The sequence below is a fragment of the Ahaetulla prasina genome, chromosome 3 (genome assembly GCF_028640845.1).
Source record: "Ahaetulla prasina isolate Xishuangbanna chromosome 3, ASM2864084v1, whole genome shotgun sequence".
NCBI lineage: Eukaryota > Metazoa > Chordata > Lepidosauria > Squamata > Colubridae > Ahaetulla > Ahaetulla prasina.
The window spans coordinates 3,423,758-3,495,846 of NC_080541.1; the positions used below are offsets into that span (position 1 = coordinate 3,423,758).

The 72,089-nt window shown below is 42.2% G+C and overlaps 2 protein-coding genes across 2 annotated transcripts; both read left to right on the forward strand.

The window, feature by feature from the left end:
* The first annotated feature begins 20,145 nt into the window (after positions 1-20,145).
* LOC131193939 (toxin 3FTx-Dis4-like) lies at positions 20,146-22,288 on the forward strand. The gene is made up of 3 exons (XM_058174400.1): positions 20,146-20,305; positions 21,378-21,488; positions 22,004-22,288. The coding sequence occupies exons 1-3, from the start codon at positions 20,251-20,253 to the stop codon at positions 22,093-22,095; spliced, it is 258 nt and encodes an 85-aa protein (XP_058030383.1). The 5' UTR covers positions 20,146-20,250; the 3' UTR covers positions 22,096-22,288.
* A 34,381-nt stretch (positions 22,289-56,669) lies between these two features.
* LOC131194163 (toxin 3FTx-Dis4-like) lies at positions 56,670-61,298 on the forward strand. Its single transcript, XM_058174882.1, has 3 exons — positions 56,670-56,771; positions 59,880-59,996; positions 61,074-61,298. Exons 1-3 carry the CDS (start codon positions 56,717-56,719, stop codon positions 61,166-61,168), a joined length of 267 nt encoding a protein of 88 aa, XP_058030865.1. The 5' UTR covers positions 56,670-56,716; the 3' UTR covers positions 61,169-61,298.
* Positions 61,299-72,089: the final 10,791 nt, after the last annotated feature.

The following is a 72,089-nucleotide window of genomic DNA, read 5'->3' on the forward strand; positions in this document are numbered from 1 at the left end:
CCTTCCTTCCTTCCTTCCCTTTCTATTCTCTGGAGCCAAGCTGAGAGGAAGAGGAAGATGCTTTGAAATAGAAGAAGGGGATTTGGGGTGAAAGATGGTAGGGCTCTTCTCCATCCCTCCTACCTGAGAGAAGGCGGATCTTGATTCAACCACTGGTGCTGAATGTTGTTTCAAACTCCCCTCAGTCCTGGAGTGAAAGTGTTAGTGGAGACACCGCAGATTAATTAGCTCAATGTTGGGGCCGAGTGAGAATTTTTCCTAAAAAAATAATAATCATATAATTTGATTTAGGAGCACCCTGGCTCTGTTCAATTCTGGTAACCACATAGCATAATGGGAAAGCAAAAAAATGCACATTAAGAATGTAGCATGTAACACAAGAAAGATATATATCGGAATGGGGAAGGTGGATTGATTATGTTCAAAATAAATATCAGACTAAAAAGTATCAAATAGCTAATGAATGAATAGAAAGTCATAATAAGTAATAATAAGAAGCCAAACAACAGCAATGCAGTTCACCAGCTCAAATCCCCCTGGAACTCAGACTAATCTGAGCAAACCAAGCCCCCACCCAAACAGGACACACCTCCAGCCAATCAGAGGACAAAGAAACCCCATCCAATCAGAGCACAGCCAAGCTCCCACCCAATCAGTTCAAACCCCCACTAGCAGTTAAAAGGAAGAAACAGCTGCGATCACACATTGCTCCTAGAAGCACGAAGGTGAAGCCTGAAGATGACGAATGAGACTTTGTCGAAACGTTGCCGAGACACTTCCAATTTTACAAACATCCGCGAAAACCTCAGAAAACTAATAATTGTATCTGTATATATATATTTTTTGTGTATGGGAAAAGGGAGTTATGATTCTATGGGAGAGATTGGAGTTTATGAATAGTTAGCGTAATTTAGCTTATGATTATTAGATGTTATACCCTGTATTTTGCTCTGGGAAGTCTGGGGGTGTGTGTGGGGTGAAAAGGGGGGTGGAGGGGAGGGGGGGTGGAGGGAGGAGGAGGGCGTGTATTTGTTAAAAAATGTTTTGTAAAACTTTTTAATAATAATAAAAAAAAGAATGTAGCATGGAAGAAGAACGGTTGGCAAATCTTACAACGTAATAGTGTCGTAGTTGCATGAAGGGCTCCAGTCACCCGTGCCCAATGCCTGGGAGAATAGAATGGAATAGAATAGAATTTTTTATTGGCCAAGTGTGATTGGACACACAAGGAATTTGTCTTGGTGCATATGCTCTCAGTGTACATAAAAGAAAAGATACCTTCGATTGATAAAATAGAATATAGGGGTAAGGAAGTTTATCAAAACAACTTGATTAAAAAAGCATTTTTAGAGTATTATAGTAAGTTATATTCTAGAGATATGATTGATGATACAGAGATAGAAAGATATTTACAAAAACAAAATATTTGTGAGCTTACAGAAAACTAAAGAGAAGAACTGAATCAATTAATTACTTCAGAGGAAATTTTGTTAGCAATTAAGCAACTTAAAATCGGTAAAGCACCAGGTACAGATGGTTTAACAGCTGTTTATTATAAAAATTTACAAAATGAGATGGTTGAACCACTTAAAGAGTTATTTAATAAAATTCAAATGGGAGGAGATGTTCCCCCTTCATGGAGGACAGCCTTTATTTTGTTAATACCGAAGGAAGATCGAGATGGTATTAAAGCAGAGAATTATAGGCCTATATCACTTTTAAATACTGATTACAAGATATTTACCAAGATACTTGCTAATAGATTAATGCCAGTGATGAATCAAATAATTCATAATGATCAGTCAGGATTTATTAAGGGTAGGCAGATGAGATATAATGTGAGGCAAATCGTAAATTTACTTGAATATTTGGAACGAAACAACCAAGTCTCAGCGGCATTCCTTTTTTTGGATGCTGAAAAAGCTTTTGATAGATTGGATTGGCAGTTTTTGTTTAAAGTAATAGAAAAAATGCAATTTGGGGATTATTTTATCCATGCAATTAAAGCAATATATCAGAAGCAAACAGCACAAATAATAGTAAATGGTGGGTTAACAGAAACTTTTAAAATTGGGAAAGGGACGAGACAGGGATGTCCCTTGTCCCCATTACTTTTTATTTTAACTTTAGAAATTCTTCTGAATAAAATACGTGGTTCCGATTGAATAAAGGGAATTAGAGTTAAACATCAAGATTACAGATTAAGAGCTTTTGCAGATGACCTGGTTTTTTTTTTTTTTTTTTATAAAAAAGTTTTATTTTTACAATCATAACAAATAATTCATCCAATGTACAATTATATACAATTAGTCGGGCTTGCCCAGTCACCCCCCCCTTTTTAACTCTCTTCCCTCTTCTGCCTTCTTCTGCCTTCTTTCCAAACCTTCCTCTCCTTCTCTTATCTACATTTTTATATATCTTCTTATCTCTTCCTTCCTCTTCTCCTCTTTCCTACCGCCTACTCTCTCTTTTCTCCCTCCCCACCGTTCTAAAATGGTAACTGGGCAGACCCGACCCTACATTAATTATATTTATACATCTTCATTAAAATGGCAAAAATCTCTGCTTACTTGAAAGACTATACGCAAGAAAAATATATTTTAGAATGGAAAATGTGGATTGATTATATTCAAAATAAGTATCAGATAAAAAAATATCGAATAGCATATGAGTAAATTTAGGAAATATTTCGTATTAGATATATTTCTGAAGGAGAGGGGAATTGAGAGTGTGATTAAGTGTGGAGAGACTAGAGATTATAATTTAGGAATTATTTTAGATTATGATTGTTAGTTTTGATAACCTGCATTTTGTTCTGGGAAGTCGGGGTGGGGGATGGGGGTAAGGGGAGGGAATTGGGGGGTGAGGCTAGAGATGGAGTGATGGTTAATGTACAGGGATTATTGAAGATGTATAAATATAATTAATGTAGGGTCGGGTCTGCCCAGTTACCATTTTAGAACGGTGGGGAGGGAGAAAAGAGGAGAGAGTAGGAGGTAGGAAAGAGGAGAAGAGGGGTAGAAGAGGGGTAGAAGAGGGAGAAGGAAGGTGTAGGGTGGAGGGAGGAGAGGATGTAGATAAGAGAAGGAGAGGAAGGTCTGGAAAGTAAAAGAAGGTAGAAGAGGGAAGAGTGTTAAAAAGGGGGGTGGTGACTGGGCAAGCCCGACTAATTGTATATAACTGTACATTGAATGAGTTGTTTGACATGATTGTAAAAATAAAACTTTTTTATGGAAAAAAAAAGAAAAGAAAAGATACCTTCATCAAGGTACAACTTTTACTTGAGATGGGTAGGCCTTGAAGGACCTCCAAACCCCCATGAGGTGGGAGCCACCTGGATCTCTGATGTGACATGCCATGGGCTCCAAGCAGTGGTGGGTTTCAACTTTTTTTACTACCGGTTCTGTGGGCGTGGCTTGGTGGGCGTGGCAGGGGAAGGATACTGTAAAATCTCCATTCCCTCTTGATTCCAGGGGAAGGTTATTGCAAAATCCCCATTTCCTCCCAATCAGCTGGGACTCGGAAGGCAGAGAATAGATGGGGGGCAGGGCCAGTCAGAATTTTTACTACCGGTTCTCCGAAGGACTCAATATTTTTGCTACCGGTTCTCTAGAACTGGTCAGAACCTGCTGAAACCCACCTCTGGCTCCAAGTCTTTCCTCTTTTTTTGATCATCTCGGTGAAGCCACTGAGAAGCGTTATATGCCGGCCTCAGGTGGGGCGGGGTGTGAAGGGAAGAAAAGGCATGCTAGGAATACAATAAATCCCCCTCCACATATTGATACTAAACTGTACAAACACTTCCCAGTATCCTTGAAGTGCTAGAGGTGAGAGACCTGTCAGAACTGAAGAAGCCCCTTGGGTGAGAAACAAAATATCTTCAAGGAAAAACAAAGTCCAGTTGCCTCTTGAAAAAGCCCATTTGGGACAACCGTGACCTGGATGGTTGGGAATTTGCATAGACGTATAGACTTGTGAGGAATGGTGCCTACAGAAGGGGATGGTGTGATGGACTACAATGACGTAGTCCTTCTATTCCCAGGAAGGAGAGAAGACATTTCACAAAATCTGTCTCTGTGTGTTGCTGTTATTGTGTGTGTGTGTTTGTAGAGCAGGGGTCTCCAACCTTGATCCCTTTAAGACTTGTGGACTTCAACTCCCAGAGTTCCTCAGCCAACTTTGCTTAGCCCTGAACTATATATGAGATAGAGGAAGAGACTTAGGGCAATCCATCCCGGGAATCACACAGTGTGTATCTGTTCGGATGAGAGAAAAAAGGATTTGATCTGGCAAGATTCTCTCTATTATGTGTAAGCAAATAGAGAACTAAACTCTGTCTGAATTGCTTTTGGTTGTCCTTAGTCTTACCCTGCCAACTGAAAGCTCCTCCAGTCCTCATACAAAATATGTCCCTGGGTGGAGAAACCATTATAATGCAATGAAATTAAAAAGAGGGATTGACCCAGTCTTACTTCAGTGGTGTTGATGTTCCATTTATGTTGGCCTCATGGCAGAAAAGTCCAATCTCCTGAGTCCCACCAGATGTAGCTCCTTAGCAGACAGGATCCACAACATGCCTCTTCTGCTGGATCTGATGGGTGGATGAGATTTAATTGGGAAGAAGCAGTCCCACAAATGACACAACCCATGCCAGGAAAGGCTTTCAAGGTCATAACCCGTACCTGAGACCCAGAAGCAAACTAGTAACCCTTGCAGTTTATACATCAGAGGGTGGAGTGTGCCTTTGAGGGGCAAACATGAGTGCTTCTGCCCCCACATTCCACATGAGCTGATATTTCTGGATACTCTTCAAAGGTGTGGTGATGGACCAAGGTTTTCTCTGGAGAGGGACCTCAACAATCTCCACCTCTTCTCCCACATCACACCCATATTCAGAAAACTCCACTTGATGATGCCGAGCAGATCTTCCCACTGGAGCTGCGTTGTATGTCTGGAATGGTTTGTGCTGGTCTAGAATTACGGAGGACATCACCTGTCGTATCCCACACATTCTCTTTTCATTTGTATAGATCTCTTTTTGAATACTCTCATCCTGACTTGGGTGGATCATTATTATCTTAGCAAAGGAACTAGAGGTTGTGCTTTACAACATAGTTTGTGTTGCGGAATACTCCTAAAAGACACGCGTGTGAGCAGCAAAGCTTTCATCTTGGAATCTTCTGTGCAGCCTGCAAAGGGTAGCACAGGATGGGAGAGGGCCCTCATTACCTCTTTGAGATGTTGTCCTTGCAGGATTAGATTTCTAGGATTCAGCGAGAAGAACAGGGAGACTAGGGGTGGGGGCAGAAGAGTAGGGTGGAGGGGATGGTCTCTTTTCCCCCACCACCAAAGGGGAAACCAGGTCAAACCAAATGAACCAACTGGTCCTTGTCTTCAAGGCAAACACTACTGTTCTGTGTGCAAAACCTGGGCCCCTGGACAATTGGACAAACACTATTGTTCCGAATGCAAATTTGGTCACCAGGGCAGTTGATACCACTTCCTGAAGTTATAGAAGGTGGCATAACCTGTGCAAAGTACAAACTTAAAACAAAAGTTCTCTCTGCAAAGTACAGTGCCTTCTTATTTGTTGTTTGTACTTCAGTTAACCGAATGGACAAATGCTCCAGGTGTTCTAATCCCTCAGGTGAGGACTCTGCAGCCTGAAAAGTGTAGTCCAGGATGGGAGGGGACCACCTTTGAGATGTTGTCCTTTGACAAACACGGCCTCCTTTGAGCTGATCTGAGCATGAGAGGTTCTCCCCCAAACCAGTCTGTCGATGTGGGTCTTGAGTTCCAAAGGTCAGGATAGGCCCAGAAGATAAACAGAAGGTTGGCCAGACATGGCAACCAAGTTTCTGAAAGAAAACTACCAGCAGGTGCAACAGAACAGATAATGCCGACAGAGGCCTGGAGTCAAAGGTCAACAATTCTGGACTTGCAGGCAAGGAAAATATTCCTTCGGGATCCAGATAGTAGAAAATTAAACATGGGGTCGATCCCACCACTGGCACAATCAGACGACTTGCAAATAGAATAGGAAGACAGAGTCCAAATCACAAGATCTATGATTTGTTCTGACTCAAACAGAACCTTTCTACGCTACCTGCGGTCACAGAGAGTAAGTTGGAAGTCATATAAAGGTCTTAAATAAATAAATCTAATTCAACCACCTTCTTCCAATGTGAATTTTGATGTCTCTAGTTGGTTGATTAAGCTGACATACCTTGCCTTCAAAACCACTTTATAAGGCCCTGGTAAGGCCACACTTGGAATCCTGCATCCAGTTTTGGTTGTCATGATGTCAAAAAGATGTTGAGACTCTAGAAAGAGCGCAGACAAGAGCAATTTTCCTTCCAAAAGTTCCCTTCAAAATTCAAATACATAACACCCCTCCTCTCCCAGAAGGCAACTTGCCCAACATTTGCCACTATTTACATTTGTAGTCACACAGGTAACAAGGGTGTTTCCTATGTCTAGTTGACCTGCGCAGCTCAGTTCTAGGCAGGGAGTTATGCTGATCGGAGGGACTTTCTGTTCCTCCCAGCTCGTCCAACTTGGATTGGATTATGGGTGGATTTTTCTTCTATTGGATCTGGCTGTTTGAGAGGGCAGCACTGGACACCAAAATCCTCAGGTAAGTCCTACAGCCACTCCGGGCTTGAGGTAACTGTTGGAGGAAGTCAGGGACTGATTTTTCTGGTGTTTGTTCTGGATTGCCTTCAATTCGTCTGCATATTTGGTCAATGTGTCTTTGCCATATTTTTCCGTTTCCCATATCCACGACATAGGACTTTGGGCCTGTGATTTCGGTTATGTTGCCGGCTAACCACAAGGGTCCTTCGGCATAGTTTCAGGCCAATATTGGGGCCCCTACCTGGAATTCTCTTGTCCTGTTCCCTACCCCTGGTAACCGTCCTGGGAGTAGTTGGGTTTCAACCTGTCTAATTGGCATCAAAATCTAGGTCCCATTAGCAGTTCTGCCAGGCTGTGGCCAATGGCCGTGCATGGGGTGCCATGCTGGGCGGCTAAGAATGTGTCTCTCCTTTCTTGCCAATCCTCCGCTCCCAATCGTGCTAATGCTTCTTTGGCTGACCACACGAAGCGTTCTGCCAATCTGTTCGATGCTGGATGAAATGGTGCTGACAAAGCATGGCAAATGCCCTGCTCTGCCAAATATCCCTCGAAGAGGGTTGCGGTGAACTGGGGTCCATTGTCTGAGATCAAGGTATCCGGCAATCCATGCGTTGCGAATAGCTGTCTCAGGGTTTTAACTACGGCCTCTGCTGTGGTGGATTTCATGAGTGCAATTTCCAACCACTTTGAGAAGGCGTTTACTATAATTAGAAAGGTTTGGCCATGGAACGGGCCTGCAAAATCTATGTGGATCCTGGACCATGGCCCTTGGGGTCTTTCCCACTCTTTTATCGGGGCTTTTGGGGGATTTGGTCTAGACGCTTGACATTGGGGGCATTTCACAATGTCATCATCCATATATGGCCACCAACCATAGCTTCTTGGTAGCCCCTTCATTTGGACCAACCCTGGCTGCCCCACATGCAACATTTCTAAGACAGTTTCTTGAATACATAATGGGATTACAATTCAGTCTTCCCACAATAAGCACCCCTCTTGTGTTGACAATTCAAATTGTTTTGTTATAAATTGTTTAAACTCCCCCTGTACCGGGCCTTTTGGCCATCCCCTCTGCACCCAGCCAATGACAGTTTTGGTAACAAAGTCTTTGTGGGATGCCTTTGCCACTTCTGCTGAAGTGAGGGGCCCTGAGTCCAAAGAGTCAATTAGTCATGCCGGTCTGCCCGGGTCGGGTCCTCGATCAAGTTGGGCCATGGGCACCTGCTTAGGGCATTGGCATGGCTCAGTTCGTGGCCGGGGCGGTGAATCATGCAGCCAGGATGATGGCCCATCGGGTCAGCCTTGGGGACATGGCCACAGGAGTGGAGCAGTCCCCCGCCAACAGTCCTAATAGGGGGCAGTAATCCATGACAATCTCGAAAGTACTTCTGAAGTCTTCCCGGATATATCAAGAGAAGAAAGGGCATGGAGATTTTTTTTAAAACCAATTACAAAAGTTTTGAGAGATAATGGAATTAAATATAATTGGAGGCCACCACAACAATTGAAATTTTTTTATAAAGGAAGGATGCGTACAATTACCCCAGACATAGATGCACTATTATATTTACGGGAGCTTGGACTGATTGAGATGGAGGATTTAATGGAGATAAAGGATCAAATGCTTAAGATGGGTGGAACATACGCGGAAACATCAACCCCAGAAGAAGAAAAAGGGGCTATTGGAGGGCAAGACCCTAAAGGGTTAAAGAGGAAAGAAATATCACCTGTGTTGGTTGAACAGAAGAAAAGTCATGAGGATACAGCAGGAGAAAAAGCAGACAAGAGTCTTGGAAAATACGAAGCCGAATGCGGGAGAGAACCATCACTATCTTTTTTCTTGAGTGATGAATTTAAATAGACAGCCCGAAAGAAGTGGCCCGGACATTGGCACGTCCCCTCTCCCCCATTCTCTTTATAGAGGCGAAACCATTGAGGATGTGGGGGAAGAAGATTGTTTGTATTTTATTGTTTGTCTTGTTTTTTGTTTTTTTTTGTTTTTCTTATCGTTTTTTAAATGTTGGTTATATGGGAGTTTAATGTTGGGTTGTGGGCACAGAAAGGAAGATGCGGGGATAGGATTGAAAAATTTATATTTTAAATGGGAGTCATAAAAATAATGTCATGGAATGTGAAGGGTACAGGGAATCAGATTAAAAGAAGAAGATTGGAATTTAAGATTAAAAGAGATTTACCAGATATTTTATTTTTATAAGAAACCCATCAGAAATCTGAAGATTCAAATAGAATGTATATAAAAGGTATGCAAATATATGAAAAAGCATTTGGAACTTCAAAAGCCAGAGGAGTTGCAACACTGATATCAGATAGGGTGTATTTTGAAAAACATCAGGTAATTTTGTATGAAGATGGAAGATATGTAATAATTGTTGGAAATCTTAATGAGGAAAAAGTGACACTTGTTAATTTATATTTACCGAATGAAAAACAAAGAGAATTTCTTGAAAAAATAACAAAAATTTTGGAGAATGAAAGTGTAGGGAAAGTAATTGTGGCTGGGGATTTTAATTTAATCAGAGATAAAATAGACAGTACTAACCCCACCCGCTGTGGAGGAGCAAATAAAATGGGGATTTTAAATACGTGGATGCTTCGAAACGGCGTGGTGGATGTGTGGAGAGAGGTCAAAGGAATTAAAAGAGTATATACTTTTTTCTCTAAGATATATAATACATATTCTAGAATTGATTATATTTTTCTTTCTATAGATTTGTTGAATAATGTGGATAAGGTAGATGTGGGAATTTTTAAAGATTCTGATCATGCAGAAGTTATGGTGGATTTAGATTTTAATTTTGAGGAAAAAAGAAGCTATTGGAGATATGAGGAGAAACTGTATAAAAATGAAAAGGATAAAAAATGGATACTTAAAAAATTGGAGGAAAGTTGGAGATTAAATGATAACGGGGAGGTTAAATTTGAAATTGTTTGGGATGCGATGAAAGCGGTGTTTAGAGGGGAGAGTATTAAATTATCAAGTAGGAAATATAAAAATTATAAAATTAAAATGGAAAGAGATAAAAACCAGATTAAAGAATTGGAAAATCAATTTTTGCTTACTAAAGAAAAAAAATTCTTCAGGAGCTTAACATGTTAAGAAATAAAATGATAGAAGAGGATACGGAGTTAGTAAAAAGAAATTTGAGATATTTAAATAGGAATTTTTTTGAATTTAGTAACAGAAATTCTAAGTTATTGGCAAAGATGGCGAAAAATAAAAGAGAGAAGAGAGAAATTGGAGCTTTGATAGATGACAGAGGTATAAGATGTTATAAAAAATTATTTTTTTTTATTTTTTTTTATTTTTTTTTAAATTAATTTTTTTTATTACTTTTTTTGCAACAAACAAACAAAAAGAAAATACATTATTACACCCTTGTGCTATACATAAAGGGAAGATTTGGGTCTTCGGATATATCCTCATGATTGCCAAAATCCACGTTCTCGAGGTACAGGTACTGAAGCGTCCAATGTTCCAAGCGCAAAGTCCACAAATGGTTTCCAAGTCTTCCAAAAAATATCTTCTTTATACACACCACTTCTAAATTTAATATCACATGTCATTTTATCATTTAAAGCTAATTTCCACATTTCAGAATTCCACTCTTCTATTCTAAAAATCACATCTAGTTTCCAATATCTAGCTATTATAATTCTACCTATTATAATCATAATTCTAATCAATTCTTTTTCATATTTTGTTAATTCTATTTCCTGCTCTTTAATCCTTGTAGATAAAGTTCTCATAATTCTTCCACGTTCTCGAGGTACAGGTATCCTACTTGATAATTTGAACTCTCCCCTCTAAACACCGCTTTCATCGCATCCCAAACAATTTCAAATTTAACCTCCCCGTTATCATTTAATCTCCAACTTTCCTCCAATTTTTTAAGTATCCATTTTTTATCCTTTTCATTTTTATACAATTTCTCGTCATATCTCCAATAGCTTCTTTTTTTCTCAAAATTAAAATCTAAGTCCACCATAACTTCTGCATAATCAGAATCTTTAAAAATTCACACATCTACCTTATCCACATTGTTCAACAAATCTTTAGAAAGAAAAATATAATCAATTCTAGAATATGTATTATATATCTTAGAGAAAAAAGTGTATACTCTCTCAATTCCTTTAACCTCTCTCCACACATCAACCACGCCGTTTCGAAGCATCCACATATTTAAAATCCCCATTTTATTTGCTCCTCCACAGAAAGATGTTATAAAAAATTAGAGAAATGTGAAGTGGTTAGAAATTTTTTTCAGAATCTATATTCAAAGAAACCAGTTAATCGGGGAAAATTGCAAAGCTATTTAGAAAAATATGTGGTGAAAATTGATCAAACATATAAGGAATTGATGGAAGAAGATATAACACAAGATGAGATTAATGGAATTATACAAAAAATAAAATTAGGGAAAGCTCCAGGTGAGGATGGATTACCTGCTGAGTTCTATAAAGAATTTAAAGAATTAATAATACCAAGATTGCAAAAATTATTTAATGGTGGAGAAGTACCTTCGTCATGGAATAGAACGGTGATATCCCTAATTCCTAAGCCAGATAAAGATTTAGAAAGGATTGAGTCCTATCGGCCCATTTCTTTAATTAATCAGGATGCAAAGATATTTACTGCTATTATAAGTAATAGATTAAATAGATTTATAGATAGATATATAAGTTACAACCAAGTAGGTGAAGGGTAGATACATGAGTGATATTGTTAGAAGAGTATTAAATATTATAGATGTAGCTGAATATAACGGTGATAAAATTGGTATAGTATCATTGGATATTTTTAAAGCTTTTGATTCCGTACAATGGGAAACTATTAAAGTAATTGTGGAGGCTTTAGGCTTTGGTAATAAGTTTATACATGTTATTTCAAAATTGTATCAAAAAAGCAGTGCAAGAGTGAAGGTGAATGGAATATTAACTGAAGAGATAAAATTAGAAGCAGGTACGAGACAAGGATGTCCCTTGTCCCCAACATTATTTTTATTGGCTATGGAAATTTTGACAAAAATGATAGAAAAAGATGAAGAATTAGAAGGATATAAGGGTATAAGATAAATTTGTATGGATGATACTTTAATTATTTTGAAAAATGTAGAGAAAGACCTGAAAAAGATATATAAGCATTTGAAAGAATTTGAGGAAATGACAGGTCTGAAAGTAAATTGGTCAAAGTCAGAATTATTGATGGATAGTAATGGTAATGAGTGTGAGAATATGCAAGAGCAATTTGGGATAAGGATTAAAATACATTGAAATATTTGGGTATAGTGCTTTCACTCAAGGTTAAAGAATTGAAAAAACTTAATTATGATGTGGTGATTAATGAAATTGAGAAGAAGATAGACAAATATAAAATGTTAAAGTTGTCTTGGTTTGGTAGAATTGCAATGTGTAAGATGATGTTGCTGCCCAAGTTCAACTTTTTATTCGAGATGCTACCGCTAAATTTGACAGAGAAAGATATTGAAGGATATCAGAAAAAATTGGACAAATTTTGTAATGGTGGCAAAAGACCTAGATTAGTGAAGAAAATGTGGTATCAAAATCAAAAGGAAGGTGGATTAGGAATCCCCAAATTATTTAATTATTACTGTGCGTATGGTATCCGGATAGTGGTAAAAATATTTAAAGGTGAAGATACTATTGGAGAGACTTAGAGTTAAGGGATATAGAAATTTGGATCAAGGTGGTTTTTAGATAAAGCAAACTCAAAATGTGTAATTAGAAGTTATTGGTTAAAGGGATTAAGTAAAATGTGGAATAAATTTGTTAAAATTTTAATTCCGGATATAATCTTTTTGGGGGAGACAATTGGAAATTGGCCGATTAAAAATAATATAAAACGTAATGAAGTGATTAAAGAGAAAATATAGAAATTATTAGAGATTGGATAAAAGTTATGGAAAATGAAAGGAGGAATAAAGAAATTATTGAAAATTAGGGTTAAGTTGGTTTGAAAAATACAGATAGAAAATGGACAAAAAATTAAGGGAAAATTACTCGATAAATAGATGTGAAACTGAATTTGAATATTTAGTATCTCGGATTATGAAAGATGAAATTGGGCTAAAGGGACTCGTTAGTAGGGTTTATAAGATTATAAATTCTGATGAAAAATTACAAAGAGTGATGAGGACAAATTGGGAAAAAGATCTTAATATTGAAATACCAGAGTCAGATTGGAATGTGAATTGGAATAGTAGAATTATGAGAACTTTATCTATAAGGATTAAAGAGCATAATTATAAAGTTGTTTGGAAATGGTATTTGACTCCAGTAAGATTGTCACAAATGGATAAAAAAATTAGTAAAAAATGTTGGAGATGTGAGATGGAATTGGGGACTTATGAACATATGTGGTATAAATGTGACAAGGTTAAAAAGTTTTGGCAACAATTGGAGAAAATGATATTTGAAATGATGGGGAAAGTAATAACATTGAGAGTGGAAACTATATTATTGTTGGTAATTAAGGAAATAGAAATAACAAAATATGAAAAAGAATTGATTAGAATTATGATTATAATAGGTAGAATTATAATAGCTAGATATTAGAGACTCTAATTATCAACTGCAAACCCTACTATTCACCTCGTGAATTTTCCTCATTTCTTCTAATTGCTGTTTATGTCCCACCACAAGCCTGTGTAAACGAGGCATTACGAACTCTAGCTGACCAAATCATGGAGGCTGAAGCCAAACACCCTGATTCACTGGCCATTGTTTTGGGAGATCTAAACAAGGCAAACTTAAGGAAAGAACTACCAAAATACTTTCAGCATGTCAATTGTCCCACCAGAGGCAAGAATACTCTAGACCACTGCTACACAACACTAAAAGATGCCTATCGGTCTTTACCACGTGCAGCTGTAGGACACTCTGATCATTGCATGATTCACCTTGTACCTGCTTACAGGCAAAGACTTAAAGCCATAAAACCAATAATTAAATCAGTGAAAACCTGGACGGAGGAATCAGAATTAAAGCTAAAGGCATGTTTTGACTGCACTGATTGGAATATTTTAAAGATACCTCTGCAGACCTGGATGAACTCACAGATACTGTAACATCATATGTCAGCTTCTGTGAAGACCTATGTGTACCTACAAGGAACTTGCGAATACACAGTAATAACAAACCTTGGTTTACACCTAAACTTAAGCAGCTACGACATTCCAAAGAGGAAGCCTACAGAAAAGGTGATAAAATGCTGTACAATCAGGCCAGAAATGCACTAACAAGGGAGATAAGAGCAGCAAAAAGAAGCTACTCTGAAAAGCTAAAGAATCAATTTTCAGCAAATGAACCAGCAAACATGTGGAAAACTCTTAAAAATATCACCGGCTATGGCAAACCTCCTTCCCAGGCTGAAGGTAATCAACAACTGGCAGATGACCTGAATGAGTTTTACTGCAGGTTTGAAAGGAAACTACAGCCACCTATCTCCACAACCCCCATCTCAGACACAGCAACAACAGCCAAGCCTCCTACAACTGACCCCATTTCATTGGGTTCACAACCCCTAGTGATCACAGAAAAGGAAGTGCAGGACCTATTTCACAGACAAAAGCCAGGAAAAGCTCCAGGCCCAGACAAGATAACTCCTTCTTGTTTAAAAGTCTGTGCTGACCAATTGGCCCCCATCTTCACCCATATCTTCAATAAATCACTAGAGATGTGCTATGTTCCTTCTTGCTTCAAACGCTCTACTATCATCCCAGTGCCGAAGAAGCCCACCATCAAGGAACTGAATGACTACAGACCAGTTGCTCTAACATCTGTAGTCATGAAAACCTTTGAAAGGCTAGTGCTTTCCTACCTGAAATCCATCACGGATCCGCTCTTAGACCCCTTGCAATTTGCATACCGAGCAAATAGATCAACAGATGATGCTGTTAATATGGCTCTGCACTACATCCTACAACATCTTGAGTCTCCAAAGACCTATGCAAGGGTCCTTTTTGTAGACTTTAGTTCAGCATTCAATATCATCATTCCAGACATTCTTCTAACTAAGCTAAACCAGCTACAGGTACCGGAACAGACTTGTAAGTGGATCACAAGCTTCCTAACAAACAGGAAGCAGCAGGTGAAGTTAAGCAAGATCACATCAAATACCTGTACAATTAGCACAGGGGCCCCCCAAGGCTGTGTGCTCTCCCCACTTCTCTTCTCTCTGTATACCAATGACTGCATCTCCAATGATCCATTTGTTAAGCTACTGAAGTTCGCAGATGACACAACAGTGATTGGTCTCATTCGAGACAATGACGAATCCGCATATAGACGAGAGAGGTCGAACGACTAGCCTTGTGGTGCAACCAAAACAATCTGGAACTGAACACACACAAAACCGTAGAAATGGTGGTAGACTTTAGGAAAAACCCTTCCATACTTCCACCTCTCACAATACTTGACAACACAGTATCAACAGTAGAAACCTTCAAATTTCTGGGTTCTATCATATCGCAAGATCTCAAATGGACAGCTAACATCAAAAACATCATTAAAAAGGACAACAAAGAATGTTCTTTCTGCACCAACTCAGTAAGCTCAAACTGCCCAAGGAGCTGCTGATCCAATTCTACAGAGGAATTATTGAGTCTGTCATTTGCACCTCTATAACTGTCTGGTTCGGTTCTGCAACCCAACAAGAAAAACACAGACTTCAGAGGATAATTAGAACTGCAGAAAAAATCATTGCTACCAACCTGCCTTCCATTGAGGACCTGTATACTGCACGAATCAAGAAGAGGGCCGTGAAAATATTTGCAGATCCCTCGCATCCTGGACATAAACTGTTTCAACTCCTACCCTCAAAACGACGCTATAGAGCACTGCACACCAGAACAACTAGACACAAGAACAGTTTTTTCCCCAAGGCCATCACTCTGCTAAACAAATAATTCCCTCAACACTGTCAGACTATTTACTGAATCTGCACTACTATTAATCGTTTCATAGTTCCCATCACCAATCTCTTTCCACTTATGACTGTATGACTATAACTTGTTGCTGGCAATCCTTATGATTTATATTGATATATTGATCATCAATTGTGTTGTAAATGTTGTACCTTGATGAACGTATCTTTTCTTTTATGTACACTGAGAGCATATGCACCAAGACAAATTCCTTGTGTGTCCAATCACACTTGGCCAATAAAATTCTATTCTATTCTATTCTATTCTATATTGGAAATTAGATGTGATTTTTAGAATAGAAGAGTGGAATTCTGAAATGTGGAAATTAGCCTTAAATGATAAAATGACATGTGATATTAAAATTAGAAGTGGTGTGTATAAAGAAGATATTTTCTGGAAGACTTGGAAACCATTTGTGGACTATGCGCTTGGAAAATTGGACGCTTCGGTACCTGTACCTCGAGAACGTGGATTTTGGCAATTATGAGGACATATCCGAAGACCCAAATCTTCCTTTTTTTTATGTATAGCACAAGGGTGTAATAATGTATTTTCTTTTTTGTTTGTTGGAAAAAAGTAATAAAAAAATTTAAAAAGAAAAAGAAAAAAAGAAAGTACTTCTGAAGAGGTATTTGTGGAATTTTTTGACCCCAGCCACGACAGCCAGGGGCTCCCGGTCCAGTTGGCTGTAGTTTCGTTTGGTGCTGGACAGGGTGCGGGAAAAATAGGCAATGGGTGCCTCCGACCCATTTGGAAGTCTATGGCTCTGTACGGCGCCCACTCCAAATAGGGAGGCATCACAGACTAGGACAATTGGGAGCTTATGGTTATATTGAATTAATAGGCTGTCCTCAGACAAGAGTCTTTTGACAGAGGCAAAGGCAGCTGCTTCAGTTTTCCCCCAGATCCATGGTGATTTCTTAGCCAACAGTCTATGTAGGGGTTCTGCTATGGTGGCTTTGTATTTTAGGAAGATGGAGTAAAAGTTCAACAGTCCAAGGAAGGCTTGGAGTTCTGCTTTGTTCTGTGGGGTGGGGGCCTTTCGGATAGCTCTAACTTTGCTCTCCATGGAGTGAATGCCTGCTTCATCAATTCTATACCCCAGGAATTCGACAGGGGGTACTGCAATCTGACACTTGTCGAGTTTGACTTGCAGCCCCACAGTCCTAAATACTGTTAGAACTTTCCATAATCTGTCCCCCAATTGTTTGATAGTTAGCTGCCGTTATCAACACATCGTCAAAATAGGGAACTACCCCTGGTATCCCCTGCAGCAATCGCTCCATTAAGTTATGAAACAGCCTGTGGGCTACACTGACCCCAAATTGCAATCGGGTGCATTTGAAGGCACCTCTGTACGTGATTATGGTTTGTGCTTCAACTGTGGCGCCATCTACCGGCAGTTGCTGGTATGCAGTTGTGCCAAGTTTAATATAGCAAATATTTTCCCGGGTCCTAGGGAGTGCAGGAGGTGCTGAACGATCGGTACTGGATAAGCGCTTTTTTGTAATGTCTTGTTCAGGGTTGCTTTGTAATCTGCACAGATGCGAAAAGACCCAGCTGGCTTGATGGGAGTCACTATAGGCATTTCCAATTTCGCGTGATCTATGGGGACTAACACTCCTTGTTTGACTAGTTTGTCAAGTTCCTGATCAATTTTTGGTTTAAGAGCGAAAGGCACCCTCCTGGCTTTTAATCTAATTGGGGCAATCGATGGGTCTAGATTAAAGGAAATAGGGGTCCCCACATACTTGCTGAGGCTGCCCGTGAAAATGTCCTGGAATTTGTGTAGGAGATCTCCCTTCAGGTTTCTCCCGATGGTGTGTAACAATGACTCCAGTGACTCCCATCCCAAGAGCTCGAAACCAGTCTAGGCCCAGGAGGCTAGGAAGTTTTCCACCTGTAGAAGTGAGAGGTCGTGGTATAGGGCCGTGTGTAGCAAACTGATAATTGGAAAGGCCACACGTGGAATACTGCATCCAGTTTTGGTCGCCATGATGTAAAAAAGATGTGGAGACTAGAAAGAGTGCAGAGAAGAGCAACAAAGAGCAACAAAAATATACGAAGAACAGTTGGAGAAACTGGGTATGTCTAGTTTAATGAAAAGAAGGACTAGGGGAGACATGATAGCAATATTCCAATATCTCAGGGGCTGCCACAAAGAAGAGGGAGTCAAACTATTCTCCAAAGCACCTGTGGGCAGGACAAGAAGCAATGGGTGGAAACTAACCAAGGAGTGAAGCAACCTAGAACTAAGGAGAAATTGCTTGCCTCCGGAAGTTGTGAATGCTCCAACACCGGGAATTTTTAAGAATATATTGGACAACCATTTATCTGAAGTGGTGTAAGGGTTTCCTACCTAAGCAGGGGTTCGGACTAGAAGACCTCCAAGGTCCCTTCCAACTCTGTTATTCTATTCTTTATGGGAAATATGTTTTGCAAACTCGTGTACCTTCAAGTTTAATAGAATTTGAAAGAGGAACTTCAGCTATTGATTTAAAGCAAATCTGCACTTATTGCAGAAACATAGCTTATTGTGATTGCAGCTTCTCTAAAAATAACTGAGGTTTCCTTAGTAGTGGTGATTTCCCTATTCAATTCATGCAAAGCTTATTAAACTTCCTTCTGCCCCCGCATTTCTCCTGACCTTTTCCTATGTATGTCTGGATCCACAAAGTATTTTCCAAACTGCTTTTTTCCTACCTACATTTTTGTGCTTCAGTTTGACTGATTTGATCATCTAACTTTAGCTTGAAAACTGATGCAACTTGCAAGACCTTCGAAGTAGTATTTGAAGTCTCTTTCTGGATATACCTCCAAGAATAACTGAGCTTAAGAGAGATGTGTACTTTTCTCAACGGATTAAATGTACCTTGAGCAAGAACCTTTCATTTCCTTTATTGCAATTGTTGCTATGCCCAGAGGCATAATTGAGAAGAACCGAGAAGTGACATCTCTCTATTGCTTAAATGGAAAATTTCATAGCATATTTTAGCTCGGAATGAGACAATGTGCCACATCCAAGTCGCCATGGCCAGCTCATCACAGCCCCTTCACCATGGCCAACTCACCATGGAACAACCCACAGCAGGACAATTCAGCAAGCCAGTTTAATTATTTAAAATCATTTAAAAATTACTTTTATTTTTGTCGTTCACATTTCATTTCATCCCTTCATTTGCATCCTTTCTTTAATAATTCTATTCCACCATTTCTTTGATAAGTGTAACTCCTGTCTCTTGGTGAGTTGTCCCAGGGAGAGTTGGCTGCAGAGAGTTGGCCATGATGAGTTGGCCATGGCGAGCTGTTGTAGACCCAGTTTGGTTTGTCCAAAAGCAGAGGATTATTTCCATGTCAGTTAATTGACCTACTAAATTAGATTTCACAGGTGAGCCATCAAATAATCCTTTACCAACCAGATCTCCTCTCCTATGCTTCTCTCCTTGATTAGTTTCCACTCATTGCCTCTTGTTCTACCCTCAGGTGCTTTGGAGAATAGTTTGACTCCCTCTTCTTTGTGGCAACCCCTGAGATATTGGAACACTGCTATCATGTCTCCCCTAGTCTTTCTTTTCACTAAACCAGACATACCCAGTTCCTGCAACTGTTCTTCATATGTTTTAGCCTCCAGTCCTCTAATCATCTTTGTTGCTCTTCTCTGCACTCTTTCTAGAGTCTCCACTTCTTTTTAAATCATGGCAACCAAAACTGGATGCAATATTCCAAGTGTGGCCTTTCCAAGGCAATATAAAGTAGCATTAACACTTCATGTGATTTTGATTCTAATATTATTCCTGTGCATGGAATTGAAGAATGCATGGACATTGTTATAATAATATAAAATAAACTAAGATCTTTTTTTATGAACACCTATCAAGGACAAAGGGATTTTATGGGTGACAAGACTATTCTGTCCAGAACTCTCACAGGTTTGAGGAATTTCTGGTTTTAAAGTCATCAGTAAGAAGATCTTTTCTTTGTAGGAATTGTTGACCTATGACTCAAGGCATCCTTTGGAACCATCTGCCCTGCTGTTCCTGGTGGTAGTTTTGTACTAGAAACCCTCCTGCCATGTCTGACCAACCCTCTATCCATCTTCCTTGTCTATCCTGACTTTTGGATCTTGTGAATCCTTTGGTCCACAGGCTAGTTTTAGAGAGAACCACTCATGCTCAGATCTGCTCAAAGGAAGCCATGTTTCTTGAGTGAAGCCAGATCCAGAGTCGCAACCTGAGAGGTTAGAAGATTCAGAGAAGTTGCCCACTTGGTTAATTGAAGTACAAATAAAAAATAGGAAGGTGCAGAACTTTGCAGGGAGATATTTTGTTTAATTTTGCATTAGGTAAGGATTGTATAATCTTGTATAAATAGAGGAAGAGACGCCAATTGTCCAGGTGCCCAGGTTTTGCACGTGGCATGGTAGTGTTTGCCTTGAAGACAGGAACTGGTTGGTTCTTCAGCTGATCTGATATGGTTCCCGTTTTGGTGTCGGTGGCAAAAAGACCACACCCACAGCCCTTCCCTTTTCTCCTGAATCTCCCCATTCTTCTCTCTTAATCCTAGATCTCCAGCCCCCCATCTCAGAGGGGTATAAATAAGTGTCTGCTTCCATCCTGGGCTACACTTTGCAGGCTGAAGAGAAGATTGCAAGATGAAAACTCAGCTGCTGGCCTTGGTGGTGGTGGCATTCGTGTTCCTGGACTCAGGTAGGGCCACTGAGCTATGATCTTGGGTGGCAATCAAACCAAAGACAAGGGGACAGAGGGAGGGAGGGTATGCTCTTTTCTGGTGGTGGGTCTTTCTCATTGTTCTGCTCTGCATAAGAAGGCTCCATGGGAACCTTTGGGGGAGAAGAGAGGGCTCCATTTGGAGAGAAGCCCATAGCTGAGACAGTGGCTGTTCCAGGTTGGCATTCTGGGGTAGACTGCCTCTGAAAGTAGAGGCTCCTTTGCGTAGTGCATTCTGCCATGGCACTTCTTGCCAGACCAATTCTTGAATACAGTTTGTCTGCCTGGAATGCACACTGTATATCCAACATTAATACAATTGAGTGGGTCCAGAGGTATTTCACAAAAAGAGTCCTCCACTCCTCTGCTCACAATAGAATCTCTTATACCACCAGGCTCAAAATTTTGGGCTTAGACAACCTGGAAGTATGCTGCCTATGGTCTGACTTAAGCATAGTACACAAAATTGTCTGCTCCAATGCCCTACCTGTCAACGACTACTTCAACTTCAACTTCAATAATACTCAGGCAAACAATTGATACAAACTCAAGGCAAACCCCTACAAACTTGATTGCAGAAAATACAACTTCGGCAACAGAGTGGTCAATGCCTGGAATGCACTACCTGACTCCATTGTTACAACCTGAAACCCCCATGACTTTAACCTTAGACAGTCTATCGTAGACCTCACTCCCTTCCTAAGAGGTCCATAAAGGGGGCGTGAATAAGCGCACCAGCGTCCTACTGTCTCCATTTACTTGTACTCATTCCTTGTTCATGTCCATGTTTATACTTATACGTGCTTTCTTGTACATGTTTGACAAACAAACTAACTAACTAACTAAAAATAAATTACTCCTGGGAGTGAGATGAAAAATGCTTCCTTTTCTTAGCCTTCTCTCCTAATTCCTAGACCATTTGGTCTTTGTATGGAAATTTTCACAACTGACCGTAGTATTAAGTGATCTATCATCTAATAAATAATAAGATTGCAAGATCGGAAAAATAAATATCCAAATAAGATCTCTATGTTTTATTTCTCTCATCTAGGATATACCCTGATATGTCACTCATGCACTGAACCACCATGTGTGAGACACGAGCAGTGTTCAGAAGGGCAGAACCTATGCTTTGAAAAAAGTTATCAGGGTGATATGTTCGGTGAGCGCAGTTTTCTTCTTGAACCCAAACTAGAACTCCCAAATGCACCTGAGGTTGGAGGTCACATGTCTGTGCCCTGCCCGGGTTCCCCTGAAGTCGTGGCCTGTTGCCGGACACTCTAAGGAATGCAAGGAAAGGGAGCGTAGACTGGGGAGCCCCATCCATCCCAGAAGCAGCCCAGACTGGAGGGGGAAACCTTCTTTAGAGAAAGGGGGAGGGAAATGCTTCGGGTTTCTTCTGGAATTGAGGGAAATTGGATGAAGCCATGAAACATCCAAGAAAGGTGGAATTGCCCCTGAGTCATGTCAAAACACGGGACTTCCCCAGAAATCTCTTCTTTATTCATTTACTCCTGGGGATTCAGTAGAGGAGGAAGGAGGTTTGCCTTCCTACTGGGAGCGAATGTATAAATGTGTTAAAAGTGGGTTTGCCATTTTGTTCAGGAACGGCCACAGATCTGTTCGTTGGTATTTTTTTTAAAAAAATAATCATTCTGCTTTGTGCTTCCTTCAAAGGACTCAGGACCGTCAAGGGATGCACTGATACCTGCGCTGATCCAGGAGAAAATGAGAAAGTTACGTATTGCAAATCTGACAAGTGCAACTGATAGTTTGCCCTCATCCATCATGGGCCATCCTTGAAAATTTACGCTTCTGGCCTTTACCACCAGATGGTCCATAATCCCCCTCCCGCCCCCCGTGCTGTCTTTGACACCTCATCATCCTTCCCTTTTCTCTTGTTCTGTAAGTTTCCTTCTGCTATTTCTGTAGTTTGAGAATCGAATAAAAGTCAGCATTCAATTCAAGTGTTTTGATTTATTAATTTCCCCCTCAAAACTGAACATTCCTTTCAGAAAATCCACAGTTAGCAAGTTTTCCTCCAGGATCCAGCAGGCAGTGATGCTGGGATGAGCAGGAATAGGTTCAATCCTTGTTGAATTTTTTTTTAAATTTGCATTTATATCCCGCCCTTCTCCGAAGACTCAGGGCGGCTTACATTGTGTAAGGCAATAGTCTTCATTCTATTTGTATATTTATATACAAAGTCAACTTATTGCCCCCAACAATCTGGGTCCTCATTTTACCTACCTTATAAAGGATGGAAGGCTGAGTCAACCTTGGGCCTGGTGGGACTAGAACCTGCAGTAATTGCAGGCAGCTGCTGTTAATAACAGACTGCATTAGCAGTCTGAGCCACAGAGGCCCCCTGGCTTGGATTGGGTAACTGAGTAATAACTTTACATTCAGACAGGGTAAAGAAAGAGGAGAAACCCACAACCGAGTGTTTCCTCAGTGAAACCTCAGAGTCCAACCCTACTCCTCCCCTCCCTTTCTACTCTCTGGAGTAAACTGAGAAGAAGATGCCTTGAAAAAGAGGAGGGGGATTTGGGGTGAAGGATGGAAGGTCCCTTCTCCATCATGCCCACCTGAAAGACGAAACATCTTGAGTCAACAGTTGACTCTGAAGGCTGTTCTCAAGCTCTCTCAGTCCTGGGTGCAAATGTTGGCGATTACACCAGAGATCACCTAGGTGGGCATTGGGACTGAGTGGAAATTCTTTTTTTTTTTTAAAAAAATCATTTAATTTGATTTAGAAACAGCCTGGCTCTGTTCAACTGTTTACGGGTACCACATAGCACAGAAAGAGAACAATAAATACACATTACAAGAACAACCGTTGGCAACGCTTGTTTACAACGTAACCATATCATAGTTGGGGATTGAGCACCTAAGGGGATCCAGTCACCCCTGCCCAATGCCTGGGAGAAGGGTAGGCCTTGAAGACCCTCCAAATCACCATTTTTTAAAATTTGCATTTATATCCCACCCTTCTCCGAAGACTCAGGGCAGCTTACACTATGTCAAGCAATAGTCTTCATCCATTTGTATATTACATACAAAGTCAACTTTTATTGCCCCCAACAATCTGGGTCCTCACTTTACCTACCTTATAAAGGATGGAAGGCTGAGTCAACCTTGGGCCTGGTGGGGCTTGAACCTGCAGTAATTGCAAGCAGCTGTGTTAATAACAGACTGTTTAGTCTGTTGAGCCACCAGAGGCCCTCCATCCATCCATCCATCCATCCATCCATCCATCCATCCATCTGTCTATCCATCAGTTCATCCACCTGCCCATCCATCCATCCCTCCAGCAATTCATTCACCTATCAATTCACCCATCCACCCTCCATCCATCCATCCATCCATTTTTTAATTTTTTTTAATTTGCATTTATATCCCGCCCTTCTCCGAAGACTCAGGGCAGCTTACACTATGTCAAGCAATAGTCTTCATCCATTTGTATATTACATACAAAGTCAACTTTTATTGCCCCCAACAATCTGGGTCCTCATTTTACCTACCTTATAAAGGATGGAAGGCTGAGTCAACCTTGGGCCTGGTGGGACTTGAACCTGCAGTAATTGCAAGCAGCTGCTGTTAATAACAGACTGTCTTACCGGTCTGAGCCACCAGAGGCGGGAGCCACTGTCGATCTCTGACGTGGCATGCCATGGGCTCCAAGTCTTTCCTCTATTTTTGATCATCTCGGTGAAGCCACTGAGAAGCGTTATATGCCGGCCTCAGGTGGGGTGGGGTGGGGTGGGAAGAAAAGGCAACAATGCTAGGAATACAATAAATCCCCCTTCACATAATGATACTAAACTGTACAAACACACCGTAGTATCCTTGATGTGCCAGAGGTGAGAGACCTGTCAGAACTGAAGGTTCTGTAAGGGGCATGCATAAGAGCACAAACGTGCCTACCGTTCCTGTCCTATTGTTTTCCTTCATTATATCCAATTAATATAGTTATTGCATACTCATACTCATATATATGCTTATATATTGTATAATTATTTCATGCTTATGCTTATATATACTGTGTAACAAAAATAAATAAATAAATAAAAAAGCCCCTTGGGTGAGAAACAAAACATGCATAAGAGCACCAGCGTGCCTACCGTTCCTGTCCTAATGTTTCCTTCGATTGTTTCCAAATTTCGTATAGTTATTACATACTTACGCTTATATATATGCTTATATATACACTGCACGAATCAAGAAGAGGGCCGTGAAAATATTTGCAGATCCCTCGCATCCTGGACATAAACTGTTTCAACTCCTACCCTCAAAACGACGCTATAGAGCACCGCACACCAGAACAACTAGACACAAGAACAGTTTTTCCCCGAAGGCCATCACTCTGCTAAACAAATAATTCCTTCAACACTGTCAAACTATTTACTAAATCTGCACTACTATTAATCGTCTCATAGTTCCCATCACCAATCTCTTTCTACTTATGACTGTATGACTATAACTTGTTGCTGGCAATCCTTATGATTTATATTGATATATTGACCATCAATTGTGTTGTAAATGTTGTACCTTGATGAACGTATCTTTTCTTTTATGTACACTGAGAGCATATGCACCAAGACAAATTCCTTGTGTGTCCAATCACACTTGGCCAATAAAATTCTATTCTATTCTATTCTATTCTATTCTATTCTATTCTATTCTATTCTATTCTATTCTATTCTATATATCTTATAGTTATTTCATGCTTATGCTTATATATACTGTTGTGACTAAATAAATAAATAAATAAATAAATAAATAAGGAAAGGAAAGGAAAAACAAATGTCATAGTTGGGGATCGAGTGCCTAAGGGGATCCAGTCACCCCTGCCCAATGCCTGGGAGAAGGGTAGGCCTTAAAGACCCTCCAAATCACCAAGAAGTGGGATCCACCAGTTTTGTCCTCTCTCTCTCTCTTTTTTTTTTTTGATCATCTGGACCACCTCAGGTCGGGTGGGAGAAAGAAAAGACAACGATGCCAGGAATCCAATAAAGCCCCCTCCCTAATAATGATTTTAATACACTTACATACCCCAGTATCCTTGATGTGCTACAGGTGAGAGACCTGTCAGCACTGAAGAAATGTCTTGAAAGAGAAACTTAAGTGCCGTTACCTCTTGAGAAAGCACATTTGGGACAACCATGACCTGGATGAATGAGAATCTCCAGAGATATTTTTTTATTTATTTTATTTATTTATTTTGTCACATAGTATATATAAGCATAAGCATGAAATAATTGTACAATATATAACCATATATATGAGTATGAGTATGTAATGATTATATTAATTGGATATAACGAAAGAAAACAATAGGACAGGAACGGTAGGCACGCTGGTGCTCTTATGCACGCCCCTTACAGACCTCTTAGGAATGGGGTGGGGTCAATAGTAGACAGTTTTTGGTTAAAGCTTTTGGGATTTTGAGAAGAGACCACAGAGTCAGGTAGTGTGTTCCAAGTATTAATAACTCTGTTACAGAAGTCATATTTTCTGCAATCAAGATTGGAGTGGTTAACATTAAGCTTAAATCTATTGTGTGCTCATGTATTGTTGCAACTGAAGCTGAAGTAGTCTTCAACAGGAAGGATATTTTAACAGATGATTCTATGAGTTAAACACAGGTCCTGTCGGAGGCAGCGGAGTTCTAAGTTTTCTAAACCCAAGATTTCAAGTTTGGTGGCATAAGGTATTTTGTTGTATTCAGAGGAGTGGAGAACTCTTCTTGTAAAATATTTCTGGACACGTTCAATTGTTGTTTTTTTATTACTTTTTTCTAACATTACAAACAGAGAAAAAACAAACAAACATTATTCCACCCTTGCGCTAAACATAAAAAAAAAGGAAGATTTGGGTCTTCGGATATGTCCTCATGATTGCCAAAATCTACGTTCTCGAGGTACAGGTACCGAGGCGTCCAATTTTCCAAGCGCATAGTCCACGAATGGTTTCCAAATCTTCCAGAAAATATCTTCTTTATACACACCACTTCTAATTTTAATATCACATTTCATTTTATCATTTAAAGCTAATTTCCACATTTCAGAATTCCACTCTTCTATTCTAAAAATCACATCTAGTTTCCAATATCTAGCTATTATAATTCTACCTATTATAATCATAATTCTAATCAATTCTTTTTCATATTTTGTTAATTCTATTTCCTTAATTACCAACAATAATATAGTTTCCACTCTCAATGTTATTACTTTCCCCATCATTTCAAATATCATTTTCTCCAATTGTTGCCAAAACTTTTTAACCTTATCACATTTATACCACATATGTTCATAAGTCCCCAATTCCATATCACATCTCCAACATTTTTTACTAATTTTTTTATCCATTTGTGACAATCTTACTGGAGTCAAATACCATTTCCAAACAACTTTGTAATTATGCTCTTTAATCCTTATAGATAAGGTCCTCATAATTCTACTATTCCAATTCACATTCCAATCTGACTCTGGTATTTCAATATTAAGATCTTTTCTCCAATTTATCCTCATCACTTTTTGTAGTTTTTCATCAGAGTTTATAATCTTATAAACCCTGCTAACGAGTCCCTTTAGCCCAATTTCATCTTTCATAATCCGAGATACTAGATATTCAAATTCAGTTTCACATCTATTTGTTGAATAGTTTTCCCTTAATTTTTTTGTCCATTTTTCTATCTGTATTTTTTCAAACCAGCTTAACCCTAATTTTTCAATAATTTCTTTGTTCCTCCTTTCATTTTCTAAAACTTTTAACCAATCTATAATAGTTTCTATATTTTCATCTTTAATCACTTCATTACGTCTTATATTATTTTTAATCGACAATTTCCAATTGTCTTCCCCAAAAAGATTATATCCGGAATTAAAATTTTAACAAATTTATTCCACATTTTACTTAATCCCTTTAACCAATAACTTCTAATTACACATTTTGAGTTTGCTTTATCTAAAAACCACCTTGATCCAAATTTCTCTATATCCCTTAACTCTAAATCTCTCCAATAATTATCTTCACCTTTAAGTATTTTTACCACTATCCGGATACCATATGCACAGTAATAATTAAATAATTTGGGGATTCCTAATCCACCTTCCTTTTGATTTTGATACCACATTTTCTTCACTAATCTAGGTCTTTTCCCACCATTGCAAAATTTGTCCAATTTTTTCTGATATCCTTCAATATCTTTCTCTGTCAAATTTAACGGTAGCATCTCGAATAAAAAATTAAACTTGGGCAGCAACATCATCTTACACATTGCAATTCTACCAAACCAAGACAACTTTAACATTTTATATTTATCTATCTTCTTCTCAATTTCATTCATCACCACATCATAATTAAGTTTTTTCAATTCTTTAACCTTGAGTGAAAGCATTATACCCAAATATTTCAATGTATTTTAATCCTTATCCCAAATTGCTCTTGCATATTCTCACTCATTACCATTACTATCCATCAATAATTCTGATTTTGACCAATTTACTTTCAAACCTGTCATTTCCTCAAATTCTTTCAAATGCTTATATATCTTTTCAGGTCTTTCTCTACATTTTCAAAATAATTAAAGTATCATCCATACAAATTTATCTTATACCCTTATATCCTTCTAATTCTTCATCTTTTCTATCATTTTGTCAAGATTTCCATAGCCAATAAAAATAATGTTGGGGACAAGGGACATCCTTGTCTCGTACCCGCTTCTAATTTTATCTCTTCAGTTAATATTCCATTCACCTTCACTCTTGCACTACTTTTTTGATACAATTTTGAAATAACATGTATAAACTTGTTACCAAAGCCTAAAGCCTCCACAATTACTTAAATAGCTTCCCATTGTACAGAATCAAAAGCTTTAAAAATATCCAATGATACTATACCAATTTTATCACCATTATGTTCAGCTACATCTATAATATTTAATACTCTTCTAACAATATCACTCATATATCTGCCCTTCACAAAACCTACTTGGTTGTAACTTATATATCTATCTATAAATCTACTTAATCTATTACTTATAATAGCAGTAAATATCTTTGCATCCTGATTAATTAAAGGAATGGGCCGGTAGGACTCAATCCTTTCTAAATCTTTATCTGGCTTAGGAATTAGGGATATCACCGTTCTATTGGACACGTTCAATTGTATTGATGTCTGAAATGTGGTATGTATTCCAAACAGTCGAGCTGTATTCAAGAATTGGTCTAGCAAATGTTTTATATGCTCTGGTTAGTAGTGTAGAGTTTCTGGAGAAGAAGCTACGTAAGATTATGGAGACCTGTGAGGGATGGTGCCTACAGAAGGGGAGCTGGTGTGATGGGCTACAATGATGTAGTCCTTCCTTGTGTTTGTGTGTATGTCTTTGTGTGTGTATGTGTGCGAGTGCATATCTCTGTATAGAGACTAGTGGTAGCACAGCTCAGAGAATGTAAGAGACAGAGGAACGCAGTTGGGATACCCACTCCCAGGAATCTCCCCGGATATATCGACTAGGACGAGGGAAGGAAGGGTTCAATCTGGCAGGATTCTCTGAATTGTATGTTAGCAAATATATAAGTGAGCTCTGGATGAATTGGTTTTGTAGGTCCTTAGTCTTAGCCAGACAACTGAAAGCTCCTCCAGTCATCTTATGTCTGCGAGTGGCAAGACCACTATAAAGCAATGATATTAAAAAGAGGGATGGAGCTGACATTACTTCAGTGGGGTTGATATTCCATAGGGCGGCCACCCTGGCAGAAAGGTCTATTCTCCAAGGTCCCACCAGATGTAGCTCCTTAGCAAACAGGACCTACAACATACCTCTTCTGCTGGATCTGATGGGAGGCGCAGATTTAATTGGGGAGAGACAATCCCACAAATGACACAAACTCCATGCCAGGAAAGATTTTAAAAGTACTTTGGACCCAGAAGCAAACTGGTAACTAATATACCTTGTGGATCAAAGACATCAATACAATTGAACGTGTCCAGAAATATTTTACAAGAAGAGTTCTCCATTCCTCTGAAAACAACAAAATACCTTATCCCACTAGACTTGAAATCCTAGGCTTAGAAAACTTGGAACTCCGTCGCCTTCGACAAGACCTAAGCTTAACTCACAGAATCATCTATTGTAATGTCCTTCCTGTCAAAGACTACTTCAACTTTAATTGCAATAATACAAGGGCAACCAATAGATTTAAACTTAATGTAAACCGCGTTAATCTAGATTGCAGAAAATATGACTTCTGCAACAGAATCATCAGTGCTTGGAATACTTTACCAGATTCTGTGGTCTCTTCCCATAATCCCAAAAGCTTTAACCAAAAACTTTCTACTATTGACCTCACCCCATTCCTAAGAGGACCATAAGGGGCGTGCATAAGTGCACAAATGTGCCTACCGTTCCTGTCCTATTGTTTTTCTTTTCTTCTTCCTATATATGTTTATATGTGTATATACTATATAATCTTTTTGTATGATGTTGTGACAAAATAAATAAAATAAAAATAAAATAAAATAAATAAAATTTGAGGGGCACACATGATTGCTTCCACCCCCACATTCCACATTAGCTGATACTTCTGGATGCTCTTCAAAGGCATGAGGATGGACCAAGGTTCTCCCAGAACCAGGAACTTCACCGTTCTCCACCTCCCACATCACATCCATATTCTGAAAACTTCATTTGATGGTTCTGAACTGATCTTCAACATCCTGGAAATCTGATTTGTATGTCTGAATTTTTTTGTGCCAGTCTAGAATTAAGGAGGACCTCATATCCCCCAGACTCTCTTTTCATTTTTAGAGCTCTTCTTCTGAAGACCTGATCATCCTGACTTCATTGGATGATTATTATCTTAGCAAAGGAACTAGAAGTTCCTTTGTAGGTCTGCTACATAGTTTGTGGTCCTGAATATTCCTAAAAGATATTCAGGTAAGCAGCAAAGAAGCTGTAGAATTTTTAGAATTTTTAGCAGTTTTAATATTTGGATTCTAATTTTATTTAATGGGTTTTATTGTTTTAAACGGATTTTAATTTGGCCTTATATTTAATAAGTTTTTTAATTATTGTTTTTACTGTGTACCTTTTTATTGTTTTACTTGGATGTGAACCGCCCTGAGTCCTTCGGGAGAAGGGCGGTATAAAAGTTTAATTAATAAATAAATAATAACAAATAAAACTTTCATCTTGCAATTTTCTCTGCAGTCTGTAGGACAGGATGGGAGAGGGCACCCATTTTACCTTTGAGATGTTATCCTTGCAAGTTTTAGATTTCTAGGATTCAGAGAGAACAGGGAGACTCAGGGGAAGAAGAATAGGGCAGGGAATTGGTCTCTTTTCCCTCACCACCAAAGAGGAAACCAAGTCAGAGCAGATGAAGAACCAACTGGTCTTTGTCTTCAAGGCAAACACGACTCTTCCGTCTGCAAAATTTGGGCACCTGGACAATTGGACAAACACTACGATTCCAAGTGCAAATTTGGTCACAGGACAGTTGATATCACTTCCTGAAGTTAGTTAGTTTGTTAGTTTGTTTATTTGTTTATTTATTTATTTATTTATTTATTTATTTATTTATTTATTTATTTATTTATTTATTTAGTCATAACAGTATATACAGGCATAAGCATGAAAACAACTACACAACATATAAGCATATAAACGAGTATAAGTATGTAATAAGTATGTAATAAGTATTTTTATACCGCCCTGAGTCCTTCGGGAGAAGGGCGGTATAAAAATCTAATTAATAATAATAGAATAGAATAGAATAGAATAGAATTTTATTGGCCAAGTGTGATTGGACACACAAGGAATTTGTCTTGGTGCATATGCTCTCAGTGTACATAAAAGAAAAGATACCTTCATCAAGGTACAACATTTACAACACAATTGATGATCAATATATCAATATAAATCATAAGGATTGCCAGCAACAAGTTATAGTCATACAGTCATAAGTGGAAAGAGATTGGCGATGGGAACTATGAAACGATTAATAGTAGTGCAGATTCAGTAAATAGTCTGACAGTGTTGAGGGAATTATTTGTTTAGCAGAGTGATGGCCTTGGAAAAACTGTTCTTGTGTCTAGTTGTTCTGGTGTGCAGTGCTCTATAGCGTCGTTTTGAGGTAGGAGTTGAAACAGTTTATGTCCAGGATGCGAGGGATCTGCAAATATTTTCATGGCCCTCTTCTTGATTCGTGCAGTATACAGGTCCTCAATGGAAGGCAAGTTGGTAGCAATTATTTTTTCTGCAGTTCTAATTATCCTCTGAAGTCTGTGTTTTTCTTGTTGGGTTGCAGAACCGAAGCAGACAGTTATAGAGGTGCAAATGACAGACTCAATAATTCCTCTGTAGAATTGGATCAGCAGCTCCTTGGGCAGTTTGAGCTTACTGAGTTGGCGCAGAAAGAACATTCTTTGTTGTCCTTTTTTAATGATGTTTTTGATGTTAGCTGTCCATTTGAGATCTTGCGATATGATAGAACCCAGAAATTTGAAGGTTTCTACTGTTGATACTGTGTTGTCAAGTATTGTCAAGTATAGCTGAACCCCTAAGTATTATCTTTGATAAAGCTTTCACTACCAGTTCTCTTCCCAAACTTTGGTCACTAGCCACAGTCATCCCCATCTTCAAAAAAGGAGACCCCAGCTTAGTCGAAAACTACAGACCGATCTCCCTTTGCTGCGTCACCTGCAAAGTCATGGAATCTATCATCAATCAATCCATTACCTCACACTTAGAAACTAACAACCTACTCTCCAACAAACAATTTGGTTTCAGGAAAAAGTTATCATGTAACTTACAACTTCTCCACTGCAAAAACATATGGACTTCAAATCTAGATCAAGGCAAATCAATAGATGCAATCTACATAGACTTCTGCAAAGCTTTTGACTCAGTAGTACACGATAAACTTCTCCTTAAACTAACATCCTATGGCATCTCAGGACCCCTCCACAAATGGATATCTGCTTTTCTGTCTAACAGACAACAAGTGGTCAAAATTGGCAATGCTTTATCAAATCCTGTTCCTGTCAAGAGTGGCGTTCCTCAAGGCAGCGTCCTTGGACCAACACTCTTTATTCTATACATTAATGATCTTTGTGACCATATCTCAAGTAATTGTGTTCTCTTTGCTGACGATGTCAAACTATTTAACACCACAGACAACACTTCTATCATTCAAAACGACCTTGACCATCTAACCGCTTGGTCTAAAATTGGCAGCTCCAAATTTCAACCAGCAAATGCTCAGTCTTACATATAGGAAAAAAGAACTCTAAAACTAAGTACATACTAGATGGACATTACCTTACAGACGACCCCCATCCCGTTAAAGACCTTGGAGTTTTCATGTCAAATGATCTAAGTGCCAAAGCCCACTGCAACTACATAGCAAAAAGCTCTAAGAGTTGTAAACCTAATTTTATGTAGCTTCTTTTCCAAAAACACCACACTACTAACCAGAGCATATAAAACATTTGCTAGACCAATTCTAGAATACAGCTCACCTGTTTGGAACCCTCACCACATCTCTGACATCAATACAATTGAACGTGTCCAGAAATATTTTACAAGAAGAGTTCTCCATTCCTCTGAAAACAACAAAATACCTTATCCCACCAGACTTGAAATCCTAGGCTTAGAAAACTTGGAACTCCGTCGCCTTCGACAAGACCTAAGTTTAACTCACAGAATCATCTATTGTAATGTCCTTCCTGTCAAAGACTACTTCAGCTTTAATTGCAATAATACAAGGGCAACCAATAGATTTAAACTTAATGTAAACCGCTTTAATCTAGATTGCAGAAAATATGACTTCTGCAACAGAATCATCAGTGCTTGGAATACTTTACCTGACTCTGTGGTCTCTTCCCATAATCCTAATATCTTTAACCAAAAACTTTCTACTATTGACCTCACCCCATTCCTAAGAGGACCATAAGGGGCGTGCATAAGTGCACAAACGTGCCTACCGTTCCTGTCCTATTGTTTTTCTTTTCTTCTTCCTATATATGTTTATATGTGTATATACTATATAATCTTTTTGTATGATGTTGTGACAAAATAAATAAATAAAATAAATAAATAAATTGTGAGAGGTGGAAGTATAATAATAATAATAATAATAGCAACAACAACAACAACAACAACAACTATATCAATTGGATACAATGAAAGGAATCAATAGGACAGGAACGGTCGGCAGGTTTTGTGCTCTTATGCACGCCCCTTATAGACCTCTTAGGAATGGGGTGAGGTCTGTTGTGTCTCGTCCAATCTCACCACAGCCAGGGCCTTCTTATCTGCTTCCGAACACGGAGGAATGTCCTAGTATGCCTCCCGGCCCCAGCCCTGGCTCCATGCCCAGACAGGCTGAAGAGGAGGAAGTGTCTCCAGCCCCCAGCTCTGGCTCCATGCCCAGGCAAATGGAGCAACTAGACCCCTCCCCCTCCTCCACAGCATGTGAGCCTGAGGGAGGTCAATTGCCAACAGCTGCAGACTAGAGTGACCCTCGCTTCAGGAGAATTGATAGGCGGAGGCAACAGAAGGAAGGGAGGGGCAGGCCTGGATAAATGCTGAGTCATAGAGCCACACCCCATGGCCTATATAAAGGACTGGCTTTCTGGCATTCTCTGAGTCAGGCAAAGTCTAAACATATCTTGCTGAAGTCACTTTCTGGTCTCCTGCCTGCCCTGAGGACTTTGCTAGGACTTTGGCAGAGCTGCAGAGGCACGCCTGATTCAGATTTCCCTGACCCAGCCGTCAGCGGAGGAGTGGGACACGACAAGGTCAATAGTAAGGTTGCATAATCTGTGCAAAGTACAAACTTAAACAAAAGCTCTCTGCAAAGTTCAGTGCCTTCTTGAAATATGACTTCAGCAACAGAGTGGTCAATGCCTGAATTCACTACCTGACTCTGTGGTTTCTTCCCCAAACCTCCAAAACTTTAACCTAAGATTGTCAACTGTAGACTTCACCCCATTCCTAAGGGGTCTGTAAGGGGCATGCATAAGCGCACCAGTGTGCCTCTTTTTTGTATCTATTTTATGTATCAAATCCATGCCTATACTTATTACCAGTGGTGGGATTCAGCCAGTTCGTACCACTTCGGGAGAACCGGTTGTTAACTTTCTGAGCAGTTTGGCAAACTGGTTGTTGGAAGAAATCATTAGGGCAGAGAACCGGTTGTTAAATTACTTGAATCCCACCACTGCTTATTACCTAATACGTTCTTGACAAAATAAATAAATAAATAAGATAAATAATTACTAAAGGTTGGTCAAAGATCCTCCCACCTGCTGTTCCAGCAAGAGCTGTGAATCCAGGAGGACCCTCAGGTTATGTAGAGGATCCGTTTGAGACAGTGTCATGCCATCCAGAACCCAAAATGGAAAATCCCCAACATGCGCAGGAACAACCATCCAAAGCCATTAAGAATTTCTAATGAAGTCCTCCTTTAGGTCTCCGCCTTCAAGGAAGTGGGTCTCTATAAATGGAAAAACTTTTTTCATGAGGGAACCCTATTGTAGAGTTGTTATTTCTAGAAATGTTTGACTGACAGGTGTCATAGCATTTGTTTTGGCACCAAAATGAAGAGCTTTTTTTAATTTCCTGAGGATTTTAAATTGGCTCCTAACTGAATTTGAATTCATTCAGTTGCCTAGTTTATATCTTGCGCTTATTTTGCATTTCATTTTTATCTGCTTTTACTCAAATTGTATTTTGAAGTGTTTTTAGTGTAAACTGTCCAGAGAGTTTTGGCTACAGGGTAGTTTAAACCAGGGGTCTCCAACCTTGGTCCCTTTAAGACTTGTGGACTTCAACTCCCAGACTTCCCAGAATTGAGGGACTCTGGGAGTTGAAGTCCACAAGTCTTAAAAGGACCAAGGTTGGAGACCCCTGGTTTAAACAGTTTAATAAATGAATAGGTAGATAATACAATTCTTCTGTCCTTCTAGCAGCATTTAGAATAGAATTTTTTTTTTATTTGCCAAGTGTGATTGGACACATAAGGAATTTATTTATTTATTTATTTATTTTGTCACAACAATATATGTAGGTATCATACAAAAAGATTATATAGTAAATAAACACATATATGGGTAAATATAAGGAGGTATAAGCATATATATAGGAAGAAGAAAAAGAAAAACAATAGGACAGGAATGGTAGGCACGTTTGTGCGCTTATGCACGGCCCTTATGGTCCTCTTAGGAATGGGGTGAGGTCAATGGTAGAAAGTTTTTGGATAAAACTTTTAGGATTATGGGAAGAGACCACAGAGTCAGTCTTGGTGCATATGCTCTCAGTGTACGTAAAAGAAAAGATACGTTCTTAATGATAGTCATAGGGTACAGTTAAGCAATCAGGAAACAATATCAATTTCACATCTTAAGATCCCTTCATGCACTTCTCCAAATGTGTTATGCTAGTTCATCTATTTCCTGTGGATTTATAGCATTTAGGTGTTACACAATATGTCACTCAAGTGTCCGTCAGACAAAGTATCTTTGTTCTGAAATACTGATTTTTGTTACATACAGCTTAATGCATCATGCAGTCTTTCCAGGATGTGGCTTAGATGAAAATCAAGGGAGATTCCGAATGAGTCTATGGATCCAGAATAATGGAGTTGGACGGGATCTTGGAGGTCTTCTAGTCCAACCCTCTGCTCAAGCAGAAGACCCTTTAATATTTCAGACAAATGTTTGTCCAGTCTCTTTTTGAAAGCCTCCTGTGATGGAGCACCCACAGGTTCTGAATGCAAACTTTCCCATTGGTTAATTGTTCTCACTGTTAAGAAATTTCTCCTTCGGTCTAGGTTGCTTCTCTCCTTGATTAGTTTCCATCCATTGTTTTTGGTCCTGCCTTCTGGTGCTTTGGAAAATAGGTTGACCCCCCCTCCTCTTTGTGGCAGCCCCTCAAATATTAAAACACTGCTGTCAAGTCACTCCTAGTTCTTCTTTTCATTAGACGAGCCAAACCCAATTGCTACAACCATTCTTCATATGTTTTAGCTTCCAGCCCCTTGATAATTCTTATTGCTCTTCTCTCTACTCTTTTTAGAGGCTCCACAGAACAATTAATCAGTGGAACAACTTGCTTCCAGAAGTTGCGAGTGCTCCAACACTGGAAGATTTTAAGAAGAGGTTGGACAACCATTTGGGTTGGACTTGAAGGCCACCAAGGTCCCTTCCAACTCTGTTATTCTATTTTTCAGGAAAACCCAGAATTATCAGAGAAAGGATAAGGATTTTCCCCACCCAAAAGAAAGTCCAAATCCCTTCCCCTGCACCCACATGTCCATCACATGGTCCAATCAATGCACCATCCCAACTGGAGATGCCTCCTAGTCACGCCACTTTGGGTGCAGGGCAGAATGTCCTTGATACCCAGAGAAAAGAATGTTATTATTATGGCTAGATACCTCCCCAGCTCTATAATCCCACTCCCAATTTCCCACGGCTGATCGCTACTACCGGTTTGTCCAAACCGGTAGGAACCAGCTGAATACTACCTCTGGTGGGTTATCAAATGAACTTCCTGGCAACTGCCCAGATTATATGTTGCATTTATTTTGCATATCACTGTTTCTGTTTTTACTCAAATTGTATTTTTTTAATACTGTGTTTTATTGTAAATTGAGCAGAGAGTTTCAGCTTTGAGGTAGTTTATTTTCATAAATAAATAGATAGATAAAATACTTCTGTCCTTGTAACAGCATTTCACATCTTAAGATATCTTCATGCACTTCCCCACATATGTTATGCTAGTTCATCTACTTCCTCGCAATCTTATTTATTTATTTATTTATTTATTTTATTAGATTTTTATACCTCCCTTCTCCCAAAGGACTCAGGGCGGTTTACAGCCAAAATAAAACAATAATTATGTACACAATAAAACAATAATTAAAAAACTTATTGAATATAAGGCCGAAATTAAAACCCATTTAAAACCATAAAACCCCCATAAAATTTACATCCAAGTATTAAAACTACTAAAAATTTCTATGCCAGTCCTGCGTGACTAAATAGGTATGTCTTCAACTCGCGGCGGAAGGTCTGAAGGTCAGGTAATTGACGGAGTCCTGGGGGAAGTTCATTACAGAGGGTGGGAGCCCCCACAGAGAAGGCCCTTCCCCTGGGGGCCGCCAGCCGACATTGCTTGGCGGACGGCACCCTGAGGAGTCCCTCTCTGTGAGAGCGCACGGGTCGGTGGGAGGCAATCAGTAGCAGTAGGCGGTCCCGTAAGTAACCCGGCCCTAAGCCATGGAGCATTGCAACATTTATGTGTAACACAACATGCCATTCCACTTTCTGTCAGACAAAGCATCTTTCTTGTGATCTACTGATTTTCAGTCCCAGGCAGTTCGTTGAATCGTGAAGTCTTTCCAGGATGGGGCTCAGATAAAATTGAGGAGATGCAGAAAGAATTTACGGATCCAGAATGAGCGTCTCCTGTATGAAGAACAGTTTGTCCGTGATGGATTTAAAATTAAAAAAAATTAAAAATACCTAACAGATTAGCATGAAACAAGTCTACCTGGAATATGAACATGGCTGTGTTGCAAGTTTGAACTTTTTTTTTTTTGAAAAAAACATATTTTATTATTTTTAAAACAAACAAAAAGACAAAAACGGAAATACAGCAATACAAAATTACAAAAATACACTAAAATATATGAGGGGAAGTTTGAGAAATATACTCAATAAATGAGAAAATCGGGGTTGACTGGACACCAGAAATATTGAAATGAAAATACTTTAAATACAGCAATAGAAAGAGATAAGAAGAAGGAGAGAGATGGAAAGGGAGGAGAGAGAAAGAAGGAAGGGAAGAGGAGAGGAGGAAAGGGAGGAGAAATAAGAGTAGGAGAGAAGGTTAGACAGAGAGGAAGTAGCGAGGAGGGGGCCACTCAGGAGGTGACACGAGGCTGGCTCCAGAGGATTATAAATGCTTCTTTGTTGGAAGGGGTTTTCCCTGCCGCCTTGAAAGAGGCGGTGGTGAGACCCCTCCTTAAGAAGCCCTCTTTGGACCCGGCTATTTTGGGAAATTATCGGCCAGTCTCCAACCTTCGCTTTGTTGCGAAGGTTGTAGAGAGTGCTGTGGCGCGCCAGCTACCCCAATACCTGGAAGAATCCGTCTATCTAGACCCGTTCCAGTCCGGTTTCCGACCCGGTTACAGCACGGAGACAGCTTTGGTCGCATTGGTGGATGATCTCTGGAGGGCCAGGGCCAGGGGTTATTCCTCTGCCCTGGTCCTATTAGACCTCTCAGCGGCTTTTGATACCATCGACCATGGTATCTTGCTGCGCCGGTTGGGGGGATTGGGAGTGGGAGGCACAGTTTATCGGTGGTTCTCCTTCTATCTCTCCAACCGGTCGCAGACGGTGTTGACAGGGGGGCAGAGGTCGACCGCGAGGGCCCTCACTTGTGTGGGGTGCCGCAGGGGTCGATTCTCTCGCCCCTTCTGTTCAACATCTACATGAAGCCGTTGGGTGAGATCATCAGTGGCTTTGGAGTGAAGTATCATCAGTACGCTGATGACACTCAGCTGTACTTCTCCACCCCAGGTCACCCCAATGAAGTTGTCGAAGTGCTGTCCTGGTGTTTGGAAGCCGTACGGGTCTGGATGGGGAGAAACAGGCTCAAGCTCAATCCCTCCAAGACGGAGTGGCTATGGATGCCGGCATCTCGATTCAGTCAGCTGCAGCTGCAGCTGACTGTTGGAGGCGAGTTATTGGCCCCAAAGGATAGGGTGCGCAACTTAGGTGTCCTCCTGGATGAGCGGCTGTCGTTTGAAGACCATTTGACGGCCGTCTCCAGGGGGGCCTTCCACCAGGTCCGCCTGGTTCGGCAGTTGCGCCCCTTCCTTGATCGGGATGCCTTGTGCACGGTCACTCACGCACTCGTTACCTCTCGCTTGGATTATTGTAATGCTCTCTACATGGGGCTCCCCTTGAGGTGCACTCGAAGGCTTCAGCTAGTCCAGAATGCAGCTGCGCGGGTGATAGAGGGAGTGTCGCGTACCTCCCATGTAACACCCCTCCTGCGCAGACTGCACTGGCTACCTGTGGCTTTTCGGGTGCACTTTAAGGTTTTGGTTATGACCTTTAAAGCGCTCCATGGCTTAGGGCCTGGGTACTTACGGGACCGCCTACTGTTACCACATGCCTCCCACCGTCCCGTACGCTCTCACAGAGAGGGACTTCTCAGGGTGCCGTCCGCCAAGCAATGTCGGCTGGCGGCCCCCAGGGGAAGGTCCTTCTCTGTGGGGGCTCCCACACTCTGGAACGAACTTCCCCCGGGTTTACGCCAAATACCTGACCTTTGGACCTTTCGCATGAACTGAAGACGCATCTTTTTATTCGCGCGGGGCTGGCTTAAATTTTATGGATTTTATAGTTTTTATTATTAATTTTAAACGGGGTTTTAATTTCTATATATTTTAAATTTTTTAGGCAAATTATAATAAGTTTTTTAACCTCGCATTTTATAAAATATTGTCTTATCTGTTTTTTATTTGCCTGTACACCGCCCTGAGTCCTTCGGGAGAAGGGCGGTATAAAAATCAAATAAATGAAATGAAAATGAAAATGAAATGAAATGAAAGGAAGGGGAAGTAGAGAAGGAGTAGGAGGGGAGAGAAGAAAGTAGGTAGGATAAAAGAAGGGAGGGAGAGGTGTGAGAAGGAGAAGAAGGATTGCTGTAAAAAGGAAAAGATGAAATGGAAGAAAGACAATCCCGAACATATTTGAATATATTTAGTTAAAAAATTGAAACAGTTAAACAAGAATAAAAGAGAATGAATATTAATAAAAATGGAGAAATTAGAACTTGAGGGCGAAAGAAGATGTGACTTATGGAAATGAGCAAGGAAATATTAGGATATGGATAAAAATATGAAAAAAGAATATTCTGGCAAAAATTGTAACTAAGTAAAATGTATTTGAATATGTTAAATTGCATAAGACGTGATATGGCCAATACTTTGTTCATAAATTACGTATGTTTGTGGGGAGGGGATTAAAATGCCTTGGTAAGGCCTTGGTAAGGCCACACTTTATAATGCTTTGGTAAGGCCACACTTGGAATATTGCATCCAGTTTTGGTCACCGCGATGTAAAAAAGATGCTGAGACTCTAGAAAGAGTGCAGAGAAGAGCAACAAAGATGATTAGGGGACTGGAGGCTAAAACATATGAAGAACGGTTGCAGGAACTGGGTATGTCTAGTTTAATGAAAAGAAGGACTAGGGGAGACATGATAGCAGTCTTCCAATATCTCAGGGGCTGCCACAAAGAAGAGGGAGTCAAGCTATTCTCCAAAGCACCTGAAGGTAGAACAAGAAGCAATGGGTGGAAACTGATCAAGGAAAGAAGCAACCTAGAACTAAGGAGAAATTTCCTGACAGTTAGAACAATTAATAAGTGGAACGACTTGCCTGCAGAAGTTGTGAATGCTCCAACACTGGAAAAAATCTGTTAAGTTCGGGAAGTAACGAGGCTGGAGACCAGGGTAGTGACAACAGCTCTTTAATATAGGGTGAACCCAGCAACAGGCTGGGGGAAAAACCTCTCCTTTTATACAGTTCTGCTGGAGGCTTCGTCCAATCAGCAACGTGCTGATTTCCCGCTCAAATATTTAAAGGTACAAACATGAATACATAACACTCCTCCCCTCCCAGAAAACACTTTGCCTCTATTTACATATTTATTTACATGTTATTTTTCGACGTAGTCACGCAAATAACCTGGGCGTCTCCTAGTTCTTTCTGACCTGCGCGGTTCAGTTCTGGGTGGTGTTTTGAGCTGGTCGGAGGGCTGTTTTCTCCTCCCAGCTCTCTCTCTGAGCCAACGGGCTCTGGATTATTAGCTGACTCTTTTCTTGGCCATCCGTCCTTGGATTACTTCTGAGCCTTTCCCAAGTGTTTCCCTCGGGAACCTGATGGCGTCGCTGGAACTCTGGGACCTCAGCTAAGTCTTGCGCCTCCCGCGGGTCATTGTCAGCTGTGAATTCAAATTGGTATTGGTCATGATTTGTTTCATTTGGTTCGGTTTGATCAGTTATTCGTTTCCTTAACTGATCTATGTGGCGCCTCCACACTCGGTTGTCTGGTAGCTCTACCACGTCGATTTTGGCGGTTATCTTTATTATTTGGCCTGCGAACCAACTAGGGCCGTCCCCATAGTTTCGGGCCCACACCCGGTCGCCTATGCTCATTTCCCTTGTCTTTTCTAGTTCCCCCTTGTAACCCTCTGGTGTGTAATGGGGATTCAAACGGTCAAGTGGGCACCGGAGTTTCCGTCCCATTAGTAATTCGGCTGGGCTTTTTCCGGTGGCCGTGCTTGGGGTTCTGTGCTGGATGGCTAGGAAAAAGTCTATCTTTGTTTGCCAGTCACCTGGCTTGAGCCTGGACAATGCCTCCTTAGCGCTCAGGACGGAACGCTCTGCAAGGCCATTCGACGCAGGGTGGAAAGGCGCAGAGAGGGCATGTCGGATGCCCTCCTCTGCCAGGTATTCTTCAAACTGGGCTGCCGTGAATTGAGGCCCATTGTCGGACACCAGAGTGTCCGGCAGCCCGTGAGTTGCGAATAGGTGGCGCAGGGCTGTGATTACTGCTTCGGCCGTAGTGGATTTCATGAGTATGATCTCCAACCATTTAGAGAATGCATCAACAATCACTAGGAACGTTTGGCCGTGGAAAGGGCCAGCAAAATCAATGTGGATTCTTGACCAGGGCCCTTGGGGTTTTTCCCATTCCCTGACTGGGGCCGTTGGGGGTAGAGGTCTGGACTCTTGGCAAGCCTGGCATTTCCCTACCCTCTCAGCAATCTCTGCGTCCATGGTGGCCACCACACATAGCTTCTAGCTAACCCTTCATCCTTACGATCCTGGGTGACCCTCGTGGAGGAGGTCCAATACCTTTCCCTTAACTTATCAGGAATTATTACACGATCACCCCATAACAGGCACCCCTTGAGCCGAGAGCTCATCACGTTTTTAACAAATTCTTTGAACCGTTAAGCCCGGTATGACACCCTCTCTGTACCCAACCGAGTACAGTCCTTAACACAATGTCGGTATGATGCCGAGCCACTTCCTTAGATGTGACTGGGCCAGAGTCCAAAGAGTCAATAAGTAGGATGGGCGTCCCGGGTGGGGTCTTGATCGCCCTGGTAGTGGGCATCGGCTTAACGCGTCTGCATGCCCACTTCTTTTCCTGGTCGATGCTGCAGCTTGTACGAATAAGCGGCTAAGAATATAGTCCATCGGGTCAAGCGTGGCGAAAGTGCCACAGGCGTTGGGCGATCGCCAGCCAGTATTCCTAGTAACGGTCTGTGGTCAGTCACGATTTCAAAATTCCGCCCAAAGACATATTCGTGGAATTTTTAACCCCTGACACAATGGCTAGTGCTTCTTTGTCTAATTGGCTGTAGTTCTCTCTGGGAGGACATCGTTCTAGAGTAAAAGCTATAGGGGCTTCTGTGCCGTTTGAAGTCTATGGCTGAGTACAGCCCCACCCCATAAGGCGAGGCATCGCAAACCAACACTAGGGGTAATGAGTTGTGATATTGTATGAGCAGGCTATCACTTGAGAGCAGCTTCTTTACTGCTTCCAAAGCCCTATTTTCTGTCTTTCCCCAACCCCAAACAGTATTTTTCCCTAAGAGCCTATGCAGCGGTTCCATAGCAGTTGCTTTGTTCTTTAAAAGACCGCGTAAAATTCACCAACCCCAGGAATGCCTGCAGCTCTGCTTTATTTTTAGGCGCTGGAGCCTTCCTAATTGCCTTGACCTTGCTCTCAGTAGGGTGAATTCCTTTCTTGTCTATCCGGTAGCCCAAGAAATCGACGGATTCGACCCCTATCTGGCATTTGTTTGCCTTGACTTTTAATCCGGCTGTCCGGAAAATCCCCAAAACCTTTCTTAAACGTTCCCCCAATTCCTCCATGTTTTCCCCTGAAATGAGGACGTCATCAAAGTAGGGAACTACCCCTGGGAGCCCCTGCAGTAGTCGTTCCATTAGGTTTTGGAACAACCCTGGTGCCACACTGACCCCAAATTGCAATCGGGTGCACTTGAATGCCCCCCTGTGCGTTACAATTGTTTGGGCTTCGGCTGTGCGGGCGTCTACGGGCAGTTGCTGGTAGGCTTGGGCTAAGTCTAACTTCGCAAAGACTTGTCCTTGCCCCAAAGAGTGCAATAAGTGTTGCACCACGGGAACCGGGTAAGCGCTTTTCTGTAAGGCTTTGTTAAGCGTCGCCTTGTAGTCAGCGCAAATTCTAATTGACCCGTCCGACTTTATTGGGGTGACGATTGGCGTCTCCCACTTTGCGTGATCGACTGGCACCAAAATCCCCTGATTTATGAGCTTGTCCAGCTCCTTATCGATTTTCGGTTTTAGGGCAAAGGACTCTCCTCGCCTTAAGCCTAATGGGGGCTACCTGGGGTCTAAGTTGAAGGAAATAGGGGTCCCCTTGTACTTGCCCAGGCAGTCCTTGAAGACATCTTGAACTCGTTAAAGAGAATGTCTTTCAGGTTACAGTCACTTCTGTAGATGCCAGTCACTCCCATGCCCAGGGCACGAAACCAGTCTAGTCCCAACAGACTGGGCAGAGTTCCTTCGACGATCGTGATGGGCAGGGTCTTCTTGTATGGACCGTGCTCGACTCGGACGGAGGTGGTCCTCGAACAGGGATGCGATTCCCTGGTAGTCGTGGACTCGTGGCCGTTGTGCTTGCAGGTGGCGCTTGACGGACGGCAGCGACTTCGCCAAAGTGTCCCAGGACATGATGGTGATCGCTGATCCCGTGTCTACTTCAAGCTGGCACCGTACTCCTCTATTTTGGCTTAGTGAAGATCTTCTTCTCCACTTGGGTCGAGGCGCGCCTATGACCACCGTTGTTTGGTTGGAATCCGCCTTTTTGTTTGAGCCAATCGCGGGTCGCCTTGCCGATTCCGCTCTGATTGGCCGATTTGAATTTTCGGCGGGAAGGTTGGGCGCTCGACAAACTTGAGCTAGGTGCCCTTTCTTCCCACCGCCGACATATCGCGTCCTTAAACTTGCAGCGTTGGCGCTGGTGTTGACCCCGCAGCTTCGCATTCGTCTCGGTCCCCTTTGTCGCGTTTCTCGGTGCGGCAGACCCTTCCTCATCTTCACCGTCGGATTCGGTCTGAACCTCCTCCTGGTGCACCGGAGTTGCCTTCGCGCTCGCCTTCTGCGGGACCGGCTTCTGCAGTGTCTCTGCCGCTTGGGAGGACATTTCATGTGCTCTGGCTTCGTCCAGGGCGTTGGCCAGCTTCAGGTTGCTCTTTGCTAGCAGCTTCGCTGCAAACGGATGTCTTTGACCCCTCGGATGAGTTGCTCGAGGAGCACCTCGTCTAGGTCACGGTATCCGCAGTCCTTGGACGCTTTTCTTAGGGCGGCCATGTAGTCACCGATGGATTCGCCCTCCATCTGCCTTCGCTCTCCGAATTCAAACCGCCGCACGTATTTGGACGGCGTTGGTGCGAAGTGGTTTTTTAGTAAAGTCTGTAAAGTTGGCCACGACACCGACTGCAACGGCGTTGGCTCTGCCAGGGCTTCCGCGATATCAATGACCTCCGGACCACAATGGCTTAAGAAGTAAGCCCTTTTTCGGTTATCTGGAACTCCTTGCAGTTCGTTGGCTTCTAGAAAGCTTTCGAAACGGGTCATATACGTTCCCCATTTCTCTTTAGCTGGGTCAAACGGTGCGGGCGGAGTGTAACTGGCCATCTCCACTTTTCTGCCCTGGGTTTGCTGGGTTCAGGTCTATCGTGCTTCAGCTCGGTTCTGGTTCTCCTTAGCCTCGAGATCCCACCTTCGTCGCCAATGTTAAGTTCGGGAAGTAACGAGGCTGGAGACCAGGGTAGTGACAACAGCTCTTTAATATAGGGTGAACCCAGCAACAGGCTGGGGGAAAAACCTCTCCTTTTATACAGTTCTGCTGGAGGCTTTGTCCAATCAGCAACGTGCTGATTTCCCGCTCAAATATTTAAAGGTACAAACATGAATACATAACAAAATCAATAAAAACTTGTTTTAAAAAAACAAAATTACAAAAATACAAAAAGAAAATTTTTGTGCAGAACTGTGGCCATTTACACTTAACATATCACGGCAAAGTTTTTACATTCTATATATTTTACTTCATCAAATTTTTACTGTGTCTGAGTCTGTTTTATTCTGTTTTCAATCCATTTGTACCTTTTCCCCAAACATAATCCTCTACGCCTGTCATTTCTTTTAATTCCAAAGATAGTTTATCCATTTCAGTGCAGTCAATTTTTTTTTAATTATTAAATCCTCGGAAGGTGTCTTTACGTTCTTCTAACATTGGGCAAAGGCCAGTCTTGCCGCAATTGTTATATGTATAATTACACAAGAACAGTTTTTTCCCGAAGGCCATCACTCTGCCAAACAAATAATTCCCTCAACACTGTCAGACTATTTACTGAATCTGCACTACTATTAATCTTCTCATCGTTCCCGTCACCAATCTCTTTCCACTTATGACTGTATGACTGTAACTTTGTTGCTGGCAATCCTTACGATTTATATTGATATATTGACCATCATTTGTGTTGTAAATGTTGTACCTTGATGAAGGTATCTTTTCTTTTATGTACACTGAGAGCATATGCCCCAAGACAAATTCCTTGTGTGTCCAATCACACTTGGCCAATAAAAAATTCTATTCTATTCTAAAAATTCTATTCTATTCTATTCTATTCTAATTATATGTCTTGTTTTCTTGTTGTAAGTTTTTCTCATTATCCCCAGAAGGAACAATTCTGGTGTATATTCCAGTTGAACACCGGTTATTTCCTGTAACCAATTTTTTTTACCCAATATTTTTTTTTGATTCTGGACACTTGAACTTTTTTAACCAGGGCCAAATGAGTGACTGCCACATTTCTGTTCAGGGCTTATACCTGAACATGCTAGTAGACATGCTAATAGGGACAATATGGACAGTACAATAATTTTGCAGTGTGCAATGTTTGCACATCTCTCTTAAGCTCCATTGTATTTGGAGGTACACCAAGATATTTAGCCAAGGGCCATTAGTTCAATCAGTCCACCTGAAGCATCAGACTATGGTAATTATCTTCAAAGCGCTCCATGGCATAGGGCCGGGTTACTTACGGGACTGTCTGCTGCCACCGATTGCCTCTCACCGACCCGTGCGCTCTCACAGGGAGGGACTCCTCAGGGTGCCGTCAGCCAGGCAGTGCCGACTGGCGACACCCAGGGGAAGGGCCTTTTCTGTGGGGGCTCCCACCCTCTGGAACGAACTTCCCCCAGGACTTCGCCAACTTCCTGACCTTCGAACCTTCCGCCGCGAGCTTAAGACACATCTATTTATTTCCGCAGGACTGGACTAGAATTTTTAAAATTTAAAATTTGGTTTTAATGGGGTTTTATTATTTGTATTTCTATTTTAAACATTCGGCCTTATGGAATAAGTTTTTTAATTGTTGTTTTATCCTGTATTTATATGTATGTTTTATTCTGGCTGTAAACCACCCTGAGTCCCTAGGGAGATAGGGCGGTATAAAAATGCGAAAAATAAATAAATAAATAAATAAATAAATAAATATGCATAAGAAGAGGGCAGCATGAGAAAGCAGTGAGGTGGGGGTGTAATGTATCTTTAAGAGTTTTGGAGGGAAACTTGGGCGGGATCAAGCACGTTGTTGATTGGTTGAAGCCTCAGCCAAAACTGTATATAAAGAGGGGTTTTTCCAGACGGCAGTGGCTGGGTTCACTATAAACTAAAGAGCTGTTGTCACTCACTGGTCTCCTGCCTCTTTATTGCCCAAACCTAACAGGGGGGATATAATGGTATTTTAGTTGGTTCAGAGATCATTCAATTCAAATTCAATTCAGCTCAAACCTTTATTGTCAGAGTACAACATTTGTACAAGGAGATTGGCTAAACCTCCCCGCCCCCCCAACACAATACAACACACAGTGAAAGAAAAAAGAAAATCTTTAGCCTAGTGAATTCTACTAACAAACAGTCCTATTCAGGGGTGAAATGCTCCAGGATCGGACTGGCTCGCGCGATTCAGTAGCGATGGTGGCTGCTGGTTCGGAGGACCGGTAGCAAAAATCCCTGGTCCCGCCCCTCTGCCTCTGCTGAGCTGCCCCATCAGCAGAGGTGTTTTTTTTTTTTTTACTTTTTTTACTTTTAAAAGCCGGTTTTGCTTCAGCCGAAACATGCCTTTAAAAGTAAAAAAAAGCCTTTGAGGATCCCGCCCCTCAGCTGAGATCGGCAGAGACTTTAAACTTTTTTTAAAAAAATTAAAGTCTCCTCTGGCGATCTCACCTGAGTTCCTCATCAGCAGAACCTTACTTGTACTCTTATTTGTAGAAAACAAGTTTTCTACCAGTAAGAGTAGCGATTCTAAGGCACTTACCTGATTACTGATGAACGCATTGCTCTTTTTCCAGCCTAAAAGCAGTTTCAGTTTCAGCCAGACAGAATCAATTGCTTAGCTAATCTATTTCCTCAGTGATCAACTGGCTAGCTTTGCTGGCTGAGGAACTCTGGGATTTGAAGTCCACAATAAAATAAAATAAAATAAAATAATAAAATAAAATATTTGTGCAGCTTTCTAAGATTTGGTGTGTTTCTGTAGTGTTTCACTCTAACTACAAAAACACACAAAATCTAAGAAAGCTGTATGTGGCATATTTTGTGTGTGTGTGTGTGTGTGTGTGTGTGTGTGTGAGTTGTATGTGTGTAAAGTGTGAAAGTTGGTTTTTGAGCTTTTAGTGGCTGTGTGAAGTGTGAAGTGCAGCTGCTTTTACATAGTGTGTGAGTCAGTTGTGTTGTGCTGTGTTGTGTGTGTGTGAAGTGTGAAAGTTGGTTTTTGGTACCTCTTATTGTTTTTTATACTTTTTTATTTTTATTATTTATTGTTATTGGCCACGCCCACCCAGTCATCTGACCCCCAAGCCACGCCCACCAATTAAGCCACGCTAACAGAACCGGTAGGGAAAATTTTTAGATTTCACCCCTGGTCCTGTTGCACATTGTGCAACGTCGCGCCGGCCCTGCAAGTCAGTCGTGGTAGGTTGTTGTAGAGTTATTTTTCATTCAGGAGTCTGACAGCCCACGGATAAAAACTGTTCTTCAGCCTGTTTGCACAGCTGGCTATACTTCTATATCTCCTTCCTGACAGCAGGAGAATAAAGAAGCAGTGACCAAGTTGTGAGTTGTCCCTGAGGATTTTTCTCACTCTTCTAAGGCAGTGAGCCCTAGCAATGTCATCTAGTGGTATCAGGGGACAGCCCACAATGTTTTGTGCTATGCTCACCACCCTCTGTGATGTCTTTCTATCAAAAATATGTCAAGCCAGCATACCACACCGTAATGCAATGAGTGAGGAGGCTTACTTTTCTTTTCTTCTTTTTTAAGTGTAAAGTTTTTTATTGTTAAAACACATTAAAACGAAAGACAAAACATACAACATTTATACAGATATCACTGTTTATCAGCTATTCAAGACAGTCCTTTCCTATTATTTACACATATTTTAATATTTACAGATCCCTCACATCCAGGACATAAACTGTTTCAATTCCTACCCTCAAAATGACGCTATAGAGCACTGCACACCAGAACAACTAGACACAAGAACAGGTTTTCCCCCGAACGCCATCACTCTGCTAAACAAATAATTCCCTCAACACTGTCAAACTATTTACTAAATCTGCACTATTATTAATCTTCTCATCATTCCCATCACCCATCTCTTTCCACTTATGACTGTATGACTGTAACGTTGTTGCTGGTAATCCTTATGATTTATATTGATATATTGACCATCATTTGTGTTGTAAGTGTTGTACCTTGATGAAGATATCTTTTCTTTTATTTACACTGAGAGCATATGCACCAAGACAAATTCCTTGTGTGTCCAATCACACTTGGCCAATAAAAATTCTATTCTATTCTATTCTATTCTATTCTATTCTATTCTATTCTATTCTATTCTATTCTATTCTATTCTATTCTATTCTATTCTATTCTATTCTATTCTATTCTATTCTATTTATCTTACTCTACTTTTGTTTATCTACCTAACCATTCATACCATTTGCTCCAGACCTTATAATATTCTTTCCATTTAATTTCTTTTGTAAGTTTGTCCATCTCTGCACATTCTAATATCTTTTTAATTAGTTCTTCCTCTGTTGGTGGATTTTCATTCGTCCAATTTTGGGCATAGGCTATACGTGCTGCTGTTAATATATGGAGTATTAAATATTGCATATTGTTTGTAAAATTTTCTGTTGGAATCCCTAATAGAGGACCCCAGGGAAGCATGAGGTATCTCAGTGGATTGGGGGTGGCCTTGGATGGTCTGCTCCAGCACTAGGCGCCACATGCTGTTCCCCAGCCTGAGATGCATCATGTGCATTTAAAGACCTGCGCATTCGATTAACAAATGCATTGAGGAAAGCAGGGAGTGATCACATTCATTTAACATGATTCAATCAAATGAATCCCCAGGTTACAAATGTAATTGGCAGGCTTTATTACATTTGTAATTGGAGGATTACCTGTATAATGAGAGTGAGGGAGGGACTCAGGAAGTCCTGCCTTAGCACCACATGAGTCCCATGTCACACCTGGCCACGCCCACCCAGTCATGGGACCATGCAGCCATGCCCACCTAGTCACATGCCCATGTAGCCATGCCCACCTAGCTATGCCCACTTAGCCACACCCACAGAACCTGTCGTTAAATTATTTGAATCCCACCCCTGGAACCACTGCACCACATATTTCAAAAATCCTGGCGCAATGGGGAACTACCAGAGGACTGGATAAGAGCTGATGTGGTTCCCATCTTCAAAAAAGGAAAAAAATACTGTCCGAGGAAACTACAGACCAATCAACCTAACATCAATACCCAGAAAGATACTGGAAAAGATAATAAAAAAACAGATCTGCCAACATCTAGAAACAAGTAAAGTAACAACTAGCAGTCAGCAAACTAGCAGGATTTATTAAAAACATTCCAGATCATTCCAAACCAATCTTATGTCTTTCTTCTACATAGTGACTAAATTATTAGACCAGCAAAATAATGTGTACATAATATACTTAGACTTCAGCAAGGCATTTGACAAAGTAGACCACGGCCTACTTCTTGGTAAGCTAGAGAAAAATGGAATAGACAGCATCACCACAAGATGGATTCGCAACTGGCTGACAAACTATACTCAACCAGTAGTCCTTAATGGGTCTAAGTTTACATGGAGGGAAGTAAGCAGCGGGGTACCACAAGGTTCTGTCTTAAGCCCAGTACTCTTCAATATCTTCTCTTAGACCCCATAGGAAAATGGTTTGATTGACCACAAAATCATCCGTATCAGCATCATTCCAGGGCTGAGGGATTCCTTTTGAAAAGGGTCAAGCTCTCTTTTTGAATTGGGGGAAGTTGAATTGGGGGAAGTTGAAGATGAAGATTGGCCAGCAAAGAATTATAGCCACTTTTAAAAATATGTGGCAGGAGCTCAGCAAAGGACATAGGACAGGAGATCTGGTTGGTAAAAAATCATTTGGTGGCTCCCCTGTGAAAACGAATTCAAGAGGTCAATTGATTGACATTGAAATAACCCTCTGCTTTTGGACAAGCTGAAATATGCTATAAAATATTCTTATTTAAGCAATAGAGAGATATCGCTTCTCTGTTCTTTCCAATTATGCCTCTGGGCAAAGTAACAAATGCAATAAGAAAAAGAAAAGATTTTTGGTTAAGGTGTGCCATATCGTGCGTTTAATCGATGGAGAAAAGGACACGTCATTCTTAAGCTCGGTTACACTTTGAAGTACATCCAGAACAGGCATTGAAATAGTTCTTTAAAGGTCTTGCATCAGTTTTGAAGCTAAGATTCTTCCTATGTCTATTTTGACATCTCAAAGTGACTGATTCAGTTACCGTGCTTTGACTGAGAATTACGTGGAAGAACTTAGAGCAAATCCTTCCATTCTCAGACTTTCTCCACTACAAAGCTTAATAGATGTTAAAAGGGGAACTTCAACTACTGATTCAAGGCAAAGTTTACACACCTTAGACAGGAATCTTTGTGCTCAAAATGAGGATGAAACGCAAAGAATTGTATGATCTCTGCACCAACTAAAATTCCATTATATCCCCCACCTCATTGTTCATTGTTTCTCCCCTTGCCCTCTCCCTGTGCATATTTTGATGCTTCCGGTTGACTGATTGAGCTACTAAGCCTTGGCTAAAAGGTCTTGGTGTACCTCCAAATACAACGGGGCTTAAGAGAGATGGGCACCTGTCTTCGCATATGCAAGGCAAACATTGCACACCGTGCAAAATTATTGTACTATTTGTATTGTCTCTATTAGAATGCCTCCAGGAGTAAGCTGTGAACAGGGATGTGGCATTCTCTCATTTAGTTCCTTGTTTAAAAAAAGTTCACAGTTGCAACACAACCATGTTTGTAATCCAGGTAGTATCTTTTCATGCTAAATGGCTGGGTATTTTAATTTTTTTTTTTTGGGTTAACGTTAAGTCCGTCGTGCACCTTCTATCCTTCAGGCAGGAGTCCACTCATTCTGGGTCCATAAAATGTTTTTCGGTTTCCCGCCATTTTCATCTTGGAAACATTGCACGATGCAATGAGCTGTATAGAACTGAAAATCAGTACATCCACAACAAAGAGGCCTTGTCTGAAGGGAAGCAGAGTGAGATGTTGTGTTAGAGATAAATGCTGCAAATCCCAAGGAAGCAGATGAGCTAATAATACAGGCCTGGAAGTTCCTTCTTCTTCTCTGGTTCTCTGGGTTTTCTCACGGCATTAAAAATTTGTTTTTCTCCTGATGAAATAATTCCTCAACCCCCCCCCCTTCATTCTCCCACCTCCCCTTTTAGGTGTCTGACAAAAATCAATGACTTGATTATGTTTCTAATGGTCAGGTAACTACCTCCAATGGGAACTTGAGATTGCACTGGAAATCAATTTGATAGCACCAATGATGGGTTGCTCCAGGTTCTCTCCGGTTCGATAGAACCGGTAGTAAAAGCAGCGGGAGGCTCCGCCCACCCACCCGGACGTCGTAATTGATGATCTGCGCATGCACACGTGCACTCTCGTTGTGAACCGGTAGTAAAGGTAAGTAGAACCCACCCCTGGATTACACCTATGAAGTTGCATGTTCCTGACCGACAACAACAGCAGCAACACAATGTGTTTATTTTTTTTAAAAAAATGCATTTATATACCGCCCTTCTTTGAAGACTCAGGGCGGCTTACACTATGTTAGCAACAGTCTTCATCCTATTTGTATATTTATATACAAAGTCAACTTATTGCCCCCAACAATCTGGGTCCTCATTTTACCTACCTTATAAAGGATGGAAGGCTGAGTCAACCTTGGGCCTGGTGGGACTTGAACCTGCAGTAGTTGCAGGCAGCTGTGTTAATAACAGACAGGCTTAGTCTGCTGAGCCACAAGAGGCCCCATAAAACTTGCTTCACCCAGCTTATTTTCATATTGACCCACTGTTTTTGGGGTAGAATTTTGGGGTAGACTCCTGCACTGCTTGGGCTTAGAAAAAAAATATCTCTGGCTTATCCATATTGCCAATATTCTTGATTCTGAAGATGAAGTTCTTGATATTTCAAGCCAAATTACAGTTGAATCTCATCTAAAAAGTTTGTAGAACCACAGGAGAAAATTCAGAAGCATAGATTTGTCGGGTGGTGACTGAATACAATCCTGAGAAACTTCCTTAGTTTCCTTCTGAGTATTGTCACTGGATTCCACCCACCCTGGAACAGACCCTGGTTCTCCCTTTGCATCTGCTTTCCATCCTGGTCTGAAGATTCTCCTTTTCCTCTGGCTCTCTGGGTTTCCTCGCAGCCCTAAGAAGTCTGTTATCCCCTGTCGAAGGATTTTCTGGGGCCCCTGACTGACCTTCTCACTTCCTCTTTCATGCTTTGTTGTTGTTAGTTGCGAAGTCATGTCCGACCCATTGCAACCCCATGGACGACATTCCTCCAGGCCCTCCTGTCCTCCACCATCCTCTGGAGTCCATTTAAACTCATGCCTACTGCTTCAGTGACTCCATCCAGCCACCTCATTCTTTGTTGTCCCCTTCTTCTTTTGCCCTCAATCTTTCCCAGCATGAGGTTCTTCTCCAGTGGGTCCTTCCTTCTCATTAGGTGGCCAAAGTATTTGAGTTTCATCTTCAGGATCTGGCCTTCTAAAGAGCAGTCAGGGTTGATCTCCTTTAGGACTGACTTGTTTGTTTGCCTTGCAGTCCAAGGGACTCACAGGAGTCTTCTCCAGCACCAGAGTTCAAAGGCCTCGATCTTTCATGCTAGACAAAAACAATTTCCTGGTTAAGATTCTAACAACCAGTTTATAATTCTCTGATGAGGATGTCTCACCATACTCTTGACCTGTTGTTGAAAATGAATCAGAACCAAGAGATTGAGCCACTGTAGAGCACAATAAAAGCAAGGTTCGATATGTGAAGATTTTCTTTACAGACACCTATCAAGGACAAAGGGATTTTATGGGTGGCAAGACTAATCTGTCCAGGACTCTCACAGGTTTGAGGAATTTCTGGATTTCAAGTCATCAGTAAGAAGGAATTCTTTGCAGGTATTTATTTTAGTTTTATGTATTTATTTGTCAATCATATATAAGATAACAGGTAAAAGTATAAACGTAATTTGGATACATTAAAAGAGTAAGTAAAAAAAAAGGAATATTAGGACAGGGACAGAAGGCATGCAGGTGCTCTTATGCACGCCCCTTACAGACCTCTTAGGAATGGGGTGAGGTCAACAGTAGACAGTTTAAGCTAAAGATTTGGGGGTTTGGGGAGGAAACTATAAAGTCAGGTAGTGCATTCCAGGCATTGACCACTCTGTTGCTGAAGTCATATTTTCTGCAGCCGAATTTGGAGCGGTTTCCCTTGAGTTTGTATCTATTGTGTGCTCGCGTATTGTTATGGTTGAAGCTGAAGTACTCATTGACAGGTAGGAAACAGTAGTACATAATTTTATGTACTATTCTTAGATCAGATTGTCTCCAAAGTCTCCAAAGACCTATGCAAGGGTCCTCTTTGTAGACTTTAGTTCAGCATTCAATACCATCATTCCAGACATTCTTCTAACTAAGCTAAACCAGCTACAGGTACCGGAACAGACTTGTAAGTGGATCACAAGCTTCCTAACAAACAGGAAGCAGCAGGTGAAGCTAAGCAAGATCACATCAAATACCTGTACAATTAGCACAGGGCCCCCCCAAGGCTGTGTGGTCTCCCCACTTCTCTTCTCTCTGTATACCAATGACTGCATCTCCAACGATCCATCTGTTAAGCTACTGAAGTTCGCAGATGACACAACAGTGATTGGTCTCATTCGAGACAATGACGAATCCGCATATAGACGTGAGGTTGAACGACTAGCCTTGTGGTGTGACCGAAACAATCTGGAACTGAACATACTCAGAAATGGTGGTAGATTTTAGGAGAAACCCTTCCATATTTCCACCTCTCACAATACTAGACAACACAGTATCAAAAGTAGAAACCTTTAAATTTCTAGGTTCTATCATATTGCAAGATCTAAAATAGACAGCTAACATCAAAAACATCATTAAAAAAGGACAACAAAGAATGTTCTTTCTGAGCCAACTCAGTAAGTTCAAACTGCCCAAGGAGCTGCTGATCCAGTTGTACAGAGGAATTGAGTCTGTCATTTGCACCTCTATAACTGGTTTGGTTCTGCAACCCAACAAGAAAGACACAGACTTCAGAGGATAATTAGAACTGCAGAAAAAATAATTGCTACCAACCTGCCTTCCATTGAGGACCTGTATACTGCACGAATCAAGAAGAGGGCCGTGAAAATATTTACAGATCCCTCACATCCTGGACATAAACTGTTTCAACTCCTACCCTCAAAACGACGCTATAGAGCACTGCACACCAGAACAACTAGACACAAGAACAGTTTTTTCCCGAAGGCCATCACTCTGCTAAAAAAATAATTCCCTCAACACTGTCAAACTATTTACTAAATCTGCACTACTATTAATCTTCTCATTGTTCCCATCACCAATCTCTTTCCACTTATGACTGTATGACTGTAACTTTGTTGCTGGTAATCCTTATGATTTATATTGATATATTGACCATCATTTGTGTTGTAAATGTTGTACCTTGATGAAGGTATCTTTTCTTTTATGTACACTGAGAGCATATGCACCAAGACAAATTCCTTGTGTGTTCAATCACACTTGGCCAATAAAAAAATTCTATTCTATTCTATTCTATTCTATTCTATTCTATTCTATTCTATTCTATTCTATTCTATTCTATTCTATTCTATTCTAAGCTGTCTAACCTCAAAATTTGGAGTCTGGTAGCATAAGGTATGGACTCTCTCGTTGTTGACCTATGACTCAAGGCATCTTTTGGAATGAGGTTCCTGGTGGTAGTTTTGTACCAGAAACCCTCCTGCCATGTCTGACCAACCCTCTATCCGTCTTCCTTGTCTATCCTGACTTTTGGATCTTGAGAATCCTTTGGTCCACAGGCTAGTTTTAGAGAGAACCACTCATGCTCAGATCTGCTCAAAGGAAGCCATGTTTCTTGAGTGAAGCCAGATCCACAGTCACAACCTGAGAGGTTAGAAGACTCAGAGAAATTGCCCACTTGGTTAACTGAACTACAAATAAGAAATAAGAAGGAGCTGTACTTTGCAGAGATATATTTTGTTTAATTTTGCAATATGTAAGGATTGTATAAACTTGTATAAATAGAGGAAGAGACACCAATTGTCCAGGTGCCCAGGTTTTGCAAGGTAGTGTTTGACTGGTTGGTTCTTCACCTGATCTGATCTGGTTTATTAATAATAATACAATTATTATTGTATTGTCCCTAAGCATACTTCCGGGAATAAGCCGTGAACAGGGAAGTGGCATTATCTCATTTGGTTCCTTGTTTAAAAAAAGTTCACAGTTGCAACACAACCATGTTTGTATTCGAGGTAGTACCTTTTCATGCTAAACAGCTTTTTGCACACAGAACAGTAGAATTTTCCTTGAAGACAGGAACTGGTTGGTTCTTCACCTGATCTGATCTGGCATCTCTTTCGGTATCGGTGGCAAAAAGGCAACACCCCCAGCCCTTCCTTTTACTCCTGAATCTCCCCTTTCTTCTCTCTTAATCCTAGCTATCCACCCCCACCCACCCACCCCATCTCAGAGGGGTATAAAGAAGTGTCTCCTTCCATCCTGGGCGACACTTTGAAGGCTCCAGAGAAGATCGCAAGATGAAAACTCTGCTGCTGGCCTTGGGGGTGGTGACATTCGTGTGCCTGGACTTAGGTAATGCTACCAAGGTTTGATCTTGGGTGGCAATCAAACCCAGAAACAAGGGGGAAGAGGGAGGTACGGTAGTTGTGGCCCATCCTGTTGTTGGGACTTTCTCACTGTTTTGCTCTGTTTAAGGAAGGTCCACGGGAGCCTTCAGGGGGAGAATAGAATTCTCCATCTGACAGGAATCCCATAGCTGAGACAGTGGCTGTTCAAGGCTGGCAGTCTGGGATAGACTGCCTCTGAAAGGAGAGGTTCCTTTGCGTAGTGAGTTCTGCCATGGGATTACTCCAGGGAATGAGATGAAAAATGTTTCTGTTCCCCTCTCTCTGGCTTTGCCATCATTCAGCGTTTCGGATGGGAAGTCAAAGATGACCAGTGAGGCCTCCTGGACATTCTTCAACATCAAACCTGAGATTGGTTTTTGCTGCTGGGATTTCTGAGACCCCTCAAACTATCATACAACCTTGGGGGTCTCCCATCCTAGGATTCACCAACAGAGACTAGCCAATTAGGTTTCCATTTGCTTTTATTTTATGGCCTGTTTCAGAAGAGGTTAGGTTTTTGTTTTTTTTTTAATCGCAGCTTTTATCCCAGCTATTATGGCACAGTGGTTAAAATGCAGTATTGCAGGCTAATTCTGCTTACTGACGGCTGCCTGCAGTTTGGTAGTTCGATTCTCACCCACTCAAGGTTGACTTGGCCTCCCATCCTTCTGACGTTGATAAAATGAGGAGCCAGATTGTTGGGGGCAAGAGGCTGACTCTGTAAACTGCTTAGAGAGGGCTGTAAAGCAACGTGAAGCTGTATATAAGTCTAAGTGCTATTTTCCTTCCTTCCTTCCTTCCTTCCTTCCTTCCTTCCTTCCTTCCTTCCTTCCTTCCCTCCCTCCCTCCCTTCCTCCCTCCCTCCTGTTAGAATGTAGTATTGCATGCTAATTCTGCCCACTGCCAGCAGTTCGATTCTCACCAGGCTCAAGGTTGACTCAGCCTTCCATCCTTCCGGGGTTGATAAAATGAGGACCCAGATTGTTGGGGGCAAGAGGCTGACTCTGTAAACTGCTTAGAGAGGGCTGTAAAGCACTGGGAAGCTGTATATAAGTCTAAGTGCTATTTTCCTTCCTTCCTTCCTTCCTTCCTTCCTTCCTTCCTTCCTTCCTTCCTTCCTTCCTTCCTTCCTTCCTTCCTTCCCTCCCTCCCTCCCTCCCTCCCTCCCTCCTGTTAGAATGCAGTATTGCATGCTAATTCTGCCCACTGCCAGCAGTTCGATTCTCACCAGGCTCAAGGTTGACTCAGCCTTCCATCCTTCCGGGGTTGATAAAATGAGGACCCAGATTGTTGGGGACAAGAGGCTGACACCTAAACTGCTTAGAGAGGGCTAGAAAAGCAATGTGAAGCGGTATAAACCATACTATTGCTATTTAGTTTTGTAATGACCCAAGGGAGCAAAGAAACCTCATTGTGGCAAAGCTCCACTTTGTTTGAGGAGGGTGGGAAGGAGGTACATAGCTTCCCACTCCCAACCGTTCAAAACTCTCCGTGAGACCTGTTAGGGACTGGGATCTGGGAGACTCCATTCCCTCGAATCTCCAGATCCCACAGCTTGTCCTGCTCTCCATTGGGTTTGGAAGGTAGTGGGTGGGGATGACTTCACTAGGCAGGGATTAGCATGCTCCTCCGGAGATCTTACCTCTGGTCCCCTTTCAGGCGTTGGGTCGGACTGGCAACTTTTCCAGGAATCTGATCCCTTGGGCTGTGCTCCAAGCTCTCGAGCTGGTCCTGCAGTTTCGAGGCCTGGTATCACTTCTTCTGATGGAGAGAATCTGGTGTCGATAAATCCCCAAGCGTCCATGCCCAATGCTCCCCTCCGGGACTTCTCCCTTCCCTTCCATCTTTGCTGAGTCTTTGCACCACCCAAGGCTTTTGGTGGATGCTGGGGCCCAGCACCCCTGACAGCCCCACTTGTGGGGGTGCTGCTCTGCTCTAAAGGAGATTCGGATTAATGTCAGCGTTCCAGAAAACCCTTCTTGCAGAAAAGACTCTGAAGCAAAACATCTTTCAAAGATCTTTTATTAGCATAGGTAATCTGGCACAGTTGGTTGAAATCTGAATCTGGGGATCCGGGTTCCTCCCTCAGTAATACAAACCCCAAAATCCCCATCTTCATGGCGCCTCTCCCGGTCACATGCTCCAATCCTCAACCATCCCATGTCGAAACATCACTCCGGCCACTCCTTCTCCAGGTGCGAGCCCAGCCTGACCTTGACCGGCAGGAAGAATGTTGTTATGTCTAATTTTATTTATTTATTTATTTATTTATTTATTTATTTATTTATTTATTTATTTGTCACAACAGTATATATAAGCATAAGCATGAAATAACTATACAATGTATAAGCATAAATATAATTATAAGTATGTGATAGCTATATGAAATTGGATACAATCAAAGGGAACATTAGGACAGGAAGGGTAGCCACCTTGGTGCTCTTATGCACGCCCCTTACAGACCTCTTAGGAATGGGGTGAGGTCAACAGTAGATAGTTTTTTGTTAAAGCTTTGGGGATTTTGGGAAGAGACCACAGAGTCAGGTAGTGCATTCCAGGCATTAACAACTCTGTTACTGAAGTCATATTTTGTGCAATCAAGATTGGAGCGGTTCACATTGTACTACAAGGTCATCCCTTGTACTATCATCCCCTCCCCTCTTTTCCCAGAGAGGAGAAAGTGGCAGCGTGTGGAAGCTTTCGGCCTAGTATGGCTTCCAAAGCTGACACTCATACTCCTTTTTCCTATTTTCCCCACAGCAACAACCCTGTGAGGTAGGATGGGCAGAGAGAGAGGATGAATAGTCCAAAGTCGCTAAGTTGTCTTTTATGCCTATGGTGGGACTAGAACTCACTATCTCCTGGTAATTGGCCCAGAGTCACCCAGATTGGCTTTCATGCCTAAGGTGGGACTAGAACTCAGGTTTCCTATTTCTAGACCATTTGATCTTTCTAGGGAAATTTTCACAGCTGACTTAGTACGAAAAGATCTATCATTTAATATGTCGTAAGATTACAAGATCAGAAAAAAAATATCAAAGTAATATTTCTATATCTTATATCTTTCATCCAGGAGACACCATGGAATGTCACTCTTGCACTGGAAGATTATGTAGGACCTTTGCGAAGTGTCCAGATGGGCAGTTCTGCTTTAGAAGAGAGAATAGAACTGGTATCATCAGTAAGCAGAGTTCTTAGCTTTTCTCACTGTTTTTCTTCTTGAACCCAAACTAGAGCTCCCAAATGCACCTGAGAGTTGGAGGTCACATAGGACCTGTCTGTGCCCTGCCCGGGTTCCCCTGAGGTCACGGCTTGTTGCCGGACACTCTAAGGCAGTGGTTCTCAACCTTTATAGTGCTGCGACCCCTTTAATACAATTCCCCACGATGTGGCGACCCCAACCGATCTCAGCGCGCCTCAGCAGCCACAGAAGGGGAAAAAAAGCGGCAAACAGTTTTTTTGAATTTATCGCGCCCAAAGCCGTATTGGCTAGTGATCTGAACTGCTTGTGATTGTCTTGAGGACGGAGGCATTAAAGCGAAGACTCCTCCCCTATTAAGTTTATGGCACCTGAAGCCAGATTAGGCTAGCGATTGGGAGCGATTGCAGCTGGCTTGAGAGGGAGACATCAGAGCAAAGATTTCTCTCTTTTTTTAATTCATCGCGCCTGAAGCCGAATTCGGATAGCGATTTGAAGAGCCTGCAGCTGGCTTGTGGAGTCAACCATGGGAGCGCAATTCTTCAACTCGCAAGTATACTTCCCATATTTCCGATGGTCTTAGGTGACCCCTGGCAAATTGTCATTCGACCCTTAACGGGGTCGCTACCCACAGGTTGAGAACCGCTGCTTTAAGGAATGCAAGGAAAGGGGGGTGGGGGGGGGGGCTTGGACTGGGGAGCCCCATCCATCCCAGAAGCAGCCCAGACTGGAGGGGGAAACCTTCTTTAGAGAAAGGGGGAGGGAAATGCTGGGAGAGCTGCGGGTTTCTTCTGGAATTGAGGGAAATTGGATGAAGCCATGAAACATCCAAGAAAGGTGGAATTGCCCCTGAGTCATGTCAAAACACGGGACTTCCCCAGAAATATCTTCTTTATTCATTTACTCCTGGGGATTAAGTAGAGGAGGAAGGAGGTTTTCCTTCCTATTGGGAGCGAATGTATAAATGTGTTAAAAGTGGGTTTGCCATTTTGTTCAGGAATGGCCACAGATCTGTTCGTTGGTATTTTTTTTAAAAAATAATCATTCTGCTTTGTGCTTCCTTCAAAGTATCCAGGATCGTCAAGGGATGCACTGATACCTGCGCTGATCCAGGAGAAAATGAGAAAGTTATGTATTGCGCATTTGACAAGTGCAACTGGTAGTTCTGCAAGTGGCTCAATTCCTTGAAGTTTGCCCTCAACCATCATGGGCCATCCTTGAAAATTTACGCTTCTGGCCTTTACCACCAGATGGTCCATAATCCCCATCCCCCCCTGCTCTCTTTGACACCGCATCATTCTTTCCTTTTCTCTTGTTCTCTAAGTTTCATTCTGCTAGTTCTGTAGTTTGAGAATTGAATAAAGGTCAGCATTCAATTCAAGTGTTTTGATTTATTAATTTCCCCCTCAAAACTGAACATTCCTTTCAGAAAACCCTCAGGTAGAGAGTCTTCCTCCAGGATCCAGCAGGCAGTGATGCTGGGATGAGCAGGAATAGGTTCAATCCTTGTTGAATCATGGCTTGGATTGGCTAACTGGGTAATAACTTTACATTCAGACAGGGTAAAGAAAGAGGAGAAACCCACAACCGAGTGTTTCCTCAGTGAAACCTCAGAGTCCAACCCTACTCCTCCCCTCCCTTTCTACTTTCTGGAGCAAACTGAGAGGAAGAGGAAGATGTCTTGAAAGACAAGAGGGGGATTTGGGGTGAAAGATGGAAGGTCCCTTCTCCATCATGCCCACCTGAAAGAAGAAACATCTTGAGTCAACAGTTGACTCTGAAGGCTGTTCTCAAGCTCTCTCAATCCTGGGTGCAAATGTTGGTGATTACACCAGAGATCACCTAGGTGGGCACTGGGGCTGAGTGGGAATTTTTGTTTTTTAAAAAAATCATTTAATTTGATTTAGGAACATCCTAGGTCTGTTCAACTCTGTACGGGCACCACATTGCATAGAAAGAGAACAATAAATACACATTACAAGAACAATAGTTTGCAAATCTTGTCCACAACGTAAACGTGTCATAGTTGGGGATCAAGTGCCTAAGGGGATCCAGTCACCCCTGCCCAATGCCTGGGAGAAGGGTAGGCCTTGAAGGACCTCCAAATCATTATGAGGTGGGAGCCACCGTCGATCTCTGATGTGACATGCCATGGGCTCCAAGTCTTTCCTCTATTTTTGATCATCTCGGTGAAGCCATTGAGAAGTGTTATATGCCGGCCTCAGGTGGGGTGGGGTGGGGTGGGAAGAAAAGGCAACAGTGCTAGGAATACAATAAACCCCCTCCACATATTGATACTAAACTGTACAAACACTCCCCAGTATCCTTGATGTGCCAGAGGTGAGAGACCTGTCAGAACTGAAGAAGCTTCTTGGATGAGAATCAAAACATATTCAAGGAAAAACAAATATCATAGTTGGGGATCAAGTGCCTAAGGGGATCAAGTGACCCCTGCCCAATGCCTGGGAGATGGGTAGGACTTGAAGACCCTCCAATGAAGGGTTTATGAAGGGTTAACATTTTGTTGTTCATTCATTTTGGAATGTGGGTAGCACTCTTTTTTTTTTATTGAAAAAGTTTAAAAAAAAAACAAAGACATTTTCGCCAACAAACATTTTCCCCTCCTCCCAAAAACCCTTCCCCCTCCCTTAAACCAAACATAGAATAAAATTTTCCTTCCAATCCAATTAACCTCATCCAAAGCTTTTCATCTCCCAACCCCTCCCATTACCTAAAATAACTTTCTAATTATTCAAAGGCAATCTGATATTTCTTAATCTGATATCTGTTTTGTAAATAATCAATCCATTTTTTCCATTCAATTAAATATCTTTCCTGCGTACTGTCTTTTAAAAAAGCTGAGATTTTAGCCATCTCAGCCAAATTAATGACTTTCAGTATCCATTCTTCTATTGTAGGTACCTCTTCTTTCTTCCAATATTGTCCAATCAACAGTCTTGCTGCTGTTATTAAATTCAGAATCAATTTAGTCTCAATCCCTGTACAATCCGTTATAATTCCCAAAAGGAAAAATTGTGGCAGGAACTTTATCTTCTTCTTCAGTACATTTTGAATAATCCACCAAATTCTTATCCAAAAGACCTTAATTTTCTTGCAAGTCCACCAAATATGAAAATATGTAGCATCATCACAATCACACCTCCAACATTTCGCTTGGATATTAGGATACATACATGATAATTTTTTGGGATCTAAGTGCCATCTATAAAACATCTTATAAAAATTTTCCCTTAAATTCTGTGCTTGTGTAAACTTAACATTTCTAACCCAGATTTTCTCCCATGTTTCCAACATTATTGGTTCCTGAATATTCTGTGCCCATTTTATCATACAGTCCTTTACCAAATCCTTTTCCGAATCTATTTCAAGCAACACATTATACAATCTCTTTATATGCTCCTGTGGGTAGCACTCTTATCTCGGATGGCAAACCTCATTTAAGCAGCGTTCCCAGCATAATGGAATCACAACTGATCAAAAACATTTCCGAAACCAACAAACATTGCCTTCTACACAAACTAAACCAAAAACATCTATCAACCAACCAAACAATGTAGCAATGCTAGTAAAAGATACAATTGAGAGAGAACAAAAGCGTCAAAATGCTATATTATTTGGACTAGATATTACAAATGAACCAGATATTGATAAAATACGTACCATCATTTCAAATTACAAACTTTCAACCTTCAACCGTAGTGAAATAACCGAAGTCTCCAGAGATGGACCTGAATTCAAATACAGTGATGGTTCAGTGGCGCCTAAATTCTGTAGAGTCATATGCAAAAATGAAACCAGCAAAAGAAATTTCATCTATACTATGAACACAATAGCCAGAAACAATCTCAGCTTTAACAAACTCAGAGCTAGACCAGACCTATCATTCCTACAACGTATTAGATCCCGTGAGCTTCGTTCTGAACTCAAACAACGACAAGAAGAAGGTGAAACCAACCTTTAAATTGACTACCGTGCTGACTGCATAAAAAGAAAATCCTACAATCAAATAGCCATCACTCAACCTCACTTCAATCAAAACATCAAACAATCCATCAATCAAGGCATCCATCCATCTGTCAATCGAAACATCCAACCACCCGTTCAATCAACTATAGAACAACCAACTAACACCCTACTACCCGTACAAAACCTCCAATCATCCAATGAACAACCACTCAATGCTCAACCAATCTTCCTTCAACCACCTGTTGTTCATAACCCTCAATCAACTATCAATCAAAACTAGGTATGCACGCCCCTTACCTCTTCTACAACAAACACTGCAGGTCTCAAATGTAAATTAATAAATGCAAGAAGTATTGTAAACAAATTATCTGAATTTATCCTATTGTTAAACAATAGTACATTTGATATTATATTTGTTTGTGAAACATGGCTAAACTCATCCCTCCCTAACTCCATTATTTCAAACAAAGAATATCAAGTTTTTTGATCAGATCGTGAAAACCGCAGAGGTGGTGGAGTGGCTATCTTTTACAAAAAATCACTGAACCTAAAAAATATTCAAGTTGCACATAAACTTTCTCTTCCTGAAACTATTGTATGCGACTTGTCCATTAACACCACACTTAGATTCTTACTATGCTACAGAGCACCTGACTACGACATCGATCACGCAAATAAGTTAACCACACTGCTAACATGGGCTACCTCTTGCCCATATCCTCTCATCTTCCTGGGTGACCTAAATTTACCTTTTATTAACTGGATAACAAATGTATGTACAACTGAACCAATCCATACTACACTATACAACACTGTTACAAAGTGGGCCAAAGCCCACTGCAAATACATAGCAAAAAAGGCTCTAAGAGTTGTAAACCTAATCTTGCGTAGCTTCTTCTCCAAAAACTCTACACTACTAACCAGAGCATATAAAATATTTGCTAGACCAATTCTTGAATACAGCTCGACTGTCTGGAACCCATACCACATTTCAGACATCAGTACAATTGAACGTGTCCAGAAATACTTTACAAGAAAAGTTCTCCACTCCTCCGAATACAACAAAATACCTTATGCCACCAGACTTGAAATCCTGGGTTTAGAAAACTTAGAACTCCGCTGCCTTCGACATGACCTGAGTTTAACTCATAGAATCATCTATTGCAATGTCCTTCCTGTTAAAGACTACTTCAGCTTCAATTGCAACAATATACGAGCACACAATAGATTTAAGCTTAATGTTAACTGCTCCAATCTTGATTTCAGAAAATATGACTTCAGTAATAGAATTGTTAATGCTTGGAATACACTACCTGACTCTGTGGTCTTTTCCCAAAATCCCCAAAGCTTCAACCAAAAACTGTCTACTATTGACCTCACCCCGTTCCTATGAGGTCTGTAAGGGGCCTGCATAAGAACACAAACGTGTCTATCGTTCCTGTCCTATTGTTTCCTTTTGTTATATCCAATTAATACAGTTATTACCTACTCATACTCATATATATGCTTATATATCGTATAGTTATTTCATACTTATGCTTATATATACTGTGTGACAAAAATAAAAATAAATAAAATAAATAAATAAATAAAAATATCTTAACAAGGCAAAAAAAAGAAGAAAAGCTCCTCCAGTCATCTTATTATTTATTTATTTATTTATTTTTCGTATTTTTATACCGCCCTATCTCCCTAGGGACTCAGGGCGGTTCACAGCCAGATAAAAGTATACCAAGAAATACAACATAAAACATCAGTTAAAAAACTTATTACAAATTTATTTATTTATTTATTTATTTATTTATTTATTTATTTATTTATTTATTTATTTATTATTTATTTATTTATTATTCGTATTTGTATACCGCCCTATCTCCCGAAGGACTCAGGGCGGTTCACAGGCAAATAAAAAACATATATATACAAATTAAGAAAACCATTAAGAAACTTATTCAAAAAGCCAAATTATTAAAAATAGTATAAATATTAAAACCAATTAAAACCCCTATAAAATTTAAAAACTAGTCCAGTCCTGCGCAGATAAATAAGTGTGTTTTAAGCTCGCGACGGAAGGTTCGGAGGTCTGGAAGTTGACGGAGTCCTGGGGGGAGTTCGTTCCAGAGGGTGGGAGCCCCCACAGAGAAGGCCCTTCCCCTGGGCGTCGCCAGACGACACTGCCTAGCTGACGGCACCCTGAGGAGTCCCTCTCTGTGAGAGCGCACGGGCCGGTGAGAGGTATTCGGTAGCAGTAGACGATCCCGTAAGTAACCCGGCCCTATGCCATGGAGCGCTTTAAAGGTGGTTACCAAAACCTTGAAGCGCACCCGGAAGGCCACAGGTAGCCAGTGCAGTCTGCGCAGGATAGGTGTCATACGGGAGCCACGAGGGGCTCACTCTATAACCCGCGCAGCCGCATTCTGAACTAACTGCAGTCTCCGGATGCCCTTCAAGGGGAGCCCCATGTAGAGAGCATTGCAGTAATCCAGGCGAGACGTCACGAGGGCGTGAGTGACCATGCATAGGGCATCCCGGTCTAGAAAGGGGCGCAACTGGCGCACCAGGCGAACCTGGTAAAAAGCTCTCCTGGAGACGGCCGTCAAATGATCTTCAAAAGACAGCCGTTCATCCAGGAGGACGCCCAAGTTGCGCACCCTCTCCATCGGGGCCAGTGACTCGCCCCCGACAGTCAGCCGTGGATTCAGCTGACTGTACCGGGATGCCGGCATCCACAGCCACTCTGTCTTGGAGGGATTGAGCTTGAGCCTGTTTCTCCCCATCCAGACCCGTACGGCCTCCAAACACCGGGACAGCACTTCGATAGCTTCGTTGGGGTGGCCCGGTGTGGAAAAGTACAGCTGGGTGTCATCAGCGTACAGCTGGTACCTCACACCGAAGCCACTGATGATCTCACCCAGCGGCTTCATATAGATGTTGAACAGAAGGGGCGAGAGGATCGACCCCTGCGGCACCCCACAAGTGAGGCGCCTCGGAGCCGACCTCTGCCCCCCTGTCAACACCGTCTGTGACCGATCGGAGAGATAGGAGGAGAACTACCGATAAACGGTGCCTCCCACCCCCAATCCCTCCAACCGGTGCAGCAGGATACCATGGTCGATGGTATCGAAAGCCGCTGAGAGGTCTAATAGGACCAAGGCAGAGGAACAACCCCTATCCCTGGCCCTCCAGAGATCATCAACCAACGCGACCAAAGCCGTCTCAGTACTGTATCCGGGCCGGAAGCCGGACTGGAACGGGTCTAGATAGACAGTTTCATCCAGGTGCCAGGGAAATTGACATGCCACCACACTCTCTACAACCTTCGCCGCGAAGCGAAGGTTGAAGACCGGACGATAATTACCTAAGACAGCTGGGTCCAGGGAAGGCTTCTTGAGGAGGGGCCTCACTACCGCCTCTTTCAAGGTGGCCGGAAAGACCCCCTCCACCAAAGAAGCGTTCGTAATCTCCTGGAGCCAGCCTCGTGTCACCTCCTGAGTGGCCAGTACCAACCAGGAGGGGCACGGGTCCAGTAAACACGTGGTGGCGTTCAACCTACCCAGCAACCTGTCCATGTCCTCGGGAGCCACAGGGTCAAACTCATCCCAAACAATCTCAACAAGACCGCTCTCCGACATCCCACCTGGATCCACCCAATTTTGGTCCAGACCGTCCCGAAGCTGAATGATTTTATCGTATAGATAACCGTTAAACTCCTCAGCGCGTCCCTGCAGCGGGTCATCCCGCTCCCCTGGCGAAGAAGGGAACGAGTCACCCGAAACAGGGTGGCGGGCGGTTATCTGCCGGCGCAATGAGGGAGGAGGCGTAGCAATGTCTCGCTTCCTCAGTGCCACTAGGTAGGTCCTATTATAGGACCTAACTAGTGTCCGTCAGCTTCGAGCAGCTGGACCTCCAGGAACTCTCTAGGCGTCTTCTCCCGCGTTTCATCCCCCTCAACTCCTTGGAGAACCAAGGAGCCGGTTGGGATCTACGCCGGGTCAGGGGCCGCAAAGGCACGACATGGTCTAAAGCCCTAGCCGCGACTAGTTCCTCAGCCGTGCCGTGAGCCAGACCCTCAGGAAACGCCCAAGCTCCATCCGGAACCTCTCCGGGTCCATCAGGTGCCTGGGACGGAACCAACGTATTGGTTCCATCTCCCTGCGGTGTTGAGTAGCGGTCAGAAAGTCCAGGCGAAGGAGAGAGTGATCTGACCATGACAAAGGTTCAGTGACTACATCCCTCAAAACCAGATCCTTCAACCACTGACCAGAGATAAAAATCAAGTCCAGTGTGCCTCCCCCAATGTGAGTGGGGCCGTCAACTACTTGGGTCAGGTCCAAGGCCATCATGGAAGCCGTGAATTCCCGAGCTGCTGTCGATGATGTACCGGAAGATGGCAAGTTGAAGTCCCCCATGACTAAAAATCTGGGGGTCTCCACTGCCACTCCAGCAAGCACCTCCAGGAGCTCGGGCAGGGCAGCTGTCACGTAGCAAGGAGCCAGGTACGCGACAAACAAGCCCATCTGACACCTATGATCCCATTTCACAAAGAGGGATTCACACCCGGCAATCTGAGGTACAGTGGTCTCCCTCGGCTCTAGACTCTCTCTAATAACAACCGCTACCCCCCCACCCCTACCCTGGAATGCACGGAAACCCGGTGGGCACATTTCCACAAGGGGCACGCCCCCTTCAGTGCCCAACCAGGTTTCTGTAACGCCTATAAGATCCGCGGCACCCCCCTGAATAAGATCATGTATTAGGGGGGCCTTATTGACCACGGACTGTGCGTTGCATAGCATAAGCCGAAGGCCCAGGCTCTGAGGGTCTTGACCATCCGGGAAACGGGAAAAGTCAGAGGGATTGGGGCGCGCGATCGCCTGCAAACATCGAGCGCGCGCCCCCCCAAAATGATATGATCCCCCCCTTCCGCCATATCTGCCCCTCCCACTTACCATAAATAGAACCACCCTCACAAAAAGGAATGCAATCCCCCCCATACCCTCCGAACCCATTAAATAACCGCCGCGAGCACACGCAGGAACTGGTATCCCTCCCGACGGGTTACCCCCAACACCCGCCCTAACTCTCCCACCCCTTAAAAACGCCCTATCTAAAAAAACCCAAAGGCTCTTTCTCTTCGCATGCCACCTCTGTGGGTCCCAAGACCCGTCATTGAGGCCGGCCCTTGGTAATGAAGCGGGCCATTCCTGCGAGGCGGGGGCACCTCGCAGGCGCAAGAGTTCCAAAGCTGAATATCGCATAAATGCATAAATAGGAGATAGAGGCCGACGAGAGGTAATACTGTCCAGGGTGGCAGAATGTTGTATCAAGTTCAAATGGATACCCATCATCCGATGACTCTTCAGATGGTGGCTGGCTAAAGATGGAAGAAGATGGAAAAAAAAATAGGCAGATAGAGTCTATGATGACAAAATGCTCAGACCGATCGGAGAGATAGGAGGAGAACTACCGATAAACGGTGCCTCCCACCCCAATCCTCCAACCGGTGCAGCAGGATACCATGGTCGATGGTATCAAAAGCCGATGAGAGATCTAACAGGACCAGGGCAGAGGAACAATCCCTATCCCTGGCCCTCCAGAGGTCATCCACCAACGCGACCAAAGCCGTCTCAGTACTGTATCCGGGCCGGAAGCCGGACTGGAACGGGTCTAGATAGACAGTTTCATCCAGGTGCCAGGGAAATTGACATGCCACCACACTCTCTACAACCTTCGCCGCGAAGGTTGAAGACCGGACGATAATTACCTAAGACAGCTGGGTCCAGGGAAGGCTTCTTGAGGAGGGGCCTCACTACCGCCTCTTTCAAGGTGGCCGGAAAGACCCCCTCCACCAAAGAAGCGTTCGTAATCTCCTGGAGCCAGCCTCGTGTCACCTCCTGAGTGGCCAGTACCAACCAGGAGGGGCACGGGTCCAGTAAACACGTGGTGGCGTTCAACCTACCCAGCAACCTGTCCATGTCCTCGGGAGCCACAGGGTCAAACTCATCCCAAACAATCTCAACAAGACCGCTCTCCGACATCCCACCTGGATCCACCCAATTTTGGTCCAGACCGTCCCGAAGCTGAATGATTTTATCGTATAGATAACCGTTAAACTCCTCAGCGCGTCCCTGCAGCGGGTCATCCCGCTCCCCCTGGCGAAGAAGGGAACGAGTCACCCGAAACAGGGTGGCCGGGCGGTTATCTGCCGACGCAATGAGGGAGGAGACGTAGCAATGTCTCGCTTCCCTCAGTGCCACTAGGTAGGTCCTATTATAGGACCTAACTAGTGTCCGGTCAGCTTCCGAACGGCTGGACCTCCAGGAACTCTCTAGGCGTCTTCTCCCGCGTTTCATCCCCCTCAACTCCTTGGAGAACCAAGGAGCCGGTTGGGATCTACGCCGGGTCAGAGGCCGCAAAGGCACGACATGGTCTAAAGCCCTAGCCGCGACTAGTTCCTCAGCCGTGCCGTGAGCCAGACCCTCAGGAAACGGCCCAAGCTCCATCCGGAACCTCTCCGGGTCCATCAGGTGCCTGGGACGGAACCAACGTATTGGTTCCATCTCCCTGCGGTGTTGAGTAGCGGTCAGAAAGTCCAGGCGAAGGAGAGAGTGATCTGACCATGACAAAGGTTCAGTGACTACATCCCTCAAAACCAGATCCTTCAACCACTGACCAGAGATAAAAATCAAGTCCAGTGTGCCTCCCCCAATGTGAGTGGGGCCGTCAACTACTTGGGTCAGGTCCAAGGCCATCATGGAAGCCGTGAATTCCCGAGCTGCTGTCGATGATGTACCGGAAGATGGCAAGTTGAAGTCCCCCATGACTAAAAATCTGGGGGTCTCCACTGCCACTCCAGCAAGCACCTCCAGGAGCTCGGGCAGGGCAGCTGTCACGTAGCAAGGAGCCAGGTACGCGACAAACAAGCCCATCTGACACCTATGATCCCATTTCACAAAGAGGGATTCACACCCGGCAATCTGAGGTACAGTGGTCTGCCTCGGCTCTAGACTCTCTCTAATAACAACCGCCACCCCCCACCCCTACCCTGAATGCACGGAAACCCGGTGGGCACATTTCCACAAGGGGCACGCCCCCTTCAGTGCCCAACCAGGTTTCTGTAACGCCTATAAGATCCGCGGCACCCCCCTGAATAAGATCATGTATTAGGGGGGCCTTATTGACCACGGACTGTGCGTTGCATAGCATAAGCCGAAGGCCCAGGCTCTGAGGGTCTTGACCATCCGGGAAACGGGAAAAGTCAGAGGGATTGGGGCGCGCGATCGCCTGCAAACATCGAGCGCGCGCCCCCCCAAAATGATATGATCCCCCCCTTCCGCCATATCTGCCCCTCCCACTTACCGTACAAATAGAACCACCCTCACAAAAAGGAATGCAATCCCCCCCATAACCTCCGAACCCATTAAATAACCGCCGCGAGCACACGCAGGAACTGGTATCCCTCCCGACGGGTTACCCCCAACACCCGCCCTAACTCTCCCACCCCTTAAAAACGCCCTATCTAAAAAAACCCAAAGGCTCTTTCTCTTCGCATGCCACCTCTGTGGGTCCCAAGACCCGTCATTGAGGCCGGCCCTTGGTAATGAAGCGGGCCATTCCTGCGAGGCGGGGGCACCTCGCAGGCGCAAGAGTTCCAAAGCTGAATATCGCATAAATGCATAAATAGGAGATAGAGGCCGACGAGAGGTAATACTGTCCAGGGTGGCAGAATGTTGTATCAAGTTCAAATGGATACCCATCATCCGATGACTCTTCAGATGGTGGCTGGCTAAAGATGGAAGAAGATGGAAAAAAAAATAGGCAGATAGAGTCTATGATGACAAAATGCTACTATCCTGCCCAAGCTCAGTCTTATGTCTGTGAGTAGCAAAACTCACAGTGATATTAAAAAGAGGGATGGAGCTGGCATTACTTCAGTGGGGTTGATATTCCATAGGGCGGGCACCATGACAGAAAGGTCCATTCTCCAAGGTCCCACCAGATGTAGCTCCTTAGCAAACAGGACCCACAACATACCTCTTCTGCTGGATCTGATGGGAGGCGCAGATTTAATTGGGGAGAGACAATCCCACAAATGAC

Bases quoted from the DNA above. Each gene is read 5' to 3' on its own strand.
- LOC131193939 (XM_058174400.1), top strand. From the start codon at position 20,251: ATGAAAACTCAGCTGCTGGCCTTGGTGGTGGTGGCATTCGTGTTCCTG. The intron at 20,306-21,377 runs GTAGGGCCACTG...TCTCTCATCTAG, and splicing joins ATTCGTGTTCCTGGACTCAG to GATATACCCTGATATGTCAC. The intron at 21,489-22,003 runs GTGAGCGCAGTT...CTTCCTTCAAAG, and splicing joins TTATCAGGGTGATATGTTCG to GACTCAGGACCGTCAAGGGA.
- LOC131194163 (XM_058174882.1), top strand. From the start codon at position 56,717: ATGAAAACTCTGCTGCTGGCCTTGGGGGTGGTGACATTCGTGTGCCTG. The intron at 56,772-59,879 runs GTAATGCTACCA...TCTTTCATCCAG, and splicing joins ATTCGTGTGCCTGGACTTAG to GAGACACCATGGAATGTCAC. The intron at 59,997-61,073 runs GTTCTTAGCTTT...CTTCCTTCAAAG, and splicing joins TGGTATCATCAGTAAGCAGA to TATCCAGGATCGTCAAGGGA.